Source organism: Primulina tabacum, chromosome 11 (genome assembly GCF_025594145.1).
Source record: "Primulina tabacum isolate GXHZ01 chromosome 11, ASM2559414v2, whole genome shotgun sequence".
Taxonomy (NCBI): Eukaryota; Viridiplantae; Streptophyta; class Magnoliopsida; order Lamiales; family Gesneriaceae; genus Primulina; species Primulina tabacum.
The window spans coordinates 31,577,271-31,649,359 of NC_134560.1; the positions used below are offsets into that span (position 1 = coordinate 31,577,271).

The following is a 72,089-nucleotide window of genomic DNA, read 5'->3' on the forward strand; positions in this document are numbered from 1 at the left end:
TCACGGGCCGCCTAGAAACAGAGGCCAGCAGCAGCAGCAGCAGCGGGGACGCCCAGCCCCGAGGGCTCCTGAGCGCCCAGTCTGTCCTAAGTGTTCACGTCGCCATCCTGGAGCATGTTTGTACGGCTCAAGAAAGTGTTATAGGTGTGGTAGTCCAGACTACTTATTTCTGCAGTGCCCTCAAAGGAACCTGCCTACCCAGGGCAGAGTGTTTGCTCTCCATGCGACGGAGACGAACCCCGATACTATGCTGATGACAGGTACCTTAAGCTTTGAGTCTGCATTTGGAACTTAATGTTTTGGGTTAATATTTTGAATATAGAATTGCGTTAGGATTGCATGCTCTACTTTGTAATATTTTGGAAATTTAAGTTAGAAGAACTTCAACCTTTGCATGTCTATAAGTTTAGTCTTTGTAACTATTGGGTTCAACTTAGAGTTCCGATCTTTCAGGGAGAATTTTTATATCCGGTTTCGCTACGAAGGCCTTGATAGATTCAGGGGCCACTCACTCATTCATTTCAGAGGTCTTTGCTAATTTCCTCAAAGTTAAGACCATTGGGCTAGATATAGCCTATTCCGTAGTACTGCCGTCTGGCGAGGAGATGGCAGCCACTAGTGTGATCCGAGACATAGATCTTGAGCTCCATGGCAACCTTGTTTATGCGGATCTAATCGTACTGCCGATGCCATAGTTTGACATTATACTAGGGATGGATTGGCTACTGCGGAACATAGTTTTGATTGACTTCCAGCGGAGATCTGTTCTAGTCCGACCGCCTGGAATGACGCAGTTCTTATTTGAGCCAGACAGGTACTTTCCTCTAACACGTATTATTCCATATTTTCAGGCTAGGAAGCTCATGCATAGAGGGTGTCAGGCGTTTCTAGCAACCTTTGTATCTGTCCCCGAGGCACCCAGTCAGTCAGCCTCAGATGTTCCGATTGTTAGAGACTTCTTAGACGTTTTTCCTGAGGACGTCTCTGGTATGCCACCTGAGAGAGAGGTTGAGTTTTCCATAGAGCTTATGCCAGGTACGGCTCCGATTTCAAAAGCACCGTACCGACTTGCACCGACAGAGATGGCAGAGCTTAAGAAGCAGATTCAGGAACTTCTTGACAAGGAGTTCATTCGCCCTAGTTTCTCACCTTGGGGCGCGCCAGTCTTGTTTGTTAAGAAGAAAGATGGCACGATGAGGCTTTGTATTGACTATCGGGAGTTGAACAGGGTTACAGTGAAGAATAAATACCCACTTCCGAGGATTGAGGATCTTTTTGACCAGTTGCAGGGAGCTTCGATTTTCTCTAAGATAGATCTGCGTTCCGGTTATCACCAGTTGAAGATGAGAGATGTTGATGTTTCAAAGACAGCTTTCAGGACTCGTTATGGTCACTGCGAGTTTCTTGTGATGCCGTTCGGTTTGACGAATGCGCCAGCGATCTTCATGGATCTCATGAATCGCGTATTTCAGCCATACCTCGACCAGTTTGTGATAGTGTTCATAGATGACATTCTTGTCTACTCCAAGAATCGGGAGGATCACAGCAGGCATCTGGCCACAGTGTTGCAGACATTGCAAAAGCACAAATTATTCGCAAAGTTCAGTAAATGCAAATTTTGGTTAGAGAAGGTGGCGTTCTTAGGCCACATTGTATACAGCAGTGGTATTGAGGTAGATCCAGCGAAAGTTGCAGCAGTCAGAGATTGGGTTGTGCCGCAAAATGCATCAGAGATCCGCAGTTTTCTTGGCTTAGCAGGATATTATCGGAAGTTCATTAAGGGATTCTCTTCGATTGCAGTTCCACTCACAGCACTGACAAAGAAGAATGTGAAATTTGTTTGGAGCGAGGAGTGTCAGAAGAGCTTCGATACTTTGAAGCAAGCTCTTATCTCAGCACCAGTTTTGGCCGTTCCGTCAGGGTCCGGTGAGTTTGTTCTGTATACCGATGCTTCGAAGCTCGGTCTTGGCGCAGTATTGATGGAGCATGGGAAGGTGATAGCTTATGCTTCTAGACAGTTGAAGACTCATGAGAAGAACTACCCTACTCATGATCTAGAGTTGGCCGCAGTAGTTTTTGCCTTGAAGATTTGGAGGCATTATCTGTATGGAGAGAAGTGCCAGATCTTTACCGACCACAAGAGCCTCAAGTATTTCTTTACGCAGAAGGAGCTGAACATGCGTCAGAGGCGTTGGTTGGAGCTTGTGAAGGATTATGACTGTGACATTAGCTACCACCCGGGTAAAGCTAATGTAGTTGCGGATGCATTGAGCAGAAAAGTCGCAGTGATGGCTCATTTGACAGTGTCGAGACCTCTTCAGATTGAGATGCAGATGTTTGATCTTGAGACTTATCCTCAAGGTAGAGTTCCCCGTCTATCTACCTTGACCATTCAGTCTTCTCTTCTGGACCGTATTCGCAGTGGTCAGCCATCAGATGAGCAGTTAGCAAAGTGGAACAGAGGGATGAGGCCAAGGGAAGTGTCTTGTATTCAGTCAGTGATGGTATTGTGAGATACCGAGACAGGATATGGGTTCCTAGCAGTGATTCTATCCGAGCAGATATCCTATCAGAAGCCCATTCGTCGCCGTACTCTATTCATCCAGGGAGTACGAAGATGTACAAGGATCTGCAGCTATTGTATTGGTGGCCAGGGATAAAGAAGTATATCAGGCGATTTGTGTCCGAGTGTCTGACTTGCCAATTAGTGAAAGCGGAACATCAGAGACTAGCAGGTTTGCTCAAGCCTCTCCCTATTCCCGAGTGGAAGTGGGAGAATGTTACCATGGACTTTGTGACCGGATTGCCGAGGTCAGCCAGAGGATCGAATGCTATCTGGGTGATTGTAGATCGTCTTACCAAGTCAGCGCACTTCTTGCCTATTAAGACGACTTTCACCATGGTTCAGTATGCAGAGCTGTATATCCGAGAGATAGTCCGACTCCATGGTATTCCAGTTTCTATCGTATCTGACAGAGATCCCAGATTCATTTCCTCATTTTTGAAGAGTTTGCATTCGACTATGGGTATGAAGTTGCTGTTTAGCACAGCTTTCCATCCGCAGACAGATGGGCAGTCAGAGCGAGTCATTCAGATTTTAGAGGATCTTCTCCGTGCTTGCGTCATTGATTTCTCAGGGAGTTGGGAGTCGAACTTGCCATTGGTTGAGTTCACCTACAACAATAGCTTCCAGTCTTCCATTGGTATGGCTCCGTATGAAGCACTATATGGCCGCAAGTGTAGATCTCATGTTCATTGGGATGAAATAGGAGAGAGAGCAGAGTTGGATCCAGATATTATTCAGCAGACTGTCGATGTAGTAGCCCGGATCCGTGATAGAATGAGGCCTGCTCTGAGTCGACAGAAGAGTTATGCCGATCAGCGGAGGAGAGATTTAGAGTTTGCTGTCGGCGACCATGTCTTTGTGAAGGTGGCACCTATGAAGGGTGTCATGAGATTTGGCAAGAAAGGGAAGCTCAGTCCGAGATTCATTGGACCATTTGAGATCCTCGACAGAGTTGGGACGCTAGCTTATCATGTGGCTCTTCCGCCGAATCTGGCCGGAGTACACAATGTGTTCCACGTCTCCATGCTGAGGAAGTACATGGCGAACCCTTCGCACGTCCTGAACTTTGAGCCGTTGCAGCTTACTCCGAACCTATCTTATGAGGAGAGGCCAGTGCACATCCTAGACAGGCAGGAGAAGAAGCTCCGGAACAAGCTGGTTAAGCGAGTCAAAGTCAGATGGCTCAACCATTCAGAGGAGGAAGCTACATGAGAGTCTGAGTCGGAGATGAGAGATCGTTACCCCGAGTTATTCGATGAGTTTTAATTTCGATGACGAAATTTTTTTTAAGGGGGGAAGGATTGTAGAACCCGTAACTTAGACTACGTATAAACCATGCATAGTTCTAGTATTTAAATTAAAATGATTTTGTTGCATGAGTATTTAAAGTGCCTTTCTTTAAAGTTAATTATTTCATTTCAGTAGTTAAATTTTATTCTTTCAATTATTTCAGTGAGGCCGGACTGGAGTTGGAGTTTAGAGATAAAATTTAAGATTTAGAAATCATTTCCAGAATTTATTTTAGCTAGCAAGTAAGTTAATTTAAGTTAATAAAGAAGTTTAAGGAATTATTTAAGTTACTTGAGGTGAGTAGAAAATAAATTCATTTAAGTTCCATAATTAAGGGGTTAGTTTACTAAATTAATTAGAGATAGGTAAGGCTCTTAAGGTATTAAAATTTATCAACTACGCAATATTTCCTTCCATTTATTAGATGAATTTTCGGCCCCTTAGATGACTAAGCATTACCTTGCCAACTCAACACTTTTGACCCTTTCTTTGTATTTAATTAGTAGGATAATCTCTTCATTTTTTTCTAGCACCATTTAATTAATGATCAATCTTATCCTAGCCTTGTTGGACATGCAAAAATCGGCCACACTCCACCCTTGTATCCCTCCAAAAATCATTTGATAACAAGCAAATTCAAATTTCAAAAGGTGGAGACTTGGTCTTGATTTATCCCCTATATCTTGCACCCACTTCCCTCACTTTCCTAACCATCTTTCCCCCTCTCCCTTGCTCAAAATCTGAGATAATTTCAAAGCTAAAAACCGTGGGTTCCATAGCTAGAAAGATAGGAGAAAATCGAGTAAGAAGCAAGGTAGAATAGAAAGCGCTCCACCTCCTCCGCGCCGGATCGTCTCTTCTTTTCGTTTTTCTTTCAAACGAAACCAAGCATGCATATATTCTTCCTTGACTCTTCAATCAAGTCCTAATACCATTTATTTTCATTACATGATCATGTTTTATTAAGCAAAAACCGAAATACATCAAGAATTTTTCAGAAAATAAGAATGCAGAATTTTTGATTTTCATGATGCTCTTCATGGGTTCTCTTGTTTTGATGTTTCAGGTGGATGACTCGACTCCAGGCTCACTAGGCTACATCTAGACACATACTAGGGTGTGTCAAGACCATGTTGGTCCATTCAAACAAGCCCCATGCATGATAGAATTCGAATTTGACAGCAACTCTTCAATCTTGGCCCTTTTAGTTTTCGAAAAAATCTGTTGTGTGCTGTCAAGGAGATGGATCTGATCTGGGCTGCCACAAGGCATATAGCCATGGTTAGATCACTTCCCTAGCATGTCTAAGACGTGACTAAGTCACCCTTTTGGTGGCTTGGTCCATGGCTAATCGGTTTTTACATAAAACGCTAGAACAGCCCTCCCCCACATTCGGCTTCTTCATTTTTACAGCATAGATGTGTTCGATTTGGTTGGTTTGGTGTGGATCTTGGTTGGCCTATGGCCCTTAGCCACGGTTCATACCATACCCCTAGATGTCTAGGTCGTGCCATGGTCAATCAAATGGCCACTGGAACGACACGAGACAGCAAGCAAAGCTAAACACCACACGCGCATGCAAAGGTGCTCTCGGGTGAATCTTTTCGATTGTTGCTGGAATATTCCGAATTATGGCTGGTTTAAAGCCCTTAGCCATGGTTCGAATCATTCCTTGGGACGTTGGTAAGAGGTTCTGGTCGGTGGTTCAAGCCCCAATGGGCATTAGCCTCGCAAACGACGCAAGCAAACCAAGCACAGCTGCTGTATTTTTGGACAGCAACTTGCTGTGACGGTTCAGTGGCTCGTTCAAGTTCTCGGTCGACTTCTAGCCTATGGCCTTGGACTGGACAGTGTCTCATTGAGTTAGGAAGGTCATGTTTTTGACCGTTCATCATTCGGATCATTTTTGAGGTCGTACGAGAATTTACGGTGCGATATGCCAAATTGACTCTCGAAAGAGCGTTTCTTGTTTTGGCCTCCATTCACCTAGATTTCGGCCCTCACCATTTTAGGAGCATTATTTTATCATTTTAGGCGTATTTTAATCATGACTACATGACGGTTCAGTGTTGGTTTGGGTTTGTTCGGAGTCATGATTAAATACGAAGTCGGTAGGCGTAATTGTCATATTTTAGAATGTTATTGCATAGTTTGGTCCCATAAATCTATTGCATATTTTTCATGTCATATTTAGGTTGCAGCGAGCCTGGGAGCGATCCAATCCAAGCAGTAAATTATTTCAAGATATTTAATTGTACCATTTAATTATATTACGTGCATAAATATATAAAATGTTCATTTTTGAGATTATGCGATATTGCTTGTGGCCATTACACTATCATTGGATTATTGCTAAATCCGGTCGCCAGTTACCGGTCCGGTCGCCAGTTACCGGTCAGTTGAGTTTGTTTCACCCAGTATGCATTGGCTACAGTCTGATCAGACGTTTACTATTTTATCCGGTCGCCAGTTACCGGTCATGAGAGCATTTTATTATCCGGTCGCCAGTTACCGGTCAGTTTCAGTGCAGGGGCCACTTGCGTATACCATAATCTCACCAGGAAAATTATTGCAAGCTATTTCAGTACAGGGCTCCAAGGAGCAAACATTTTTTTACCATGATATTTTCAGTTCAGTTATGCACGTATTATAATTAATCATGACACGACACTTTTACGATATGCCTCATGACACGACATTTTTATTCCATGAAATTTTACTATAGTATTTACTCGTTATTTACGATATATGCATGTTGAGTCTTTAGACTCACTAGACTTGATTGTTGTAGGTTCTGATGATGCCGGGGCCGAGGGCGGGGACCAGTGAGCATGCTCGAGTCGGCAGTAGTAGGACCCGAGGACCTCAGTTCAGCATTTATTTTTAATTGATGGCTCAAACATTTTAATTATTGTTGGAAAAACTTTTTACTGTTATTTCAAAAATGTTAATTCTTCCGCTGCCACATTGAACATCAAACTTTATTGATCGGTTTATTTTATGATTGAGGTATTTTAATTATTTTAAAAAGAAAAATTTTAAATTTTCCGCAAATTTCCAAGTACGGATTTGTAGGCCCGTTACACTTGAGCGGATCGAGTCTAGTAGTACACTCCCGAGGGACATTCATTTTCCGCACTTATTAGTATTTATAAGTTTTACGAAAAGATTTCGAGGATTTTCTATATAGAGTTTCATGCTTTACTTTGAAGTAAAATTTTGGATACTTTTGAAAGTTGGCGTATGGTTTTGGTGATTGACGATTTGTGGATTTTTATGCATTTAAGATTTTTAAATGTGGAGTTTTTTTCTGGGAGTGTCGAATGTTATGTTTTTTTTTATATAAAAAAAACTTTAGTAGGATTTTAAAAATCAAAAGTAGTGGACGTTCATGTACCCAAATATATTTGGTTCTAGAACTGATTAGTCCTTTAGAAACCCAGATTTGGATCAGTCCAACTGATCTACTAGTTTCTATGATCCGAACAACCTTTCCTAATTTGTGTGTGTTTTGTGAATGCGGTGGAAACAATACAACATGTGTTTAAGATCTTTTATTCTTATTGATCATTTGGTATCGCTACTGAACAGGCTTGCTATTATAATAATTATAATAGTAGTTTTTTGCTGATAATCTTTTGGCATAACTGGACCTTTTGCATGACCAGTTATTTGATTCGACTGTACTTTTGGGACTATACCCAATTCTATGTCGCGTTGCCTTGTTCATATTTTCAACTGATTTTTCAGTTGGTTTTTCTTCTTTATTTTTAATCTCCGGATTTTCATGTACTATAACTGATTTGACAAAGTGAATATATTTTCTTTTTTCCTGTGTTCAGTTTTGGCATTGTACCACTAGTTGAGGGACATCTTGGCTACCAAAGCCCAGACCAGTTTTATCTCCAACTGGTTTTTGCAAACCCTGCATTTCAGTCAGTGTGACTGACGACTTGTTCCAAACCTGAATTATTTCAGTTAGTTTAGAGTTTTCAACTCTTAGCTGCTGAATTAATAGATCGCTTTCTTCCTTCTTGGCTTTTAGTTCAGCAATCTTCTCTTTTATGTTTAAGCTTTCAACTGATTTAATACTATCAGTTGTGTCATTTGAGGGATCATTTCGCTTTACTTTAGCTTCCTCAAAGGAGATAGCCAGTTTGCGGTACTCATTTACCATTTCATGAAGTGCAGAGATAAGCTCTTATTTGGTAAAGTCAGTGGTGCTGAAATCGAATACCTGATCACTGCAGGATTCCAGTTCAGCATCATCAGTCATGAGGCACTTTACCTCTTCTTCATCGCTCGAACTACTATAACCTTCAGTTTCAGATGCTTCACTAACTAAGTCAGCCCACTTCGACTTTTTTTCTTCCGTTACCGAAGCTTCATGTTTCTTTCTGGATGACTTCTTTTCGTCCCGGAACTTTCTTGTATGCTCGAAACACTTTTTACCCTTTTCAACTGATCTTCTATTGTCCTTTTTAGGCTTTGGACAGTCAGCAATGAAGTGAGTGATTTTTCCACATTTGAAACATGCATTTGGTTCCTCCTTGGGTTCACTCCTTTGATAGTTTCTTTGATACGAGCCTTGGTACTTTCTTATGAACTTTCCAAATTTTCTCACAAACGGTGACATGGCGTCACTGCTTAATTTTTATGCTGACTTCTCTGTTGAAACTGATGGTTCCAGTTTCATTGCACTTAAGGTAGCTGTAACTGGTGGAATGGTTGATTCGCCTTCTCTGGTTTGCATTTCAAATTTGTAGGCTTTTAATCTGCAAATAGATCATGCAGTTTTATCTTGTTCAAGTACTTAGATTCCCTCATTACCATGGTCTTTACATCTGATTCCTTGGAAAGACCTCGCATTACTTTTACATCAATTTCTTTATTTGAGTGCACTTTTCCAAGTGCATTCAGTTCATTTACTATGCTGCTGACTCTTTCATCAAATTCATTCATAGATTCCACAGCTTTCATTTTTATGTTATCAAACTTCTGAACAGCAACAGACATCTTGTTCTCTTTTATTTGTTCATTTCCTTCACATAGTTGGATCAATTTTTCCCAAATTTCTTTGGCTGTTTTGCACATCTTGATCTTGTTGAAGGTGTTCTTGTCTAGAGTCTTGTACAGAATGGCTTTAGCTACATTATCCAAGTTGGCTTTTCTTTTTCTTCAGAAATCCACTCATCTCGTGGCTTCTCTATCCGGTGTGGTGCTCCATCAGTCAGAGCAACAACAATATTTGTTTTCATGATTTTCATTGGTTCGTATGTGATGACGTACCACATATCATCATCCTGAGTAGCTAGATGAGCTTGCATTCTTATCTTCCAATCATCGACTTCTTATCTTGAAAATATATGAATATTATTGAAGGAAGACATGGTGTTTCATATCAGTTTTGAGCGTGAAATATTAAAAACAAGATTAACCGCTTTGATACCACTTGTTAGGATCGGTTTGGGTTGGTAAAGTAATTAGAAGAGGGGTTGAATAAACACTTTAGCTTTAAAATTCTTTTATAAAAGTATGAATCAATTCTGTGAGGAACTGATCTTAGAATCTTGTGTGTCAATATAAATCAGTCAACTTAAACAAGCGCGGAAAAGATTGAAATATAGATTGAATACTTTAAATGGATATAGCTGATAACCTAAATGAACACGAGACTTTTCTGGACGTTCGGAGACTTCAAATGCTCCTACGTCACCCTTCTATCACGGGGATATGATTTCACTAAAAGACTTTGATGTATCACAACAGTTTATAATAATCCTCTTCATTTGGTCTTACACACTGCCAAACTGAAAGTCTTAGTATAATACAGTTTGTAAAACTGAAATATGCTCCAATTTGTAGCCTGAATGCTACTGATAAATACAATGAATGTAGAGCTTGAGTATGCGATGAGAAATCTTGAGAATCTAGTGTATCGCAACTGATCGATTTGATCACTTTGAATATTCACTTTTAAAAGCTCGACCATCACCTTCTTTCAACTGATTCGTTCAGCTATATATAGTATTTGATCTCAACGGTTAAATTAAATGCATTTAATGCTCAAATATTCGTTGATTCGTCGTGTAGTAGCTTTATTTGACAGTAGTACAAGATCTTTAGCTTGTCTTGTTCTGATACAACTGTTCTGCTTTTGTATGACCTGTCAGACTATTCTGCTGATCTTTTAATTGATGTAGACGCCTACTGATAAGAGATAAACTGATCGGCTGATCAGTTCAGCTGGCCATTATCAGTTACAAAAACTTCAGTTGATAAGGTTTTTCAGCTCAGTTCAAATTTTTAATCCCTTTAATATTAATTTGTCAAACTCCAAAACATATAATATTCCAACAAAGTGAATAACCTCAACAATTACAACACACTCTTGGAGAACTACATTGATTAGTTATAGAACGATATGATCAATTTAGTAGACCTCGAGGAAGAGATAGAAATAAACCCTGAGGAGAATCCTGAGGGAGAAGAAGTTGTTGGAGATATGGGCGACGGAGAAGTCTTAGACGAATATAATAGACTCCTAGAATAAGAAACTATGGTATAAAAGTTGATTAAACCATTCCCTATTGATATGTAATAACTCTATGTCTTTTGAAATATTAATGTGAGAAATATTTTGTTATGCTCTCATTGCCTTCTAAATTATCAAAGTCATACATTTACAAATAAACAACTTAGAAAAACTTTATGCTTATAGAAAATGGCAGGAAAACTACCAAGAAACAATCGAAACCCATGAAGAGCCAATCAGGATGAAGGAGAGAACTTACATCTGCCACAACCCGGAGTAAACCTCAGCCAAGGAGACATAGTGGCTATTGCAACCATTGTGGCTGCAACATTACAAAGGTTTTTAAACCCAAACTTCAACCAACCCCTACCAGAGCCCCAACCACGTGGCATCAAATACCACTATGAGTTTCTTCACAGAAACCGAGTTCCAACCTATGATGGGAACCCCAAACCAGAAGTTGGTCACAATTGGCTCAAAAATTTAGAAAGCCAACTTCATCTGCTAGAAGTTCCCGAATAACTCAAGGTAGACGTGGTGATACTGTTTCTTGAGGATATAGCACGCAAGTGGTGGGAGACCATTTCACTAGCCATAGCCGAAGATGAACCAATTACATGACAGACATTCAGAAGAAAGTTTATGAAGCAGTATTATCCGGCGAAATTCCATTTGCAAAAGCTGGGTGAATTTGAAAGCTTTAAGCGAACTTCAGATATGTCGGTGATTGATTAAACATCGAAGTTCAATGATCTTGGAACGTATGTTCAAACCACAACGGCGGATGAGACCCTAAAGATGCACCGCTTCAAGAAAAGACTGAACAGTCGAATACAGGTGTCCTTAGCTGTATTCAAACCCACAAATTTTGTTGACTTAATGGGAGCTGCCATGAGCGCTGAGACTAACATCAAGCGCAGAGAAGAAGAAAGTAAATACAAAAAACCCTTTTCCGGTCATTCATCCCATGGTGGACAGAACTTTAAAAGACCCAACCTTGCAAGTGGACCATCCAAGAGAGCTTTCACCAACCCTAAAAGCAAAGAAATTAGGTCTTGTCCCAACTGAAACATGCGACACTTAGAAGAATGCTACAAGAAGATCGGTGCTTGTTTCAAGTGTGGGAAGTTAGGCCATCGGATTGCTGACTATCCAGAGAATAGGGAGAAAGAGGTTAAACCAAACACAGAAAACCACAAGGAGAGGGAGAACAAACCCAATACCCGGGTCTTTGTCATAAAGCAAGAGGAAGAAGATAACACAAACGACATGGTAGCAAGTACCATTCTGATCAATAAAATTTTTGCTTATATGTTGTTTGATTGTGGTGCTATCCACTCATTTTTATCCGAAAGGTTTGCTAAGAAACTGAAACTAGAAGGAGAAACTCTTAGTGAACCATTAAGAGTATCAACGCCTGCTAGCAAAACGATTGAAACCCATAAAGTACATTGAAATTAAAAAATTTGCTTCAATAATCAAACATTCAAGGAGGAAATGATTCAAATAAATATGGCCGAGTTTGATGCAATCCTAGGTGTTGGAACTTTTCAAGTTCGCAATCTTGATTTTGATGATAACAAAACTTGTTAACTATGTTACTAATAATCTACCTTAGTGTGCAGCATCTAGGATCACTCACGAGCTGTTTACATCGCAAACTGAAGACCCAACTGATCCCACAAACTGAATCAGTCTAACTGTTACGTCAATTGAGCAGTCCAGTTGATAGGTGATTTAGCAGGAGAACCTCAGAAGCCTGGCCAGCCGAAGGAGTGTTCAATTGATGAAGAAACCCAGCTGACCAGTCCAACTGAACAATTGTGAAATAAGTTCAACTGACGAGTCAACTGATTTCACCAGCCCAACTGAAGATCAGTTTAGCTGACCAGTTCGAAGCATCAGTCAGAATCTTTCAGTTATGGATGAAGACAAACTCTTTCAGTGGAGTCCAGCTGTACGTGAAGGTACAAAGCCATTGTCCAGTCCAAGGACAATAATGTTGCATCAAAGTATTAAAGACAAAAAATTTCAGAAGGGCAGTCGAAAAGTCGAGACATAAAGTCCAAGAAACGAATTCAAGATGCAACGGATACAATAAATGAGTCTCACTGCACGTTCAGTTTTCCCGCCTATATAAAGAAAATATCAGTGAAGACTAAAATACATACCACAAGAAGAAGCTGAAGAAAAAAACGAGATTCTATACAAAAAGCTTCTTCAAGAAAGAAAAGGAAGGGCACACACATTGCACATCTGCTGTCAGAAGCATTCAGCCTAGAGGGACACTTTAACGTGTTATCTGCTTAGTTTAGAAGCCATTTTTCCTCAGTGTGTGAGAACATCCTTGTTCAGTTCTGACACACAAATTCTCTCAACCACTCAAATACAGTCTTGCACAAAGATGTTAAACTTGTTTATGCAGTCTTTGACACATAGACGTTAAAGAAGTGTTGGCTGGAAGGTGTTGTCTTCAGTCGTAGCTGAGTGGGTTTGTACAAAAGAGAGTTGTATAAATCAAAGTCTTCTAGTGGATCCTACCCGAGGCGGTAGAAGGGGTGACGTAGGAGTAGTTGAAGTCTCCGAACATCCATAAGCATATCTTGTGTATTTAACTGATTAACTATTGTTTTCAAATTGTTTGGATCAGTTAGAGTACCCGTCAGTTCAGCTGTCACCATAACTGACTGATGAATGCAAAAACTAATCTACCCTTTTTCGGTTATTCAGTTTACATAAGTTAAAACATTTTCTAATATAACAGTTTTCTTCACGAATGATTACTTCGAGTTTCTTCCTCTTGGTTTTTAACCAAACTCGATTTAATTCATCGGTGTTAATATTCTTAGAACACGAGCTATTGCAGCTCATTGGAGAATATTTTATTTGAAGCATCTGAAAGATGCTCAGCAAACGATCCTTCCATTGGTATCAGAGCAGGTTGTTCTAAGAAGAACATTTGAAGAAAACCGTGTTTTAAAATTTTTACTTTAAAATAGTGTTAAAAGCTATTTAAAAGTATTTCATACTATTTTCAAAACTATTTGAAAATATTTATATGTCGCACTTTAGTAAATAGTTAAGAGGATTGGCTCTGCAACTAATGTTGTAGCCACTTCTTTAGACTCTTTGCTTAGGGGTTTTAATCAGCCTGCAGGGGACTGAGAATCATCTGCAAAGATGCACAGTTAAATTGCTCGTTGAACAAGTTTTCAGTTGCAAGCCTACCAGGTCAGCTGTTCTTCAGACGAAACGCATCCATGCTGGGACGTTGGTTGCTTAAATCATCAGCTGTATTCCAGTTGAGCCTAGTCAGAGTTTGCTCGACCAGTTAGTTTGCGAAGAAGTCAAGTTCAAGCAGTTTAACTCGTTTCTCTAGCAAATTGAACTCACAACCGATGCAGCATTCCAAACAGTCAAGCAACCAGTTGATGGTATATCTAGTTCTATCGCATAAACCAACTGATATCTGATGTTGTTTAAAATATGCTATTGTTGTAGTAATTTTTCTTGTTCAACTGATGTATGTACTTAGATGTAAATACAAGAAAATTTATTTAAATAAACATCATATTTTTTCAGCTGTGTTTCGTTGTGACTGAATGGATATTTCCAGATCTCTTGCCTACATTGCTTGAATGATTATAATCTCTGAATGAATGATTATATAAATATCTTTCAGATACGAGTTTTTATTCAGTTTTTGAAGGGGATTTTTTTAAAAAAAAAAACTGAAATTTTTGTCAATCAATTTTAAAAAATTCAGTTGTTGAGAAAAAATTCTTTTATTTTCATCAACTGAAAAGTATTTTCTCAAATTCTGGTTATCCCTCTTAAAAGGTTTTTCAATTCAGTTTTGGAGGGGAGTTTTTCAAAAACTTCTTTAAATTCAGTTATAAAGGGGGAGCTTTTAATGATGTTTGAATATACTAACCCTTGAACTGAATATATTGCGCTTAACTGCTCAAGTCTTTGTAATCATCAAAAACGGGGAGATTGCTAGAACTTTTCAAGTTCGCAATCTTGATTTTGATGATAACAAAACTTGTTAATTATGTTACTAATAATCTACCTTAGTGTGCAGCATCTAGGATCACTCACGAGCTGTTTACATCTCAAAATGAAGCCCCAACTGATTGAACAAACTGATTCAGTTTAACTGTTACGTCAATTGAGCAGTCCAGCTGATTGTCCAGTTGATAGATGGTTCGGCAGGAGAACCTCAGAAGCCTAGCCAGCCGAAGGAGTATTCAATTGATGAAGAAACCCAGCTGATCAGTCCAACTAAACAAGAGTGAAATCAGTTCAACTGACAAGTCAACTGATTTCACCAGCCCAACTGAAGATCAGTTCAGCTGACCAGTTCGAAGCATCTATCAGAATCTTTCAGTTATGGATGAAGACAAACTCTTTCAGTGGAGTCCAGCTATACGTGAAGGTACAAAGCGATTGTCCAGTACAAGGACAATAATGGACGTTGCATCAGAGCATTAAAGACAAAACGTTTCAGAAGGACAGTCGAAAAGTCGAGACATAAAGTCCAAGAAACGAATTCAAGATGCAACGGATACAATAAATGAGTCTCACTGTACGTTCAGTTTTCCCGCCTATATAAAGAGAGGATCAGTGAAGATTCAAATATATACCACAAGAAGAAGCTGAAGAAAAAGAACGAGATTTGATACAAAAAGCTTCTTCAAGAGAGAAAAGAAAGGGCACGCACATTGCACATCTGCTTTCAGAAGCATTCAGCCCAGAGGGACACTTCAACATGTTATCTGTTTAGTTTAGAAGCCATTTTCCCTCAGTGTGTGAGAACATCTTTGATCAGTTCTGACACACAAATTCTCTCAACCACTCAAATACAGTCTTGCACAAATACGTTAAACTTGTGTATGTAGTCTTTGACACATAGACGTTAAAGAAGTGTTGGCTGGAAGGTGCTGCCTTCAGTCGTAGCTAGGAGTTCACTTTAGGCTGTAGTGTAAGTCCTAGCTGAGTGGGTTTGTACAAAGAGTTGTATAAATCAAAGTCTTCTAGTGGATCCTACCCGAGGCGGTAGAAGGGGTGACGTAGGAGCAGTTGAAGTCTCCGAACATCTATAAACATATCTTGTGTATTTAACTGATTAACTATTGTTTTCAAATTGTTTGGATCATTTAGAATATACGTCAGTTCAGTTGTCACCATAACTGAACTGATGAATGCAAAAACTAATCTATCTTTTTTTGGTTATTCAGTTTAATTAAGTTAAAACGTTTTCTAATATAACAGTTTTCTTCAGGAAGGATTACTTCGAGTTTCTTCCGCTTGATTTTTAACCAAACTCGATTTAATTCATCGGTGTTAATATTCTTAGAACACGAGCTATTGCAGCTCATTGGAGAATATTTTATTTGAAGTATCCGTAAGATGCTCAGCAAACGATCCTCCACTAGGAATGGATTGGTTGGCTAAGAATCATGCCTTGGTGGATTTCCATAAGAAGAGCGTCAAACTGGGAACTCCGAACCAGGAGGAAATCATATATCATGGCAAATCTAAAGAAAAAAAATATCTTCTATCTGCATCACAAACTTGGAAGCCTATGAAAGGCAGTGAAGAAATTTACGTAGCAATGATCAGCGAGGTAAATGACAAAGTTACTCTAAATAGAGAAGATATTTCAATTATTCAAGAGTTTTCGGACGTCTTCCCTGAAGAATTGCCTGGCAAGATTCCTGACCGTGAAGTGGAGTTTGAGATCAACTTGATCCCTGGTGCTGCACCAATCTCAAAAGGACCATACCAAATGGCCCCAGCAGAGTTAAAAGAACTAAAGGATCAACTCCAAGAGTTGTTGGATAAAAAAAATATTCGACCCAGTGCATCTCCATGGGGATCCCTTGTATTATTTGTGAAAAAGAAGGACGAGAGTATGAGGCTATGTATCGACTATAGAGATTTGATTAGCGTCACAATTAAGAATAAATACCCTCTCCCGAGGATAGATGATCTTTTCGATCAATTGAAAGGAGCCAAGGTCTTTTAAAAACTCGATCTGAGGTCAGGATACCATCAACTGAAGGTCAAAACGAAAGTATTCCTAAAACAGCCTTCAGGACAAGATACGAACATTACGAATTTATGGTAATGCCATTTGGGCTGACCAACACTCCAGTAGTATTCATGGATCTCATTAATAGAGTTTTCAAAGCATACCTCGATAGGTTCGTGGTCATATTCATAGACGACATCCTTGTGTACTCACAAAGTAAGGAAGATAATGAGGAACATCTTCGTCTCACTCTACAGACACTCAGAGAAAAATAACTCTATGCCAAATTTAAGAAATCCAAATTTTGGCTAACAAGTGTCGCCTTCTTGGTTCACATAATATCTGAACTAGGTGTTTTGGTGGACCCCGAGAAAGTAGAGGCAATTGTGGACTGGCCTCGACCAAAATCAATAACTGAGATTCGAAGCTTTTTGGATTTAGCTGGTTATTATAGGAAATTCGTGGAAGGATTTTCTTCGATAGTCATACCTCTCACTAAACTCACACAGAAAAACTCTAGATTCATTTGGAGCGAAGAATGCGAGAAGAGTTTCAAGATTCTTAAAAAGAAACTCACATCTACACCAGTACTAGTACTTCCTGGAGATGACAAGAACTTCATAATATATAGTGATGCACCAAAGAGAGGATTAGGATATGTGCTTATGCAGGAAGGTCATGTAATTGCCTACGCATCAAGGCAATTAAAACCTTATGAGCAAAATTATCCAAATCATTATTTCGAATTAGCAGCCATTATATTTGCACTAAAAATATGGAAACACTATCTATATGGTGCTAAATGCGAGATATTCACTGATTACCAAAGCCTTAATACTGCATAGGCGGTGGATTGAAATCTTGAAAGATTATGACTTGGCAATCAACTACCATCTTGGTAAAGCAAACAAGGTAGCAGATGCCTTAAGCCGAAGAGACATAGGAAGAGTAAATTTATCGGCTTATCGGCTCATTCAGCTCAACCATGCCTTTAAGAAACCATCAAGCTGAAGCAAAATCACTATCCATCGGCTCTTTCAGCTCAACCATGCCTTCAAGAAACCATCAATTTGAAGCAAAATCACTATCCTTCCATAGCAAAAATTAAAGAGCAACTTCAAGAAAGAAAAGTCAAAGAATTTCAAGCTGATGATAAAGGCGTCATGTGGATGAAAAGATGTTTTTGTGTACCAGATTTCGTTGAGATTCGGCAAGAAGTATTGTCTGAGGCACACAATTCAAAATTCTCAGTTCACCCCGGAAGCACTAAAATGTATTGAGACTTGAAAAAAATTACTGGTCGAATGGAGAAGGATGTAGCTGACATTGTCACTAAATGCCAAATCTGTCAACATGCCAAAGTCAAACATCAGCGACCTGGAGGACTCCTGCAACCACTAGAGATCCCAACATGGAAGTGGGAGCACATTTCCATGGACTTTGTGGTAGGATTACCAAAGTCAAGACAACACCATGATGGGATCTGGGTTATCAACGACCGATTAACCAAATCAGCACACTTTTTACCGGTTCGAATGAGCTACAACATGGATAAACTAGTCATCTTGTATATGGAAAACATAGTGAGATTGCACAGTGTTCCAGCAAGTATACTCTCCGATAGGGACCCAAGAGTTCAAAGGAAATTGGAGTGAGCATTTACCCCTAATAGTGTTCGCATAAAATAACAGCTACCACAGTAGCATAGATATGGCCCCTTATGACTATGGAGGAAAATGTAGATCACAACTATATTGGGACAAAATAGGGGAAAAATCCATCACCGGGCCTGAACTGGTACAAATCACAGTCGAGAAGGTAACCATCATCAGGAAGAAACTCAAAGTGGCACATGACCGACAAAAGAGCTGGGTTGACTTGAAAAGAAGGTTGTTTGAGTTTGATGTCAGAGAGAAGGCTTATGTCAAGGTTTCACCTATGAAGGGAGTGGACCGCTTCAACAAATCGGGGAAATTAAACTCAAGGTACGTCGGACCCTTCGAAATTCTTAAAAGAATTGGAAACTTAGCATACCGACTAGCCTTGCTGTCGGGCATGTCAAGAATCCACAACGTCTTCTGCGTTTCGCAGCTAAGAAGATACATTCTCGACTCGAGTCATATTCTTGAGTTCGAACCACTGTTACTCGACGACAATCTAAATGAGGAGTTGAAATATGAAGAGGTCCCGGTCCGTACAGTGGATATCAAAGAAAAAGTGCTACGACACCGGACCATTTTGTACGTAAAAGTACAATGATCAAACCATACTGAGCGGGAATCAACCCTGGAGCTAGAGGAGAAGATGCGCACCCTGTATCCCTACCTTTTCAAAGATTAAGCAAACTCAAGTTTCGAGGACAAAACTTCCGATAAGGAAGGTGGGATGTGAGGATCCGGATTTTCGAAGCAAATCACCTCTAAATCTTGGAAAGTAGCTCAAAAAGAAACCGAAGCAATGCAAAACCATAAGAATTGAAGGGACACCGCTTGGAAGAAGAAACCCTTAGCTCACAAGCATAAAACCTTAGCTCAAGGAAGCTCATTGATTCTCTAGAAGAAACTATTAGCTCACAAGCTAAAACCCTCAGATCAAAGAAGCTCATTCATTCTTAGGAGAAAACCCCTAACACATGAACTTAAACCCTCAGCTCAAAGAAGCTCATTGAAGTTTGTCCTAAATGAGACAAAAAAAATTCACCCATGAGGGGGGCTAAAAATGAGACATAATCAATGTGTAAGGAGTGACCTTTGAGTACACCAAGGTGATACTTGGTTATGGATAACCTTTGACCATTTGGAGGTCATTTGAAACATCATCTTTGGGGTATTTGGAAGGTCATTTGGATGGCTGAATGGGGGAGGAGAATAGTCATTTTTTCACCTATAAATACTCTCATATGTTGAGGCAAACAACACACTTCAAACCCCCTCTCATTTTATTTCAAAGTTTCGGCCAAGGCAAGGAAGAAAAGGAGGCTTCGTGCTGTCATTTCAAGCCTCAAAAAAACATGTCGAAGTGTTGTTGAAATAACTCCAAACTCTGTTCAAAGAAATGGACGAAGTGTGGACCAAGTTCGTCCGAGTTGCTATCAAGTCCAAGCCGCGGAATTGAATCAAGTGTAAATGGGTTTATATGTTTTAAAGATTATGTATGTTTTAAAATACGATCGTTTACTGCATTTATTGTATAAGTATCGAATTTGACTTTTGCTAAGATTGCTTCAAATCGCTTCATTCCGTCTATTTGTTCAATTATGCTCCTCGATTTCGTTCCATGTTGGCGTAATTTTGTTTGAACCAATCCGTCTCCAAATGATAAATTATATGTTCTGAATCTGATAATGGTGCATCAGGAAAGCTTGTGAGGGAAAAGGCCTCAGAGGGAGCCTGTCTATGGGAGAAGGCCCAAGATGGAGCCTGGATGTAGGAAAAGACCCCAAAGGGAGCCCATTTACAGGAAAAGGTCCTAGAGGGAGCCCAAGATCAAGGATACCTATGATCATTATATTGTGTTTGTCTGATAAGATCTCATAAGTTTATGTTCTGAAATGTTCTACTCTGAAGTTCTGATTAAAGGAATCGCTTCCGCAAACTCTGTATTTGTAAATGACCCGATTTAATTATATATTATTTGGTAATAATTAAGATTAATTATTTTAAATTGAGAATTTAAAATAATTAAGTCACATAATTAAATTGTGTGTTTAAAATATGTATTAGAAAAATTCGGTTAAAGAATATAAGATAAACTAACACATATAATATTAATATTAATATATAAAATATATATTTATAGATATATATTATATATAAAAAATAATCATCATCATCACAGATTTTCACCTTCTCTCCGGTAACTTTCTGTCTGAAACATTCAACCACCATTTTCGCCAATTTTGACCACCGATAGTGGCCGCACCGATGATCTAAAAATTAAAGTAAATACGTATTTGGAAAGCCCATGACGAGAGCTATCCATCGATACCACTTTTGATAGGTAAAATAAGATTCCCTGAAAAACCGTCAAAAAACATGTCGCCCATTTCTCCATTAAATCGTCGCCGTACGTCGCTGGAGTTCGAAAATTTATTGAGGACTTTTGTTTTATGGGTCATATGCTTGATTTTGGTATATATATATATTGAAGCATAAATCATGATTCCAGAAATTTTTTAAGGGTTGATCCATTTTCGGTTAAATTTTGCTTCAATATTGATATTTGTTATATTTTTGGATGTAGGTACAATCTTTGAGTTGATTCGAGGTATCTAATAAATTTCAGAATATTTAATTAGAGATTTTTGAATTATTGAGATGTATAAATCGAGTATCAACTAGTTCCATGCCTTAGAAATGTTAATTAGAATTGTTTGAAATTATTATGTAAAACTTTCATATAAAATGCAAAGTTTGGAAAATTAGGAAAGTTAGTCGCTTAAATATTAGTTTAGCATAATTTAAAGTTAAAAAGAATATTTTGTGACGAATTAAAATAGAAATGATTGATTTTAGGCATTTTAGTCGAATATTGGAATTTTAGGAATTTAAAATGCCTAAATAGTTGAAATTGGATTTTTAGTGAAATTAAATGGTTGTGGAATTTTTATATGATAATAAGACCATTTAAAAATTAATGTTCAGGTGATTTATCTGAGTGGCATTTCCAAGACTTTCTTGAGGACTTAAGATACTGGTAAATTAGTTGAGATACGTAGATGTCAGTTATTTTCACGATATCTGACAGAGGCATATGATTATCCTGTGTATGATTTATTTGTTATTTGTTGATTTATGGATATTATATGCTGACTCGCATATTATCAGTTGGTAATTGATGTGCAAAATAAAATAAAATATTTCTTTTGTTCACACATATTTTATTTTAATTAGACACATCAATTTTTAATTAGACACATCAATACCACTGAACATATCATATTAAGCCTATCTGTTATTGAGATTCAGTTATATTTCAGTTGAGATCCGTTATCATATATGATATGATATGGTGTCATGGGGATGTTTGGCTACCTTGATTCGGTCCGGCTTAGGTAGTTGCTGGCTTCAAGGCTGGGCCATATCCCAGGCACGGTATGCTGAGTCGTGGACCAGCTCGAGCATATATGTATGATTGTTGATATCGATCATTTGACTCCTGATATCTTGCACCTATTCATGCATTGCATTCATGCATGGCATCATTGCATTTCTATGTCATATATCGTGGTTTCTTGATCTCTCGTACTGGTGTTTCTGGCATTGAGAGAGGGCTGTCGTGTCTTTTGTGTGTGGATATGACAGGTGGTACAGGTGGTTCGACCTCAGGCACTCGAGAGGAAGCCTCAGGAAGTACCAGAGCTCCTTGAGAGTAGGCTCAGTTGTATTTAGGTACTTCATGGTGTTGCTGTCTCCCAGATACTATATGTATATATTTAGAGGATTGTTTTATGTTATTAACGAGCCTTGTCGGCTCTATGATATTTTGGTTTGTATATGTCATGAATGTGTCTCGCTGTGTAACGTCCCAGATTCGACGACTGTCCTCACTATATCAAGATGGGTCTTTCCAGCGTGCTTATATCCTCACTCACACGCACACTGGAAAACTTCCCAGGAGGTCACCCATCCCAAAATTTCCCCAAGTCAAGTATGCTTAGCTTTGGAGTTCTTATGTGATGAGCTACGGAAAAGAAGATGCACATTCTTTCTGGATTATTGCCCACGGTTTTCAACCTTGTTTCCTTCAATATTTATCATGTTTTGATCATGTTTCAATCATATAACATCCTACCTTGACAGCGTATCGTTGGATTAAAAACGTTTTTCATAAAAACGTAAAAACGTCGTATAAACGTTCTACCGTAAAAATTATTGAATATCCATTTTATTCTTGTATCAACAATTAAATCATGCATAATATGATTTGTATGATGTTAAAAGAGTTTAGGAAACGTGCTTTTGCGTTTATAACGCTCGATTATTCGATCGTTGGCGAGGGTGCGACGTTGGACGACCGGACGACGAAGAACACAAGCTTCTTTCCTTCCCAAATTTTCGAAAATACTTGTGAGGGTGTTTTTGACTGCTGATGGTGAAGGAATTATGGGGTTTGCAAACATGGGTAGCATATTTATAATTAAATTAACAAGTTAAATGAGCTTTGGTTTTGGGCTTGCAAGCTTAAGGATAATTGGGTCTTCTTTAAATTATTAAATTGGGTCCAATAACACTTATTTAATTAACACATAAAAGTTTATAAAATAAGTTTCCATAAAATAATATTTTTTATCTTTTAAAACTCCTTATTTGCCCAAAACCGGCTTCCCGGGAAGAATCGAGCTCGACTCGTAAAATAATTCGAACTTCAATATTTTTAAGAAAATTAAATCATTTTTTATCATATTAGGAAGCCTTGCCATTAATTAAATAAAAATACATATTCTTGTCTTGGTTGTCCCCAGTCTCCTTTTTCCTGTCTATTATCGAATATTCTAGTAAAATCCTTAATTTCATGAAATCATGTCATATTATCATTTAATTATGCAATCATGCATTTAATCATATAATAAATATCATGCATGCATTTAAAAACAATTAAAAAAACATTTAAGCAATTAAAATAATTTTGCATGCATGTGGTTTACGTAGATTGGTTTTTCGGACGTTACAGACTGTCACATGTTTATATTGTTGTGTTTATTGAGGGCATATGTTGTTTATTTTAAGTATTTGATTTTCAAGTATGTCCTAGTTATCGGAAGGTCATGCCGAAATTTTTATAGGCCCGAACGCAAATTTTTAACTTATTTTTCCGTTGTTTACTAACTAATCATGATTGCATGTTAATAATCGTGATTAGGATAACGGGCCCTCACAGTTGGTATCAGAGCGACTCCGCGTGAGTTTGAGATGATGGGGAAAACCTCAGTGAGGACTCTGAGTCTCGAAAGGGGGGTGAAGGCCCTTAGGCGAAACCCCTACATCCCCAAAGCACGGGAGAGATGCTGGGAATTTAAATGAGGATGTAGCAACCCCTTGTGACGCATTTTAAAATCGTGAGGCCCTAGGCTAAAACGGACAATTTCACTAGTGAGCTGGGCCGTTACATTATTTTCTTTATTTGTAAAGACAATGGAAGTTTATGAAATATACTGGTATTTGGCTAATTGCTACAAGGCTTATTGTTATCTAATTAACAATGCTGGATGTCATCGACGCTTCGGTCTCAGGGTGTGACACTCATAATTATGTATTAGTTCTAAAACAAACTTCCCATCGGGTGTTTGGCGAATGAGAATTTGATTTCTCCTTGACCTTGTTCCCGCTGGGTGTGCTTCTCCACCTACTTAGAAATCTGTTTGGGGTCTTGTCATATTTGTATTATGAGATCTCATATTTTCCCTTGGTGATCCATGAAAAGATGACCAAGTTATTGACGGAGGTTCGCCCCCTGTTGTATTTATCTTCTGATATACGACCTTGAGATTCACAAAATACTCTGCAAGGTTTTAAAGATCTTCAAGACCAATAATTTCTATAGCTTTCATCAGCTTAATTTCTTTCTGAGATAGTTTTAATCAGATTGATCATTTTTTCGCCGGTTAAAGATTCGACATTTCTTTGGCCTTCACTTTTTGGTGTAATAAGTGTTCAGCACCAAATAATGATCGTAACCTTACTTCCAGATCATTTTACTAGAACTTGATTGTTGTTCTAGAGTTTAGATTATTGTTTGAATATTCTTTAAGTTTCTAAAAATTTCTTCTTGTTTTCAAATATTTCCTTGATTTTATGTGGTACATAGTGTAGCTAATTGTCATAGTTCTGTATTATCTTTTGGATCTCTCTAAGATCTCCAGAGAACTTAGAGGAATCCGAGACTATTTTTAAAAATCTATTACTTTGAATCATAAGCTTACCTTAAGAATATGATGCATTCTTTTTGCACCTGATGTCTAACATTGGTTAGCTCTTTTTGTAAATATTTGAAAGTATTGAAATAAATTTTGTAAAAATGTAATTTCGAATATATGTTCAGATCCATAATTTTTAAGAAAATCTCCTCCTCAAACATTCGATTACATAACAATAATAAAGCATTGTGTGTTTGAAATAATTTTACCTAAACTCTATTACCATTTTTGTTTCAGTTATAACATTAATGATGTTATTTATCACTTTGTCAAAATTTGAGGAGTTCAAATTAAAATTTTTGGTCTCAGAGATTAAATCCTCAGTTAAAATTCGATATGATGTTTTTCTCCTAATTTATTTTTATATTTTTTAAACATCAATTATTTATATACATTAAAATTTAAAATATATTCCTTATTATATTATATTATATAATTATTTTATATTTATTGATATAAAACGTCTGATCCAACCATCGAATTAAATCAATCAATTCGGAAGTCCAAAGAAATGTGCCGTGGTTGCTCCTCAGAGTTCCTTTAAATATTTCGTCCAACTCTTTCTTGTGCCAACGCTTTTCTCCCTCCTACGCTGCTCTGCCCTTGCATTTCATATATTATGAACCCTTTCACCCTCAGTCTGTTTTCTGTTTTCCATGGTGTTGAAATTTTGTGTTTTTTCAACGTATTACACTAATTCGACACATTCCTTACCTTTTTTTTTAGATGAAGTTAATCTATGCATCAACGCATATGTTTCATATATTACGTCACGCGCCAGCTAGTTTAATGAAAATATGTTGTGTATATTGCCTGGTTTCCTCTAAAGGCTGCAGAAGCTAGAAATCTGGCGATGTACAAATTGGCTTCTCGTGCATGTAGAAGTTTGAGCTCTGAGATTGACGGTACACATAAATTACTGATTGAAGCGAATCAATATTTGAGTGGGTTGTTGAATTCCGGTGGATGTGATGAAGCTAGAAAAGTGTTCGATGAAATGCCCGTGAGGGATGTGTGTACATGGAATACGATGTTATCTGGGTATGCAAATTCGGGAAGGCTTGTTGAAGCAAGAAAACTATTCGATGATGCTCCAAAAAGGAGTGTAATTACTTGGTCTTCACTTATTTCAGGGTACTGCAAAATGGGTTGTGAAATTGAAAGTTTTGAATTGTTCTGGGAGATGCGAATTCAGGGTTGCAGGCCTAGTGAGTTCACATTGGGCAGTGTCCTTAGACTATGCTCTATAAAGGGTTTTCTTTCAGGTGGCAGACAAATTCATGGTTATGCCATCAAGACTAGTTTTGATATGGATGCTTTTGTTGTTACTGGAATCATTGATTTGTATGCAAAATGCTTGCATGTTTTGGAAGCAAAGTATCTTTTTGAGAGAATGCAAGGTAGGAAAAATCATGTAACTTGGACTGCCATGATTAATGGGTATTCTTTAAATGGTGATGTTGTGGACGCAATTGACTGTTTTAGGGAAATGAGGGCAGATGGGGCTGAGGCTAACCAATATACTTTTCCAGGAGTGCTCACAGCATGTGCCGCTATGTCTAATATTGAATTCGGGACACAAGTGCATAGTTGTGTTGTTCGTGGTGGTTTTGGTTCTAATGTGTTTGTTCAAAGTGCATTGGTTGATATGTATGCAAAATGTGGAGACCTGAGTAGGGCTTGGAAAGTGGTGGAATCGATGCAGGATGATGATTTGATTTCATGGAATGCTATGATTGTTGGGTGTGTAAGACAGGATGTTCCGGGACAAGCATTATCTTTATTCGTAATGATGCATGAAAAAGGGATGGAACTTGATGAATTTACATATCCCTCAGTTATAAACTCTTTAGCTTCAATGAAAGATGAGAAGAATGGCAAATCTCTTCACGCTTTGGTTACAAAATCTGGATTTGATGGGTACAAACTAGTGAGCAATGCTCTCATTGATATGTATGCCAAGCAGGATGATTTAGTTTGCGCATTTAAATTGTTAAATTTTTCGGTGGACAAGGATGTGATCTCTTGGACATCTGTCATTACCGGTTGTGCTCACAATGGACATCATGAAGAAGGTCTGAAGTTGTTCTGTAAAATGAGAATGGATGAAATGGATGTCGACCAAGTTGTCGTAGCCAGCATTTTGAGTTCAAGTGCAGAGTTGGCTTTGTTAGATTTTGGGAAGCAAGTGCATGGAAATTCAATAAAATCTGGGCATGGTTCGTCCTTGCTCGTTAATAATTCTCTCGTGTCATTGTATGCGAATTGTGGTTGTTTGGAAGACGCGAGAAAGGTTTTTGACTCGATGAAAATTTGTAATGTGATCACTTGGACGGCTCTAATTGTTGGCTATGCCCAAAATCGTAAAGGATTGGAGTCTCTTCATATTTATGATGAAATGATAGCTAGCGGGATAAAGCCTGATTTTGTTACTTTTGTAGGATTGCTTTTTGCTTGCAGTCATGCAGGCCTTGTTGAACGTGGCCGCTATTACTTTGAATCCATGCAAAAAGATTATGGAATAAGACCTGGTCCAAATCATTATGCTTGTATGATTGATCTTTTAGGCCGATCAGGGAAAATGCATGAGGCAGAGAAGTTATTAAATAAAATGGACATCAAACCTGACACAGCGGTTTGGAAAGCATTGCTTGCTGCTTGTAGAATGCATAAGAATATTAATTTGGCAAAGAGAGCTGCAACTGCCCTTTTAGAACTGAACCCTCGAGATTCTGTCCCGTATGTTGTGTTATCAAATATTTATTCATCAACTGAAAAGTGGAAAGAAGCTGCCGCAGTTAGAAAAAAGATGAAATCAAAGGGTTTGGGAAAGGAGCCTGGATGTAGTTGGATCGAGATGAATAGCAAAGCGCATATATTTATGTGTGAAGATCGGAGCCATCCAAAGGCGAATGAGATTTACTTGAAACTTGATGAAGTCTTAATGTTAATCAAGGAAGCTGGATATGTTCCTGACACTAATTTTGCTCTTCATGATATCAATGAAGAGGCTAAGGAATGTGGTCTTGCCTTTCATAGCGAAAAATTGGCTGTGGCTTTTGGGATCCTTTATGTTCCAATGGGGGCTCCGATTCGGATATATAAGAACCTCCGGGTTTGTGGCGACTGCCATAATGCTGTGAAGTTTATATCACAGGTCTATCAACGTCATATTGTCCTTCGGGATTCAAATTGTTTTCATCATTTCAGAGAAGGAATATGCTCATGTGCAGACTTTTGGTAGAAGTATCCACCATCGCTGTTCAGGTCATAAGCATGCAGTTGTTCGATACTTGATCTCAGGAAGTTTGAATGTGTTGTAATGTGCACTTGTGCAAATGCAACGAGTTCTTGGTAATGTTAAGAAAGGGGGGTGGATTGGAGGGGGTTCTTGTTTTGATGGAGGGATTTCTCTCGGTACCAGTACAGTTCTTGAGGCATATTAAGGTCTTCTTTTCTGGAGGATACAACTGACATAATGGCAATGCTTAAACATAAACTTCTCCCAAGGTTCTAAGCGTGCCATCTAAGGTTTGTATGTGACCACAATTTTAAATTGATGTCTTAAATCGAGAAATCTGAAATGCCTGTAGAATGTTGTTAATGCAGATGAGCTAGGGAAAGCAATGAATTCTCTGGGTGCAAGATTGTGAGCTTGCTCTTGGTTTTGATGAGAAAAATCCTAGAGATTCACTTGAAATTCATCCAAATGGATGATGGCTAAGTCCATGCCATATTGCATAAAGTTCACCACACGAAGAGGAAGGCATTGGATTTATCAATTTGTGGGAGGTTCCGATATTATCTGATTTCATTCCATTCCATTCTCATAAACTTCACTCGCTGTAGGATAGATTCGACCACAAATGGTTATGAGATATCGAGAATACGATGATGTTGATTCTGTATGCGTTCTTGATGAAGTAGCAAAATCCCTTGATGGGTGGTTTGCAAGTATTGATAAATAATTGTATTCTTGGTTTATCTTACAACATAACATGACACAAAAACTGAATTATTTTTAGATAAAATTTCAATAAATAATTATGAATGTAACGTCCGAAAAACCAAACCTACGTAAATCACATGCATGCAAAAATTATTTTAGTTGTTTAATTGTTATAATTGATGGATTTTAAATGCTAGCATGATATTTATTATATGAGTAAATGTATGATTGCATGATAATATGAAATTAAAGATTTTACACTTATATTCGATAATGGGCAGGGGAAATGAGACCGGAGACGACCAAGACAATAATATGTATTTTTCATTAAATAATGGCAAGGGTTCCTAATATGATTTAAAAACGATTTAATTTTCTTAAAAATGTCGAAATTCGAATTATTTTACGAGTCGAGCTCGATTTTTCCCAGGAAGCCGGTTTTGCGTAAACAAGGAGTTTTAAAATATCAAAAAAAAAATTTTAGAAAATAATTTTATAAATTTTTTTATTTAATTAAATAAGTGTTATTGAGCTCAGATTAATTAATTTAAGTATGCTCAATTGACCTTATGCTTTCAAGCCAAAACCAAAACTCATTAACATGTTGGTTAAATTATAAATATGCTACCTAGGTCTTTTAAACCCCATAAATCATAACCTAGCAGTCGAATTCACCATAAGCACACACCAAGTATTTTCGAAAATTTTGGGAGGAAAGAAAAGCTTGTGTTCTTCGTTGTCCGGTCATCCAACGTCGCACCCTCGCCAACGATCGTCTATTCGAGCGTTATAAACACAAAGGCACGTTTTCTAAACCCTTTCGAACATCATACAAATCATAATATGTGTGTGTTAATTGATTATGCATGAAAAAATATTAGTGTTTGATTATTTTACGGTACGTTACGTATTTTTAAAGTTTCAATGATTTTACGCTTATTTTAAAAACGTTTTTGAATCCAACGAGTACGATGCCAAAATAGGATGTTTTATGAATGAATATTGGTTGAAACATGATAAATTTTAAGGGGAATCAAGGCTGGAACCGTAGGTTAAGGGAGAAGAGTTAAACCGTGAGTTTGTGTTAGTTTGTGCAAGATGCAAGGGCTCGGTTATGTTGCATGGGGCTTTGGGGCTCGACCAGGTCTGGGGGTTGGGTCCTAAGGGTCGTGGTTAGGTCATAGGAAGAGTCCTAGCATGGCTAGGACTCGTGTATCAGGCTGGGGAGGAGTCCACGAAAGCTAGGATTCTCCCCAAGCTTTTCCGCGATCGGCTGCTGTACAAAGTGCTTCGGCTCGGTTTGGGGTTGGGCTAGGTGGTCCATCAGGGTCCTAGGGCGATGGGCAGGGATTGGGCCAAGGGCTAGAGCGGCTGGGCTCGCTGCTGGCTCGAGCAAAACGAGAGAGGCGTGGAGTATGCAAGGCTCACACAGGCTGCTGCTTGTTGCTGGTGGCTCGCGCACGGTTCAAGGGCTTGGGCTGGTCTGGGTTGGGTCTAGGCGTGGCCAGAGATGGTTAGAGTCAGGTGGGCTTGGTGGTGGCTTGGCTGTGAGAGTCCTAGACTAGTGAGGAGTCCTAATATCCCTAGGAGTCTCACGCACACACACATGCAGAACAAGGTCAGGTTTTAGGCGAGTTTGAGCGAGCTAGGGCTAGGTTCTAAGTGTTGGGCTTGGTCAGGAGGGTGCCTAGGTGGGTTTGGTCGGGTTTGGCTCGAGGTGACTCGACCATGGCTCGGTTAAATAAGAAGTTGGCTCGGTGTGTTCGAATAGGGGTCAATTTCGAGATTTAAATACTAAAATTGGAACCATGGGTCCACGGGTGTGGTTCATGGCTCACAAGAGTAGAATAGGTAATAAAAATATTATGTTTAAAATTTGGGATCAAAATATGGAGTTTTGGATTTATCCAGGATTTTATCGCCTCTCGAATAGTTAATTAAAGAATTAATCGAAAAGTCTCGAATTAAGCTGGATAAAATTATGAAAATTTAGATTTAAGCTTAATAATTATTCGGAATAAACCCATGTCATTATATTATGAAAAAGATAAAATCGAGAATTTTTACGTCTAGGGACAAAACGATAATTTTACACTTGAAAAATACGTAAAAGCTTGGCAGCGTCCCGAAGGATCATAACACATGTTAAATGATAGTTTATAATTTAAAATGATGATTTTAATGAAATTATGATATTTTATGATTTATGGTAAAGTTGTACAATTTATAATGTTTAAATACTATTTTTGGAAAGTTACCATATTCTATGCTTTTAAAAAGAAAATGAAAAAATGTTTTGAGGGATGTGAATTGACTGTGACAAATGATATATTATTTTGTGGGGATGTTGTGAGTAGAAAAGGCTCAGAGGGAGCCCATCTATGGGAGAAGGCTCCCGAGGGAGCCCCGACGATTGTATTTTCATGGTGGAGCCTAGTGCCCACCTCCATGGACCATGTGGAGCTGAAGATTGATCAGTCGACCGAAGGATAAATGCTAGTCACTTTCAAGGATCAAACTTCACCCAAAATGATATATGATTGAAATCTTTACGATTAAAATGATTTTATGATATATGATTTACTCTTAAAGCTTTTTAAATGATTTATTTATGCTTAAATGATTTTAAATGGTTTATTATTGTTCAAAAGTTATTTTAAATAAAAGTATGATTTTTAAATGTATGTGATTATATATGTATTATTTGCAACTCTTTTTTAGAATGTGCTGAGTCATTAGACTCACAAGGTTTGTACGATGCATGATTTGATGATTTTATGGGAGGCGCTGACAATTGAGTGAATCGAGTGCAGTAATACACTCCTGAGGGACTTTTATGTTTCTGCACTAGATTGTTAGATATAAGATTTAAAAGATTATGCTAATGATTTTATTAAAGATATTTTTATAATTTATTTTATTGTTATTTGATCTTTTTAAAGGTCGATTTAGGATATTTTGTTAGTTGATGATTTAGGGATTTTATTTTATAAATTTGAGATTTTAATTGTTAATTTATTATGATGTATTTTAGAATTTTTGAGTTATGATTTATGATTAGAAAAAAAATCAAGATCTTTTCAATGAAAACCTTGATTGTTATCATTTTATCCAATAATTTATTATGGGTCGGCTTTATAGTAAAAATCTTTGAAAATATAATGTAACATAGTTCTTATTTTCAAACTCAATGGCTGAAACTTATAATCAGAAAATATTATTTTGTGTAAACATTTGAAACATAACCAAATATCACCTATTTTCCACCTTTTTAAATCGCATTAAATTGAAAAAACTACATACAAATAATAAAAATAAAAATCATTCCTTGGTAGAAGTAGAAGGCTCAAGATTCAAAGACTGGGTTTCTTCGTGATGATCACCGAGAGACTGAGCAGAAGCCTTCATAAATACTCTCTCATTCTCAGTTAAGTCAAAGGCCAACTGCAAAATTTCACCGAATTATAAGGTTTAAATGTTTTTGGTACCCGATATTAATGAGTCGTAAAAAAGTAGAGAGTCCTGTTGCTTGGGAACAGTCCATTTTGGTTTCTTCGATCAATGAATTAAAGTCGGGGACCAAAACCATCTGTATTACATAAGTCGATCGACCTTTTTGACATATTTCAAAAAACAGTGACCAAAACCATTTTGGATCCAAATAGTTAGGCTGAAAAGAGTAACTAATCCTAAATATTTTTTTTAGAAAAAATCGAGAAAATATTCTACAGGTGACAAATCCAGTGCGTCAAAAACAGTAAAAAGAATAACGAGAACTGCAAAAGCCAACTTACAGCTTGTTCGGGTGAATCTTGAATTTTGGAGAGATCGATATGCTTATCCTTCTGTCTCTTCTTTTCTTTGAGAAGAATAACAGCGCATTTGCATATGAAAAACAGAAGCATCAACCCCAAACAAAGCACTGAAACGGATTCGACCACGATAATAGCTCCAAAAGCTACAAAATAATAGTAGATTGAGATAAGTGAATAACAGATGATGTTCAAGAATTTGTTGAGAATGCAGAGAATAATGCTCGTATTAAAAAATTTCAACTTACTATGTGCTGCAAAAGAACTCATGGGCCTTTTCCTGATCAGATTCACGTTAGACTGTACAAAAAGAGACGACGTCATCATTGCATTGCAATTCGGGTAGCATCCATGATTTCCTAGATCATTTACTGTCACCGTCAAGACAGCACCGTGCTTGCCTTCCTGAAATATAAAAGATCTAAGGAAATTGTTCGAGTTTAGATATAAAAACAGTATGTACTGAAAAGGGTACTGCAAGACATACATGAAACATTAGTTGTTCCATTATGCTGTTAAGTTCTTCGATTGAACCACGAAATCTGATAGCTTTTGCCTTTACCAGGAAATGCTTCGATATGGTAACAAATGTTTGCAGTGGCTGCCATTGATGACTAGATTTCATTTTTATTTCTGTTGAACCGATTAGTTTGGCAGGAAGGCTCGTTGACAGGAATCCAGAACTGACTTCTACAGAAGACAGGAGCAGAAAATGAGACCTGTTGCCTGAACAACATCATTACATTAACCGGAAATCAGGTTCTCGTATCCGAACATTATAACTTCTTAAAACAGGGTAAGTTCTGTTGTTCATGCTGTTACCCGGAAAATTCACAATATCTGGATCAGTAACAAAGTCCAACTTGACACTTTGTCCACCAAAGATTAGTACTCCATCACTCTTTTCCTCCAAGATAAGATATGATGGTACATTTATGACAGGTGGATCGTTGATAGGCTGTACATAGAGGGGAACGTCTATAGTGTTCTCCCCATTCCTGTTTTTGGAAGAAATTCGGATAGCATCGGCGCCATAAAAGTTTTCTTTGCTAACACACATGAGCAACATAATAAAAAAGAGTCAACAGAAAGCACGGCAAACAGTTAAAAGACAGGTGTTAGCTGGTGGTTTAGGAAGGGTGTACTATTAACAGGCATACCCAAAGTATTTGATGGACTGAAGAGCGAAATTGATTGCATCAAGACAGCCTATCAAAATAAGCCCATTAGCATTTCCAATGTCTCTTTGGATAGAAAATTCATAGAATTTTGGTTGAAACTGCATTAGCATAGGAGATAGCAACACAATCCCATTCTGTGCACTGAGAGTAACCGTTATGTTTTCGGACATGTCGGAGTAAATGATCTCAAATCCAGGGAAACCACTACATAAAGAACAAGACAGACATTATTCCGTTTGGAATTCAACCTTGGATTTAGGGATGAAGATGAAGTAAAAGCGTCACCTTACCCAAATGTGGGACTAACGGCATCTTCTGTAGCTTGCAAGTTCATTGGAATAGAAACCAACTGAGGTGGCATGCAGAGAACAAATAAATTCACAGCTCCAGAAGCAAGATTCCCATTAACATCGGCTATCGTGTACAAGAAAGAGTCGTTCCCATGAAATCGTTTATATGGTGTGTATCTAAAGAGGTGCCCGTACTGCAGAAGCGAACCATGATCTGGCTGCCATGTATTATACATATATCAAGTGAATTTTCAAAGGAACAACCTTCTACAGTTTATTTATCAGTATCTTATGAAGTTTTAAGTGACTTACCTTTGTGTACTCGAAAATGCTTGCATGACCACCAGCAAAATAATCATTTTCAAGGATGTTGAAAGCAACCGATTCGTCTTCCCACACAGAAACGGTATCATTATAAACTTTAGGGAAATATTCACCTGAAAGAAACAAGATAAGTAAGTAAGAAAATCAAGATCCATGAATGTAGCATTTGACAGAACTTACTGTTGTAAACATTCACCCCAAAAGGGCAAGGCATGAGATGCTCTTCATCATACCAAGCACAAATCTCATATGTGCCAACTTCTTTTGCCTGGTAACTAGCGGTATAAGTTCCATCAATATTATCCGAAAAGTTCCATGTCATAACGGTAGATTTGTCGATTGAAACAATCTCTAATTTCAACCTTGCCTGTTCTGATAGTACAGGATTGTAGTATGAATCCTTGAGTTGTACAACTATTTCGTTATTAACCAGTTTAGGTACTTTTGTTGAGCATTTTACTACTTCTGCAAGGGACATGTTAACCAGTCCTGCAGAACCCAACAAAGATGTATCAATAATCTGTATATGCAGCACATCTTGCTATTAATACATTGCAAAATCTAAATGTACCTGCACTTACTTCCTTTCTAAATTGATGCCCACCATTTAATTGAATATTTCCACAAAATACACTGATTTCGTAGATACCGCTTTTTTCGGGTCTGTAAATAACATCAAAAACACTAGCCTTGGGACTTTGGTTTCCAGAAAACTGTATAAAAAAATCCATGGTTAACACGCATTACTCTGTAGCATACTATCTCAAGAAATAAAAATTGTACATCACCTACATTGTTCACTGCTGCATTTGCAACCTGCATAAGATCAAAATCACCGTGATTGGGTCTACCAGAGGACATGCTTCCTGTAGTAGATCAAATTATGCTTCTGGTAAAGGTAATGAAAAATGCAACTGTGTAAACTAAATCTTTATGATTTCTACCATTGGCAATCTCCCTTGTTAGAATGATTGGATGTAAAATCTGGGAATCAAGTTCATGCACAATTCGGACTAGAAGGCTTTCCACTTCAACAGGAGAAGGATATAAATAAGCATCCTTCAAGAAAACAGAGAACTTTGCTATATCACCAGCAATAGAACCATTTAAACCCGATCCATTGACTATGCTGTTCATCCCATCACAATAGCCTGCCAAAGTCGAGCATTAGTATAAACAAGAAAAATGAATACAACAGAAAGAGAACTTAAAAAAGGAGCGGGCTGTGGCACCTATATACACAATGAAGTCATAAAGCATATTGAAGATGAGTGTACTGTGCTCCTTGTCAGATATCACGAGTGTGAAGTTTCCTGGCTCCTCTAAGCTGAAGGAGAACGATTGAATGCCGGGCTCAATTTCTTTGAAGCGCAAATCAGCAATGGGCATAGACAAATTCGTTCCCTTCTCGATAACTTCAATATCAAATTCATATAATCCTGATACCAAGTTTGCATATTGATCATATTGGTGTATGAAAGCTTCCATCTTTGAAAATAATTGAAATAAATTTGTTTCAACATTCCATTTAGCCACACAGCTGTTGATATCCAGTATTCCTGTAACAGTGGTATCATCATGAATTCCAAAAATCTAGGCCTATCCAAAAAAAATGAATTCGAAAGAGCATTGACGCTAATCAAATCTCGCATTATTAGATTCACAAGCACGTTGATAACCTGGATTGACAGTGAATGCCAATGGAGAACCCTCCAAAGCCTGTTTTTCGACTTCTACATGAAGTAGGAGGCTTCCAGCAGTGGCTGCAATAAACTCGATGCTAAGATAACCTTGAGTATTCCACCCTTTGTTGGTTACATTAAGCACATCTGCCGGGAGTCCTGAAGTGGTCAATGCGAACAAAGTGAAGTTGAAAAGGATAGGCCCTTCACTAGATGAAGATACATTATTTCCAAATGCATCTTTTGGGAGGATCAACATTTCAGCCATAGTTCCGGCTATAAACTCGTCGACTCCATCCTGCCAAGACAAAATTCCGGAGGCTGGATACATTCTACCTTCAAGTTTTAAGCATGAGCAAGGAATTATATTGCTGATACAAGATAATCATATGGAAATTAATGGGTTCGTAGAGAAAATTCTAAAAACCTGGAGTAACTCCGAAGTGCAAAGAAGAATCCAACACCCGAAAATGATGATCAGTGATCAATACATTGAATGAACCCACCATAATAGGAGTAAAAGAAATCTCCCAATCCTTGATTTCACCACCAAAATCCAGAGTAACGCCAGAAATGTAACTGCTGTTACCAATCTTATCATTCACTGTGATATTCGGATTGAACGGAAACTCGTACTTTCCACTCTCATATATTCCAAGAACTATCACTCTTATCGTTGCAGTGTCACCCGCCACGAACATGCCGCTATTGTTCAGCCAACTGAAAGCGAAAAGGGGCATTGGTGAATTATCTGCAAGGAACAGAGACAATTTTTAAAGTCGAATCCTTCATATTTTCACGTAGAAATCTTGGTTAGTAATATGGGATGTCGTAGAAATGCATGAATTAGTACCTGATTTCGAGGAATGAAAGAGAATGGAGGAGATTAACGATATAATCGGAGTGAGCAGAAGAATTTTGGAAGCCATTGATGGGAAAAAGTTCTGCAGAGATTCAATGGTACTGTTGGAGCGGGAAAAGATTTGTGCGTGTGATTATTTTTTCCAATTTCTTGAAATTATATATTAAAATTATGGGAAATTATATTATTATTATTATTATTATTTGAAATTGATATGCTTAGGTTGGTTTCTGTGGAGAAAACTGCTACGCTGGAGTTTATTCCCACGTTCAAACATCAAATTACACAAATTCAAAAAAAAAATTCAGGAAAAATTATATTATACGGTCCACTAATTTGATCAATTTTGAATTTTTGTCTATTATTTTTTTCAATTTAGTTTTGATACACTAACTTTTATTTTCAGCTATTTTAGTCTTATTGCTGACATGATAATAGAAATTACTAATGTGATATCGAAAACTATTAACTTGTCAGATGTTACATCAATAATCAAACCAAAATATCCGAAAATTAGAAGTTAATATATTAAAATCAAACATTGACGGCTTAATAAACAAAAACCCAAACTTTTGCTTAATAAACAAAAACCCAAAATTTAAAAAGTGAATAGACCAAAAAATCACTAATTTTATTTTTATATATTTTGAATAATTATTTTAAGAGAGATTTTATATAATAATAATAATAATAGTAGTAGTAGTAATAATAATAATAGTAGGACAACAACGTATAAATTCAAATCAACTATCACACAATAAATATGATTTAAAATTAGAAGTAATCCAAAGACGTACGTTATAAACATCAAAAATAAACATTTGTATGCTAAATTTGCAAGGAAAAAAAACTCTAATGTATTTTGGACTATTTATAAATTTAGCAGGTCTCTTGTGAGACGGTCTCACAAATCTTTATATGTGAGACATGTCAACATATCGATATTCACAATAAAAAGTAATACTCTTAGCATAAAAAGTAATATTTTTCCTGGATGACCCAAATAAGATATCTGTATCACAAAATACGACCCCTGAGACCGTCTCACACAAGTTTTTGTCTTATAAATTATATTTAGGGTGTAATTAAATTTGAATTTATGTGGTATATTATTTACTACTATTGTTATCAATGAAAATAAATTTATTTCAATTTTTTTATAAAATGAATCTTATTTAGTTGTAATAATTAATTGAGATTTGTAAATGAAGTCTATTTTAGGGTTCTTAAACAAAAAGAGGCTATTTTGCCATCAACTCCGTTTAGCTGCAGTGGGTATTGCATCTGCATGTCTGGCTAATAAAGAAACAAAGAATTATGGCCAAATTTTCCCTTTACATTCAAAGTATTTTCCTGGAATCGGGCACATCCACCGGATACATATGGATTCTGTCACTCCATGCATTGGTTTCGTCTATCTCAATATTACTGCCAACACATTTCCACACCGCACTGTTACACTTGAATCCGCTCCCAAATGCAAGCTGCCACACCCTCTCCCCTTTTCTTATCCTCCCTTTAGCTTCCATATAGCTTAGTTCATACCAAATTGACGAAGAAGAAGTGTTACCAAATCTGTACAGAGTCATCTTCGAAGCCTCGACGTCTTCCGTCTTCAGCTTCAGTCTCTTCTCAATCGCCAGAATCACAGCTTTCCCACCAGTATGTATGCAGAAATGTTCAAAAGCTTGTCTGAAATCCGGTATATAAAATCGACCCTTGTCCAAAATCTTCATCTTTTGCAGAAATAGAAACATGACATACCGAAATTGTTGCGAAAATGGCAACACCTTAGGTCCCAATATGGCCATGTTTGCCTTCATTGCCTCTCCTGCCACGCCTAATATGTCCTTTGAAATAGATACTCCAGTTTTATTCGCATGGTCTTCTTCTTGGTAGATACATGTATAAGATTTATCGTCTCTAGATATATTCGTTCGAACTACGTGTTGTAACGTATATTTCGCTTTCTTTCTGTCTTGACATCTGCTGGACATTAATATAGCGGCACCCCCCATTCTGAACAAGCAATTGGAAAGCAGCATCGAACGGTTCGTACCAGTGTACCAGTTCATGCTCATGAACTCGGTGCTCAGAATAAGGGCCAGCGAGTTCCTATGAACCCTTAAAAGATCTCTAGCTAGACCTACAGATATGATTCCAGCACTGCATCCCATTCCAGAAAGGTTGAAGCTCATGATATTGCTTCTCATTTTGAACTTGTTTACGACCATTGCTGTAAGTGATGGTGTGGCAGAAAACGTACAAGAATTTATGATCAAAATGTCTATTGCTTTCGGGCGTATGCTGCTTTTGTCCAAAAGTTCCTTGACAAGAGAAAAAATGACCGTTTCCGCCTCATCTTTGTTGAATGAAAGGGACTTTGTGATGGGAACTCGGAACAAGGATGGGGCGATCGACGTTTCGTCGCTGAAGCCTGATTTTTCAAGAACCTTGATCTGGAATGCCACACTATCATCATCGAACTGGTCGTCCAGCTCGATATACTCGGCATAAAATGACATCGGTGTACGACAAGAGTAGGAGGGCTTGTAGCAAGTGTAATCCAGCAAATATATCGCGTTTCTCTTCCCGAATATGTGATATAATAAGGCCACAACCAAGATAAAGCACACCCATGCCCATATATGATTATTGTTAATTGCAAGATCACAAAGATAGGTGTTTTGTGAAGATACTGCCATTTGAAAAATGGGTTTCGAATTGTGTTTTATGATGATTTTTTACGAGTTATATTGTTTGGAGATGAGAGTTGTTTGGTAGGCGTGAAAATGGAGGGACATGACAAGCACTCATATTGTGCTTGTTTCAAGGGGATATTCTGCACGAAAGGAGAATTCTGTTTTGGAGTCATGTTCTGCATCAAGCAATTGAATTATTATTATTATTTTTTATTTTTATCTCACCGCTTAATACTTATAAGTTATTTTCCTCCATTTTGTTTGTCACTTATCTTAAAATTTTCCTCTTCTATTTGGTTTGCCAAATTCATCACCATTTTCGTCCCTGCCATCAACTCTAGGTTAGTTTTTTTTTTAAAAAAAATTATATATACAAGTTAGTTTTTAATAGAGACCAAAAAGTTAGGACTCATTTTCGTCCCTTATGTTCACCATTTTTCCCAAAACAGTCTGTTGAGTGCAATAATTATTCCTACTTGGTAGAGTGATCAAACTGTGGTGTTTGAGTTGGTGTACGGTTTCAAAGATTTGAGTTGCACCATTACCATCAGCTATAGATTTTGGTAAAGCGGCAAGCACTCGGTCCTACAATTGGAATCAGAGTCAAGGTCACGGGTTTGATTCTTATTGATTGCAAGGAATGCAATTATCGAGATGGAGGTTGTTGGGTGCAATAATTGTCCTTGTTTGGTAGAGTAATCGAATCGTGGAGCTTGAGTTGTTGTACGTTTTAAAAGATTTGAGTTGCACCATTACCACCAGCTATATCTTTTGGTAAAGCGGCAAGCGCTCGATCCTACATAGTCTTTGTCACCCCCCATGTCCGAGACGATTGTGACACCGGCTATAGAGCCCAAATTCAGTACACGTAAAACTCATGCATCTATTTAAATTGTTAAATTATTTAATTAAATTTAAAATGATTTTAGTGATGCATGATTGAGGAATTTTGCATTATTTTAAATTAATTATGTTTTTGTGATGCCCTGAAAATGTTTTTTTAAGTTTCATGTTTCAGGCGATTATTCGATGCGGGATCGAGAAAAAAGAGACTGGCGACGATTTTGGCGATTTTAAAATGTGGTGTTTGATAAGTGCAAGATTTGCACTTAATTTATATTAAATTCCATTTTGAATTATGCTGGTTTCGAACGGAATTATGCGTTTTTGGCTTGTTTTGATTGTCATTTCAGGAATGGAGAAAAAAGTATAAACGAAACCAAGTGGACCAAGAAATGCACAGCCACGAGCACGCCATCGGACAGAGGTGCGCGCGCGGCCGCGCAACTTCACGCGCAACCGCGCGCGCAGATATGCAAGATGATCGACAGAGGCGTGCGTGCGGCCGCGCGCACACATGCAGCTCACTGACCAGAGGCGCGCGGGCGGCCGCGCCACATCACGCGCATCCGTGCGCGCGCATAAAAGAACCAGCGGCAGAATGGTGCGCGCGGCCGCGCCACTTCTCGCGCCACCGGGCGCACGGCGTTCCAGAAAGCTATATAAAGCCGCATCCTAGGTCAAAAAAGGGGAGTTCGCCATCATTGGAGAAACACACGAGAGAACAGCGCCTAGGGAGAGGAAACGCACAAGCAAACACGAGACGAAGATTCGGAGCGCGAAGAACAATCACAAATACGAAGAACGACGGATCTGGGGACGGAGACGACACTTTGGATTTTTTATCTTTTCCTTCGCTTCTTTATTTTATAGTGTAGCGATGTCTAGAACTATGAATATGTCTTGTGTTCTCTTGGATTTCGTGATGAACTAAATTTCCATTCTAGAGGTTGACGTAGCTTTGTCTATACGATGATTTGACGTGGATATTTTTATGATTGAATTCCCTTTTGTTTAATTGTGTTCTCTATTTATTATTTCACTGCAATTTACTGGCCATAAATTGTATGTAGTCTGATTAATTCTACAACTCGGGAGAGGGACTAGGATTATAGATCATTAGAGATGCATCGTTGAATGTTTATATCGTTCGGAAGGCGTATAACTTTAGCAAGGCTTAGGTAAGAACATTGTTTGCCTTTACCAATTAAACGTAGATTTTATTAGGAATAATTGAATCGAAGTTTGATTGGTACAATTTATTCGTCACTTGGGAAAGGGGGAATAAAATACGTAAGTGTTCTTGGCCATTAAATAATAGAAATTCAGGAATTTAAATACAACCAGAAAGAATTATTGTAGAAACTTAGTGAAATCATTCCTCTAGATATTTTCTCTCATTGTTATTTTTCAACTCGGTGATTAGATTAATTCTTTGTTTTCAATTAGTTCGATTAAACAAACAAAATCTCTTTTGATTTTTCTAAATAAAGTCTTGACTATTTTAATTACAAGAACTGATATACATTTTTATACACACTCCTCGTGGGATCGACACTTGCACTCAAAATTACATTTTACTATAACTTGACGTCGTGCACTTGCGAGCAATTAAGAAAAAACGCAACAGTATTTTATTTTAAGTTAGGGTTGGGGCATTTTAAATGATTTATTAATTTTTAAGAATTTTAAAGCCTAATTTATTTATTTAGTAATTTTAAGATTTTAAAACTTTTAAATTTTATCAACTGTGTATTTTAAATATGGGATTGCTAGTAAAGTTAATAGTGGGTTAGTATTTTAATTAGCATTTTTATTGTGTAATTAAGCAATTTATTTCCCTAACTATTTGAAACACACGCACACACCCATATACACACACGTTTCACCTCCACACACACACATTTTCATTTCAGATTTTTGAGAGCAAGGAAACCTAGGGTTCTAAGAACTAGAACAACCGCCCCATCCTCTGAAAATTCCCAACAATTTACGTTGATTTTTTTGCAAGAAATCGAGCCACAAATCGTTTCGGATCATCCCTCGCATTTTCCCCGCTTCAGTATCGTCGTTTCAGAATTTTTAAAGATAAAAGACATGTATAATCTATTGTTTCTGCATCGATCTCATTATATTATGTGTTGTGATGTTTATTATGCGTGAAAATCCATGTATGTTTTGAAAAGTTTGAGCAAAAACGTTTGAAATGATTTTTAGATCAAAAATTTTAGATCTCAAAACATGTCAGCTGTCATTTCGATTACCGTGAAAATTCGGCCGCGTTTTTGGAAAAACTTTCAACATATAAAACATAGTAATTTTTGATACCTTCGATTTGACAGTGAATTTGTAATTTTTAGACAAGAAACGAGTGAGTTATGATTGTTTTCGTGGGACTGCTCAAACTGTGATTTTATGAAAATGCGTTCTTGACGTGTTCTTGAAGTTTTATGATTGCAGGCTTCGTTAGGGGACCGACGGGTGATCGCTGATGTGTTTAGGTATATTAAGTATGAGGTGGAGGTGATTTTTGGTGCTTCATTTCGCGTCGATAGGCATTGGGTTGCATTAGAAGTATTAGGAAACGTTTTGGTGTCAAAATATCGTGTTCATGAGTTGTGTTGCGTTGCAGGTCGTGTTTCGTTGTTCCGAGGCGTTTGTTTGAGTTGAATCATTGCCATAGTGTCCTAGGATGAATCTTGAAGTGTTGGTTCGAGTCGATTGGGTGTGGCATAGTATTTACATCAAATTTTGTCCTTTGGGGTCGAGTTTGCGCAGAGTTAGCGCCGCACCGCTCCCCAGAGAGCGCCGCAGCGCCCGTTCTACGCAAGTCTAGCGCCGCGGCGCTGACCTTGTGGCGCCGCAACGCTGGGCCTGCGGCTTGGCTAGCGCCTGACTTTTAAATCACTACTTTAGGCCCATGTCTTCCATGTTCGGAGAAATGTTCACACTTCATATAGATATTTTTTTGGGGCTTCGATGTTATGATTTAGTACGATGATTAAACGAGGTCAAGTCTCGAGTGATTTAGAACGTCATAAGTAAATTCTCATTTCGGGGGACGATCATGACTATTACGTTTAAGTTATGAAAATTAAGTGCATAAAAATTGTGTTAGTATGTGCAGCAGTGGCCCCAAGCGAGACCTAATGAATCCCTCAACGCCATGTAAATATGTTCGACGTGCAAAAGAAAATATTTTATGTTTTTGAGGTATGCTAAATGCCTTGTGACCAATTATGAACGGGTTTGGAAGTCGGTGAACGTGGCCGAGGACCTCTCCACCCCGGTAAAGCATGACCGGGTTTGTATCAGGATTGAAAAGCGGTAAAACATGACCAAGGACCAATATTCCACTCGGTAAAGCATGACTGGGAATCTCTTGTATGTGGTAGTGGATTTTTTCTGCTAGCCTAGTACTGTAGTTTAGTCTGATCAGACAAATTTATGTATGGGTCACTTGCTTTGAAACATATCTCTACGCAAAATGATGAATTTTATGCATGTTCAAGTACGTATGATGCAAGCATGTTTATGAAAAGTTTTATGATGATGGCACGTCTATGTTTATGTTATCACGTTCAAACTTTACTATGTTAGTTATACTTTAAAGATGCATGTGGTTTTAATATATATTACTTGTTATCTCCAGTTTATACATGTTGAGTCTTTAGACTTACTAGACTTGATCGATGCATGTGAGGACGAGTATGAGGAGACGAGGGGTGGGGACCAATGAGCCGGCTCTGTCTGCGCAGGAGGCTAAACCCGAGGACCGCCTATGTTTTTAAGAACTTTATGCTTGTTTCAAATACTCTGATTTCATGATATTGTTTACGATGTTTAAACAAGTGCTTTTGCAAACTCTGGTTGTGGTTGTTTTATTGCAAATATTTTAGACGAATAGATGATTTTTATTGCAATTTGAATGATTACTATTCATTTAAGAAAATTTTTATTTTTCGCAAATTTTAAAAATAGTTTAAAAGTACGGTACGTTACACCAGCAATGCTATCAAATTATACATTCGAAAATGACAAAGATCAGAAATAGATAATTCCAAACTAGTTTACTAATCCCATAATGATGAAATACATTGTAAAGGGTTGTGTCACCACCAGTTCCAGAAAGATCAGTCGTCAAACCTCAAGTCTGTAAGTTTAAATGCTTTAAATGATTTTACTGATGGCACCTGCATGTCTACATGATTTACATGCTTAAGTTGCATGTTTATATTCTTTTGAAAGTTAATTGACATTTATGTTTAAGTTGATCGATAAATGGTTCTTATAAGCTAAATGATTATACGTTTAGATTTAGTTGCATTTTGGTTACGTTAGAATTTTGAATACGTTCAGATATAATGCATCATAGGTGCACTTAGTACTGATAGGAAGCTGATACTAATAAGGAGCGACAAGATAATGTACCACCTCCCAATGGAAATGCTGCTACACGTGTTCTAGAGAGCATGTCACGTCTCTTTGAGCAGCAGATTCAGCAGGTTCCGAGGCCACAACATGAAGTATATGATTAGTTCCGAAGGCTGGGTGTGGAGTTTTCTGAAACCACCGACCATTTGTTGCTGAGAGTTGAATCAGATCTCTTGAGGTGCATTTCCACTATCTGAAACTGGGGGATGCTGATCGAGTCAAGTGTGCTACTTATATGTTACGGGATGGTGCTTTTCTTTGGTGAGGAGCTGAGCAGGGTGTCAATCTAGCCACCTTTACTTGGGCGCGATTCAAGGACATTTTATACTAGAATTATTTCACTGCTGACGTCAGACACTTGAAGAGGGAGTTTATGAGTCTTCGTCAGGGAGACATGTCTGTGGCTGAGTTTATAAGAAATTTTGATAGGGGTTGTCACTTCGTGCCCCTCATTGGTAGAGATGTTGCTGAGAAACTGAGGCATTTCATGGATAGCCTCTGACCCACTATATGTCGTGATGTGATGTTGATGAGACCGGCGGATTATGCAACTGCCACTGCTTGTTCTTTCCAAGCTGAACAGGCCTTGAAGGATATTGATTTTGAAATGAAGCGCAAGAGGCAGCAGAATCAGCAGAACTCTCATCCAAACAAGAGGCAGTTTACGGGACCTCCCAGAGCTCAGGGGCAGCAAAAGCCCCAAGGGCAGTCTAAGAAGCCGAGTTAGCAGAAGCCACCACATTTTGTAGTCCCAAAATCCGACGAGAGGCCATTGTGCAAGGAATATAACCTCCAACACTCTGGCAAGTGTATGCGGGGATCATTCAAGTGCTTCATTTGCAAGGAAGAAGGGCACGAAGTCATTGACCGCCCAAAGAAGAAAGGACCAACTGCTGGCAGAGCTTATGTTATGCATGCTGAGAAGGCAGAGGCAGAGCCAGACACGACTTTGATCACTGGTAACCTAGTTTCTTAAAGTTTTTACATTGCCTTATTGCATGGAATGATAATTTAGTTATTGGAATTGATTGGGATAACAAGTAACCTAGAAGAAAATAGGTTGCATACTCTACTTTAGTTGGATCTAAGGGATGACATTGGAAATTATAGAAATTGAGCATAAAATATAAGTTTTAAAGAAGTAAAGGAATGAATTGAATCAATTAATAATTATGGGATGTATACTGCATAAATAGAGAATTAAAATGCTAAAATACAAAAATCGAGAGCCCAAGGGTTTAATTGCACAAGGAATAGAAATTCAGGACTAATATGTAATTTTAAGAAGTACAAGGACTGAAATTGAGATAACCGAAAGTTCCAAGTTGAAATCTGGAATTTTCAAAAATTCAGGGACTAAATTTCAAAGTTCGAATATATCAGGGGCTATTTTATGAATTCTAGAAAACCAAGGATTGTTTCTGTAACGCCCCGAAAATTTGAAGGTCCACGCGAACCACATGCACGGATTATTAAATTCTTTTGTATTTTAATTGAATGTTTTAATTGCATAAATTAATTATGTTGTACACATTTGCATGTTTAAAATGTATTTTCTACATGGTTGCATTAAATGTATTTTTAAAGGTTATTCGAGTTGCGATCGAGGAACGGAGACCGATGGCTGAAAAATAGAAAATGATTTTTATTAAATAGTTGTTTTTAATTATTTAAAATTTGGGAGATGCTTTTTATTATTTTTGAAAATATGGGGTTTTTAGGTGATTTTATACGCCGGGGCGTAAATTTTATCGGTGTTGGTTTTTCAACTAAAATACGAGCTTTTTGGCAACCCGGCTATTTAATTCACAAACTTATTGTAAGAAAGCTATTTTTAATATTTTAATTAACCTCCTAATAGGCCTAATTAACTTCCTAATGGGCCTTATCTAATTAATGATTTATTAACTATAAAATATGTACAAAACCCCCCCTAATTCATTATCATCCCACGCCCCACCTCCCCAATTCTATCAAACTCTCACTTACAATTTTCACACGGCACAACACCTCCCAATTTGATAGCAAAGGTTTCGAAATTTCAAAGGGAACAGCATCAAGTTTGCTAAAGTTTTTCAAGCCGCCGTTCCTCGTCGTCGTTCTTCGATTTGTCAACGTAAAATCGTGCGTTTAATATGCAAAGGCACGCCATATTCTTCCTTTACTCATCATTCACACCATAGTATTTATTTAAAATTGGATTGCATGAAAATAAGTTGCACTTGGATGTATTTTCGTTTTTATGTAAACATAAATTTTAAAGCATGTTGTTTTGATCCAAAATCATGATACAAGTGTGCATGAAGGGGCTGCCATGTATAGGATTAAAAAGGAGCATGATTTTACACGTTTTAAAGGGTCTAGACACACACAAAACACTGCACATGATCAGGAATAAAAGCTGGGACCCAGGGCCGGCCCTTTCCAAGGGCAAACTGGGCCTATGCCCAGGGCCCCATTTTGATGGGGGCCCCAAATTTTTTTAATATATATATAATAGTATTGGGACCCAAATAATTACTTTAATTATATTATATATATAATAAGACCTAAATATGATAAAAAAATTATAACAGCAGCATTTTCTGTTTGGATTTCTGTTGAATGGAAAACAGTTAATGGCATTGGATGAAGATTATTTGAGAAAATGTTGTGTGAATCTTGAATCTGCTTTGAAAAAGGATGATGCGTCTGATATTGATGCTCATGATCTGCTTTTAGAATTACAAATGTTGCAAGAGATGTTACCTCTTGAAGCTTACGACACAAATAAATCTTGGACAGCCATTAAAATTTTGGAGTTTGCATTGAAATTGGATGTTTTCCTACAGTTGTAGTTGCGTATCAAATTTTATTGACTATTCCTGTAACTGTAGCATCAGCTGAGAGAAGCTTTTCCAAGTTAAAATTATTGAAATCTTATTTGAGAACCACAATGAGTCAAGAGAGATTGAATAGTTTGGCGATCCTCTGCATCGAAAAAGACATACTGGAGGATATCTCATATGACGACATAATTGATGACTTTGCTTCAAAAAACGCAAGAAGAGTGCGTTTTAAATAATATTGATTGTTGAATAAATTATTTTGAGAAATTATGTAAACATTTTTCTATGTGTAGTTTTCTTATTTACACATTTTGGTTTACTTTGATTTTGCTATTCAATTTTTTTAATATACATTTGAATTTCGAATCAATACAAGAGGACCATATTATAAGTTTCGCCCAGGGCCTCTTTTTTCTTAGGACCGCCCCCTGCTGGGACCAAGTTGCTGTCATGGTGGTTGGAGGAGTTCGATTTTGGGCATGAGGGCTTGTCTTGGGTTCGGCTTGGGACAAGGACTAGCTAGGGACGTGGTTGAGTCAAGGAGAGAGTCCTAGCAAGCTAGGACTCGAAACCAGAGGCTGGGGAGGAGTCCTAGCTTGCTAGGACTCCCACCCGAGAGCATCATGAGAGGCGCAGGTAGTGCTGCAATTTTCGAAGGGTTAGGGGCTTGGCTAGGTTGGTTCAGGCGATGGCTAAGGTGGTCAAGACGAGGGCTCAGGGTTGTCCAAGGTGGGTCAGGGAGGTTAGGGCTCGATGGTGGCTGCTGCAAGGAGTCCTACGCAAAGTAGAACTCTTGCGCTCATAAGGGTCGCGCAGGTGCTGTATAGGTACAACGCCTTGCTGCTGGGTTCAGGGACTTTGGCTGGGAGTGGCTCGATTCTGGGACTGGTCTAGGGGCAGTAAGGGTCATGGGTGCTCGGTGGTTAAGAGCTGGTAGAGCCCTAAGGCAGCTAGGACACTTAACACAAGCTAGAACACCCTTCACGCACACACACATGCAAAAGGGGCCTGCTGTTCAGCAAGTTTTTGAGCTGTCCAGGGCCGGGTTTTTGGGCTGGTCTTGCACAGTAGGGTCCCTAGATGGGTTGGCTAGGTGTTGGCTCAAGGTGACTCGGGCGCGGCTCGAGTAAATTAGTAGATGGCTCGGTCCGTTCGGTAGGGTGTCGAAAACGAAAATTAAAAGGCTAAAAATGAATCCATGGGTCCACGGGTGTGGCTCATGACTTGGAAGGGTAGAATAAATCATAAAAAGGTTATGTTAAAAATTTGGGATCAAAATAACAAGTTTTGGATTTATTCGGATTTTAATCGCCGCACGAAACGTTAATTAACGAATTAATTGAAAAGCCTAGTTTTAAGTTTTATAAAATTATGAAAAATTATTATTAGAAGTCTAAGTTTTTAATTTGGGAATTTTATATTAAGGTTTGGTTTAATTCGGGATTAAAACGCATTAATACGTCACATTTAAATATTTATTTAAAAGTCATCGAATTAAGCTAAATAAAAATATGAGAAAATTCAAGTAAGGTTAAATAATTATTTGGGACATGTTAGAGTCAATGTAATTAAGAAAAAGTCAAAAACGTGAAATTTTACGTCTAGGGGTAAAACGGTCATTTTACACATAGAAATTAGTAAACGTCATGGCAGTACCCTATTTGCTGTTTTATATGTTAATATGTTTATGTAACATGTTTATGAATTTTTACATGTTGAAATATGATTTTTAAATGTCATGGATTATCAAGGATTAAATTGGACAATTAAAAGATATGTTGCATGCTTGGTTTCAAAATAAAAATGATATTATGCATGTTTTTATTAAGTGATGATAATATGTTGAAGGACGTGAAGGGATTGTGACTACTACATGTTGGAAATATCGTGAGGGTTATGGTTCAGTGGGAGCCCGACGATCGTGGTTCCTTGGATACGGATACGAATATGAATATGTGATACGAATACGAATATGTTAATACGTAGGCCAAGGCCCAGTTGACCGGTGAGAGTGTTGCTGGTGTCCCTGCCGCCCAGTACTGTGGTTTTTAGATGGATCCATCGCCTAATACGTTTAAGAATACGAGTCACAATCACGATCTGAATTCAACATACACGAACATGAATATGAATATGTTAATATGAATATGTATATATGAATATGGATATGAATATGAAAATGTTTATGTTTATATGAAAATATTTATGCATAAGATTATGAAAATGTTTTTATTTAAAGGTTTTATGCATCATGAAAATGTTTACGAAAATATTTATGTTTATGCATCTTCATGAAAACGATATTTTAAGTACAAATATTTTTCACTGTTATATGTTAACTGTATTACGTATTACTCGTTATCAAGAATATGACGTGTTGAGTCTTTAGACTCACTAGGTGTGATTGATGCAGGTGATATTGATTATGAATATGATAATGGAGGACTTGATGGTTGACTTTGCTGGAATGAAGGTGCACATAACCCGAGGACCGACGCTAGTTTTCTGCACTAGTTATTATTTATGATTTTAAGTAATGTTAAAGATATTTTTACGTCTTTTATTTATGTTATGAGATATTTTTGAGAGGTTATAGTATGGGCTATACTTTTCAAATAATGTTTTTAGGTTGGTAAAATGTTTGACGATTTTATGCTTTAAAATATTTTTCTTTGGATTTTTAAATGACAGTTGGATGTTTATTTTTAAAATGATGTCAAAAATATTTTTTGGTTCGGCCGATGCTAAGTGAGGTTTTAAAAAAAAATCTAGCACGTTTTAAGAAAACGAATAGCAGACGTTTCAGTTGGTATCAGAGCAAAGGTCCTGTAAAGGGTTGTGCCATCATCAGCGCCAGAAAGATCAGTCCTCAATCCTCAAAGTTGTAAGTTTTTACATGCTTTATATGATTTATATGTTGTCACCTGCATGACTACATGAATTATATGTTTACGTCACATGTTTAATAGCTTCATGATAATATATGATTTATATGCTTTGGAATTTTTTTATATGTGATACGATATGAAATGAAAGATTATTTGATTTTAACGCATGTTGGTTTTGTGGTGGAATTGGACTATGTTGATTTTTGGGTTTTAGTATCGACGTTCTATTTTTGGGTTATAAGTTGATCATGAATATTATGAATGCTTTTGGGACATATAGATTTTTTCTAAGAGAATACTGATGATACATGATTACTAGTTGAATTAATTCTTGGGAATTACTCATAAGAAATAATGATTTGAGGATTTGCAATAACTTGGGAGTAAGAAAATGTATAAATTGGGATTTTAAGTTTAATGAAAAGGTAAGATTGGTTATAGGAATTGATTTTTGGGTGAATAAGTTTAAAATTATTGAAATTATGTTATGGGAAACCCCTAGAAGAAAATTAAGAATGCCAAGAACTTATGGGTTAAATGTAGGATTTTTGAAATTAAGGACCAATTAGGATAATTTTTGAGGAAATTAAGATTTTGTTTTGCAATTATTACGGAATTTGGGGACTAATTTATCGATAAGTGAGGATTGAATGAGTTAATTGATAAGAGTTTTGATTATTTAGACTTTTAAGAATATTTGGAACCTTGGGATATCTTGGTTATAATGTTATAAAGAATGTTGTTCATGGGTTTTTAAGGATGAATCGATATTAGGCTTGAAAAAAATCTAAGAATTTGAAGGTGTGTTTGGGATTTTAAGATTTAAATTGATAAGTTAATGAATATTTTGGGTACAAAATAAGGAAAATAATATACGATAAGTATTGTCATGCATATTTTAATATTGGAAATTGTAAGAAAAATTGAAATTCGAGGTTGTAATAGTAATAGCACTAAGTTATTATGGGTCTTTTTAAGTTGCATTTTGCAAATAAAGATTTAGAAGAAAATTTAATTGGTATCAAGGAGACGTAAGGACATTCTAGAAATTAAGTTTTATCAGGGTAGCGCGACGGAAGCGTGGATTTTTGGGACACTAGAATTAAATCTAAAACTTGGGTTATTAAGGATAAGCGAATTTCGAAGACGAAATTCAATTTAAGGGGGGAGATTGTAACGCCCCGAAAATTTGAAGGTCCACGCGAACCACATTCACGAATTATTAAATTCTTTTGTATTTTAATTGAATGTTTTAATTGCATAAATTAATTATGTTGTACACATTTGCATGTTTAAAATGTATTTTCTACATGGTTGCATTAAATGTATTTTTAAAGGTTATTCGAGTTGCGATCGAGGAACGGAGACCGATGGCTGAAAAATAGAAAATGATTTTTATTAAATAGTTGTTTTTAATTATTTAAAATTTGGGAGATGCTTTTTATTATTTTTGAAAAGATGGGGTTTTTAGGTGATTTTATACGCCGGGGCGTAAATTTTATCGGTGTTGGTTTTTCAACTAAAATACGAGCTTTTTGGCAACCCGGCTATTTAATTCACAAACTTATTTTAAGAAAGCTATTTTTAATATTTTAATTAACCTCCTAATAGGCCTAATTAACTTCCTAATGGGCCTTATCTAATTAATGATTTATTAACTATAAAATATGTACAAAACCCCACCCTAATTCATTATCATCCCACGCCCCACCTCCCCAATTCTATCAAACTCTCACTTACAATTTTCACACGGCACAACACCTCCCAATTTGATAGCAAAGGTTTCGAAATTTCAAAGGGAACAGCATCAAGTTTGCTAAAGTTTTTCAAGCCGCCGTTCCTCGTCGTCGTTCTTCGATTTGTCAACGTAAAATCGTGCGTTTAATATGCAAAGGCACGCCATATTCTTCCTTTACTCATCATTCACACCATAGTATTTATTTAAAATTGGATTGCATGAAAATAAGTTGCACTTGGATGTATTTTCGTTTTTATGTAAACATGAATTTTAAAGCATGTTGTTTTGATCCAAAATCATGATACAAGTGTGCATGAAGGGGCTGCCATGTATAGGATTAAAAAGGAGCATGATTTTACACGTTTTAAAGGGTCTAGACACACGCAAAACACTGCACATGATCAGGAATAAAAGCTGGGACCAAGTTGCTGTCATGGTGGTTGGAGGAGTTTGATTTTGGGCATGAGGGCTTGTCTTGGGTTCGGCTTGGGACAAGGACTAGCTAGGGACGTGGTTGAGTCAAGGAGAGAGTAGCTAGGACTCGAAACCAGAGGCTGGGGAGGAGTCCTAGCTTGCTAGGACTCCAACCCGAGAGCATCATGAGAGGCGCAGGTAGTGCTGCAATTTTTTCGAAGGGTTAGGGGCTTGGCTAGGTTGGTTCAGGCGATGGCTAAGGTGGTCCAGACGAGGGCTCAGGGTGGTCCAAGGTGGGTCAGGGAGGTTAGGGCTCGATGGTGGCCGCTGCAAGGAGTCCTACGCAAAGTAGAACTCTTGCGCTCATAAGGGTCGCGCAGGTGCTGTATAGGTACAGCGCCTTGCTGCTGGGTTCAGGGACTTTGGCTGGGAGTGGCTCGATTCTGGGACTGGTCTAGGGGCAGTAAGGGTCATGGGTGCTCGGTGGTTAAGATCTGGTAGAGCCCTAAGGCAGCTAGGACACTTAACACAAGCTAGAACACCCTTCACGCACACACACATGCAAAAGGGGCCTGCTGTTCAGCAAGTTTTTGAGCTGTCCAGAGCCGGGTTTTTGGGCTGGTCTTGCACAGTAGGGTCCCTAGATGGGTTGGCTAGGTGTTGGCTCAAGGTGGCTCGGGCGCGGCTCGAGTAAATTAGTAGATGGCTCGGTCCGTTCGGTAGGGTGTCGAAAACAAAAATTAAAAGGCTAAAAATGAATCCATGGGTCCACGGGTGTGGCTCATGACTTGGAAGGGTAGAATAAATCATAAAAAGGTTATGTTAAAAATTTGGGATCAAAATAACAAGTTTTGGATTTATTCGGATTTAATCGCCGCACGAAACGTTAATTAACGAATTAATTGAAAAGCCTAGTTTTAAGTTTTATAAAATTATGAAAAATTAGGTTTAAGCTTAAATAATTATTAGAAGTCTAAGTTTTTAATTTGGGAATTTTATATTAAGGTTTGGTTTAATTCGGGATTAAAACGCATTAATACGTCACATTTAAATATTTATTTAAAAGTCATCGAATTAAGCTAAATAAAAATATGAGAAAATTCAAGTAAGGTTAAATAATTATTTGGGACATGTTAGAGTCAATGGAATTAAGAAAAAGTCAAAAACGTGAAATTTTACGTCTAGGGGTAAAACGGTCATTTTACACATAAAAATTAGTAAACGTCATGGCAGTACCCTATTTGTTATTTTATATGCTAATATGTTTATGTAACATGTTTATGAATTTTTACATGTTGAAATATGATTTTTAAATGTCATGGATTATCAAGGATTAAATTGGACAATTAAAAGATATGTTGCATGCTTGGTTTCAAAATAAAAATGATATTATGCATGTTTTTATTAAGTGATGATAACATGTTGAAGGACGTGAAGGGATTGTGACTACTACATGTTGGAAATATCGTGAGGGTTATGGTTCAGTGGGAGCCCGACGATCGTGGTTCCTTGGATACGGATACGAATATGAATACGTGATACGAATACGAATATGTTAATACGTAGGCCAAGGCCCAGTTGACCGGTGAGAGTGTTGCTGGTGTCCCTGCCGCCCAGTACTGTGGTTTTTAGATGGATCAATCGCCTAATACGTTTAAGAATACGAGTCACAATCACGATCTGAATTCAACATACACGAACATGAATATGAATATGTTAATATGAATATGAATATGAGGACTTGAATATGTATATATGAATATGGATATGAATATGAATATGTTTATGTTTATATGAAAATGTTTATGCATAAGATTATGAAAATGTTTTTATTTAAAGGTTTTATGCATCATGAAAATGTTTACGAAAATATTTATGTTTATGCATCTTCATGAAAACGATATTTTAAGTACAAGTATTTTTCACTGTTATATGTTAACTGTATTACGTATTACTCGTTATCAAGAATATGACGTGTTGAGTCTTTAGACTCACTAGGTGTGATTGATGCAGGTGATATTGATTATGAATATGATAATGGTGGTCTTGATGGTTGATTTTGCTGGACTGAAGGTGCACATAACCCGAGGACCGACGCTAGTTTTCCGCACTAGTTATTATTTATGATTTTAAGTAATGTTAAAGATATTTTTACGTCTTTTATTTATGTTATGAGATATTTTTGAGAGGTTATAGTATGAGCTATACTTTTCAAATAATGTTTTTAGGTTGGTAAAATATTTGACGATTTTATGCTTTAAAATATTTTCCTTTGGATTTTTAAATGACAGTTGGATGTTTATTTTTAAAATGATGTCAAAAATATTTTTTGGTTCGGCCGATGCTAAGTGAGGTTTTAAAAAAAAAAATCTAGCACGTTTTAAGAAAACGAATAGCAGACGTTTCAGTTTCCATAATGTCTAGAATTATAGGGATCAAAACAATGAATTTAGAGAAGTTAGGCCTGAATCGATCAAATTCGAAATTTATTTGGGGCAAAGATGCAAATTTCGAGACTTGAGGGCCCAAATGAAATAATTTCGAAACTTTAAGGGGTTGAAATGAAATTTTCGAAAATTATTTTTGGCAAATTGTGCATTTCCAAGATTTAGTAAGGGTAAAATGTGGTAATTTTCAAGAATTTTTGGTGATTGATGATAGAAATTCTTTAAGTTTTCGACTCGATTGGATTTGATTGTATATTTGTCGTAGGAAGGATATTTATTTCAGTGTAGCTACCTATGTATTGATAGATTCAGGAGCTACACACTCATTTTATCTGAGACGTTTGTCAAGCGACTGAAAATTATACCCGATGATTTGGATTTGGGCTTTAGAGTTTCTATTCCTTCTGGTGATCAGATGGTTACCACAAGTATTGTAAAGAATCTGGAGCTTCGTTTACTGAAGAATTGGGTTCAGGCAAATCTTATCGTACTCCCGATACCTGAGTTCGACATCATTCTTGGTATGGATTGGCTATCTTTGAATGATGCTTCGATAGATTTCCGTCAGAGATCGATCAGTATCAAATCGACAGTCCAGCGGGAAATATTTTGTCTTTGAAGCAGCAAGGAACAAGCAAATGTCGCACATTATATCCTGCATTTGTGCGAGGAAACTTATGAGACGAGGCTACCAAGCTTTTCTAGTGAGTGTTATTTCAGTACCTGTTCAGGACAGTCAGAAGCTAGAGGTTGTTAGAGACTTTCCTGACATTTTTTCTGAGGACATTTCTGGCATTCCATCAGACCGAGAGGTGGAATTTTCTATTGAATTGCTGCCGGGTACATTGCCAATTTCTAAGGCACCCTATCATCTAGCACCAACCGAGATGAAAGAGCTGAAAGATCAAATTCAGGAGTTGTTGGACAAGGGTTTTATTCGCCCGAGTTGTCCTCCGTGGGGCGCACAAATATTATTTGTAAAGAAGAAGGATGGTAGTATGCGACTCTGCATTGACTATAGAGAGCTGAATAGAGTCACCATCAAGAATAAGAATCCCTTACCTATAATCGAAGACTTGTTTGATCAGTTGCAAGAAGCTTCGATTTTCTCAAAGATAGATCTTTGTTAGAGATACCATAAACTGAATGTGAAGGAGCCAGATGTTCATAAGACGGCTTTCAAGACTCAATATGGGCACTACGAGTTTATGGTGATGCCATTCATGTTGACCAATGCGCCAGCGATCTTCATGGATCTCATGAATCACGTATTTCAGCCATATGTGGAACAGTTTATCAGTCTTTATCAATGATATTCTGCTTTACTCAAGGGGCAAAGAAGTTCACAGTCAATACTTAAGAACGGCTCTACAGTTATTGCAAGACAAAAAGCTGTTCGCTAAGTTTAGTAAGTGCGAGTTTTGGCTCGAGAAAGTGGCGTTCACATGCCACATTATTTCTAGAGATGAGTTGAAGTAGATCCCAGCATGGTCGAGGCACTTAGAGAGTGGTCAGTACCTAAGAGTGTGACCAAGATCCGCAGTTTCTTAGGTCTAGCTGGCTACTACCGGAAGTTCATTCAAGATTTCTCTTCTATTGCAGTACCTCTGACCGCCTTGACGAAGGAAAATGCGAAGTTTATTTAGGGATCAAACTGCCAGGACAGTGAGACCATTGCATGCAGAGATTCAGCGATTCAAGCTTCAAGTGTATGCTAAGACCGAGGCTCCTAATCTTTCTACCATGACAGTTCAATCGGCCCTGAGGGATAGAATCCGTGAAGGTCAGTCTTCTGGTGAGCCGTTACAGAAATAAAGACTGAGAGATGAATCTAAGAGTCAGAAGCTGTATTCGGAGGACGATGGCATAGTTCGATATCGAGATCGACTTTGGGCTCCTAGCGGTGATTCACTGAGAGAAGTTTTTATGAAGGAAGCCCATAATTCTCCGTACTCCATTCATCCTGGAAGTACAAAGATGTATAAAGATTTACAGACATTGTATTGGTGCCCAGGCATGAAACGAGATATCTTGTGTTTTGTGTCCGAGTGTTTGATATGCCAGCAAGTTAATGCAGAACACCAGAGGCCAGCCGGGAAGCTTAAGCCACTTCTTATTCCCGAGTGGAAATAGGAAAATATTCGTTCCCTTCTCGATAACTTCAATATCAAATTCATATAATCCTGATACCAAGTTTGCATATTGATCATATTGGTGTATGAAAGCTTCCATCTTTGAAAATAATTGAAATAAGTTTGTTTCAACATTCCATTTAGCCACACAGCTGTTGATATCCAGTATTCCTGTAACAGTGGTATCATCATGGATTCCAAAAATCTAGGCCTATCCAAAAAAAATGAATTCGAAAGAGCATTGACGCTAATCAAATCTCGCATTATTAGATTCACAAGCACGATGATAACCTGGATTGACAGTGAATGCCAATGGAGAACCCTCCAAAGCGTGTTTTTCGACTTCTACATGAAGTAGGAGGCTTCCAGCAGTGGCTGCAATAAACTCGATGCTAAGATAACCTTGAGTATTCCACCCTTTGTTGGTTACATTAAGCACATCTGCCGGGAGTCCTGAAGTGGTCAATGCGAACAAAGTGAAGTTGAAAAGGATAGGCCCTTCACTAGATGAAGATACATTATTTCCAAATGCATCTTTTGGGAGGATCAACATTTCAGCCATAGTTCCGGCTATAAACTCGTCGACTCCATCCTGCCAAGACAAAATTCCGGAGGCTGGATACATTCTACCTTCAAGTTTTAAGCATGAGCAAGGAATTATATTGCTGATACAAGATAATCATATTGCTGATACAAGATAATCATATGGAAATTAATGGGTTCGTAGAGAAAATTCTAAAAACCTGGAGTAACTCCGAAGTGCAAAGAAGAATCCAACACCCGAAAATGATGATCAGTGATCAATACATTGAATGAACCCACCATAATAGGAGTAAAAGAAATCTCCCAATCCTTGATTTCACCACCAAAATCCAGAGTAACGCCAGAAATGTAACTGCTGTTACCAATCTTATCATTCACTGTGATATTCGGATTGAACGGAAACTCGTACTTTCCACTCTCATATATTCCAAGAACTATCACTCTTATCGTTGCAGTGTCACCCGCCACGAACATGCCGCTATTGTTCAGCCAACTGAAAGCGAAAAGGGGCATTGGTGAATTATCTGCAAGGAACAGAGACAATTTTTAAAGTCGAATCCTTCATATTTTCACGTAGAAATCTTGGTTAGTAATATGGGATGTCGTAGAAATGCATGAATTAGTACCTGATTTCGAGGAATGAAAGAGAATGGAGGAGATTAACGATATAATCGGAGTGAGCAGAAGAATTTTGGAAGCCATTGATGGGAAAAAGTTCTGCAGAGATTCAATGGTACTGTTGGAGCGGGAAAAGATTTGTGCGTGTGATTATTTTTTCCAATTTCTTGAAATTATATATTAAAATTATGGGAAATTATATTATTATTATTATTATTATTTGAAATTGATATGCTTAGGTTGGTTTCTGTGGAGAAAACTGCTACGCTGGAGTTTATTCCCACGTTCAAACATCAAATTACACAAATTCAAAAAAAAAATTCAGGAAAAATTATATTATACGGTCCACTAATTTGATCAATTTTGAATTTTTGTCTATTATTTTTTTCAATTTAGTTTTGATACACTAACTTTTATTTTCAGCTATTTTAGTCTTATTGCTGACATGATAATAGAAATTACTAATGTGATATCGAAAACTATTAACTTGTCAGATGTTACATCAATAATCAAACCAAAATATCCGAAAATTAGAAGTTAATATATTAAAATCAAACATTGACGGCTTAATAAACAAAAACCCAAACTTTTGCTTAATAAACAAAAACCCAAAATTTAAAAAGTGAATAGACCAAAAAATCACTAATTTTATTTTTATATATTTTGAATAATTATTTTAAGAGAGATTTTATATAATAATAATAATAATAGTAGTAGTAGTAATAATAATAATAGTAGGACAACAACGTATAAATTCAAATCAACTATCACACAATAAATATGATTTAAAATTAGAAGTAATCCAAAGACGTACGTTATAAACATCAAAAATAAACATTTGTATGCTAAATTTGCAAGGAAAAAAAACTCTAATGTATTTTGGACTATTTATAAATTTAGCAGGTCTCTTGTGAGACGGTCTCACAAATCTTTATATGTGAGACATGTCAACATATCGATATTCACAATAAAAAGTAATACTCTTAGCATAAAAAGTAATATTTTTCCTGGATGACCCAAATAAGATATCTGTATCACAAAATACGACCCCTGAGACCGTCTCACACAAGTTTTTGTCTTATAAATTATATTTAGGGTGTAATTAAATTTGAATTTATGTGGTATATTATTTACTACTATTGTTATCAATGAAAATAAATTTATTTCAATTTTTTTATAAAATGAATCTTATTTAGTTGTAATAATTAATTGAGATTTGTAAATGAAGTCTATTTTAGGGTTCTTAAACAAAAAGAGGCTATTTTGCCATCAACTCCGTTTAGCTGCAGTGGGTATTGCATCTGCATGTCTGGCTAATAAAGAAACAAAGAATTATGGCCAAATTTTCCCTTTACATTCAAAGTATTTTCCTGGAATCGGGCACATCCACCGGATACATATGGATTCTGTCACTCCATGCATTGGTTTCGTCTATCTCAATATTACTGCCAACACATTTCCACACCGCACTGTTACACTTGAATCCGCTCCCAAATGCAAGCTGCCACACCCTCTCCCCTTTTCTTATCCTCCCTTTAGCTTCCATATAGCTTAGTTCATACCAAATTGACGAAGAAGAAGTGTTACCAAATCTGTACAGAGTCATCTTCGAAGCCTCGACGTCTTCCGTCTTCAGCTTCAGTCTCTTCTCAATCGCCAGAATCACAGCTTTCCCACCAGTATGTATGCAGAAATGTTCAAAAGCTTGTCTGAAATCCGGTATATAAAATCGACCCTTGTCCAAAATCTTCATCTTTTGCAGAAATAGAAACATGACATACCGAAATTGTTGCGAAAATGGCAACACCTTAGGTCCCAATATGGCCATGTTTGCCTTCATTGCCTCTCCTGCCACGCCTAATATGTCCTTTGAAATAGATACTCCAGTTTTATTCGCATGGTCTTCTTCTTGGTAGATACATGTATAAGATTTATCGTCTCTAGATATATTCGTTCGAACTACGTGTTGTAACGTATATTTCGCTTTCTTTCTGTCTTGACATCTGCTGGACATTAATATAGCGGCACCCCCCATTCTGAACAAGCAATTGGAAAGCAGCATCGAACGGTTCGTACCAGTGTACCAGTTCATGCTCATGAACTCGGTGCTCAGAATAAGGGCCAGCGAGTTCCTATGAACCCTTAAAAGATCTCTAGCTAGACCTACAGATATGATTCCAGCACTGCATCCCATTCCAGAAAGGTTGAAGCTCATGATATTGCTTCTCATTTTGAACTTGTTTACGACCATTGCTGTAAGTGATGGTGTGGCAGAAAACGTACAAGAATTTATGATCAAAATGTCTATTGCTTTCGGGCGTATGCTGCTTTTGTCCAAAAGTTCCTTGACAAGAGAAAAAATGACCGTTTCCGCCTCATCTTTGTTGAATGAAAGGGACTTTGTGATGGGAACTCGGAACAAGGATGGGGCGATCGACGTTTCGTCGCTGAAGCCTGATTTTTCAAGAACCTTGATCTGGAATGCCACACTATCATCATCGAACTGGTCGTCCAGCTCGATATACTCGGCATAAAATGACATCGGTGTACGACAAGAGTAGGAGGGCTTGTAGCAAGTGTAATCCAGCAAATATATCGCGTTTCTCTTCCCGAATATGTGATATAATAAGGCCACAACCAAGATAAAGCACACCCATGCCCATATATGATTATTGTTAATTGCAAGATCACAAAGATAGGTGTTTTGTGAAGATACTGCCATTTGAAAAATGGGTTTCGAATTGTGTTTTATGATGATTTTTTACGAGTTATATTGTTTGGAGATGAGAGTTGTTTGGTAGGCGTGAAAATGGAGGGACATGACAAGCACTCATATTGTGCTTGTTTCAAGGGGATATTCTGCACGAAAGGAGAATTCTGTTTTGGAGTCATGTTCTGCATCAAGCAATTGAATTATTATTATTATTTTTTATTTTTATCTCACCGCTTAATACTTATAAGTTATTTTCCTCCATTTTGTTTGTCACTTATCTTAAAATTTTCCTCTTCTATTTGGTTTGCCAAATTCATCACCATTTTCGTCCCTGCCATCAACTCTAGGTTAGTTTTTTTTTTAAAAAAAATTATATATACAAGTTAGTTTTTAATAGAGACCAAAAAGTTAGGACTCATTTTCGTCCCTTATGTTCACCATTTTTCCCAAAACAGTCTGTTGAGTGCAATAATTATTCCTACTTGGTAGAGTGATCAAACTGTGGTGTTTGAGTTGGTGTACGGTTTCAAAGATTTGAGTTGCACCATTACCATCAGCTATAGATTTTGGTAAAGCGGCAAGCACTCGGTCCTACAATTGGAATCAGAGTCAAGGTCACGGGTTTGATTCTTATTGATTGCAAGGAATGCAATTATCGAGATGGAGGTTGTTGGGTGCAATAATTGTCCTTGTTTGGTAGAGTAATCGAATCGTGGAGCTTGAGTTGTTGTACGTTTTAAAAGATTTGAGTTGCACCATTACCACCAGCTATATCTTTTGGTAAAGCGGCAAGCGCTCGATCCTACATAGTCTTTGTCACCCCCCATGTCCGAGACGATTGTGACACCGGCTATAGAGCCCAAATTCAGTACACGTAAAACTCATGCATCTATTTAAATTGTTAAATTATTTAATTAAATTTAAAATGATTTTAGTGATGCATGATTGAGGAATTTTGCATTATTTTAAATTATTTATGTTTTTGTGATGTACGTGAAAATGTTTTTTTGAGTTTCATGTTTCAGGCGATTATTCGATGCGGAATCGAGAAAAAAGAGACCGGCGACGATTTTGGTGATTTTAAAATGTGCTATTTTATTTTAAGTTAGGATTGGAGCATTTTAAATGATTTATTAATTTTTAAGAATTTTAAAGCCTAATTTATTTATTTAGTGATTTTAAGATTTTAAAACTTTTAAGGTTGATCAATTGTGTATTTTAATTTTAAGTATGAGATTGCTAGTAAAGTTAATAATGGGTTATCATTTTAATTAGCATTTTTATTGTGTAATTAAGCAATTTATTTCCCTAACTATTTGAAACACACGCACACACCCATATACACACACATGTTTCACCTCCACACACACACTCTTTCATTTCAGATTTTTGAGAGCAAGAAAACCTAGGGTTCTAAGAACTAGAACAGCCGCCCCATCCTCTGAAAATTCCCCGCAATTTACGTTAATTTTTTTGCAAGAAATCGAGCCACAAATCGTTTCGGATCATCCCTCACACTTTCCCCGCTTCGATATCGTCGTTTCAGAATTTTTAAAGATCAAAGGCATGTATAATCTATTATTTCTACATCGATCTCGTTATATTATGTGTTGTGATGTTTATTATGCGTGAAAATCCATGTATGTTTTGAAAAGTTTGAGCAAAAACGTTTGAAATGATTTTTAGATCAAAAATTTTAGATCTCAACACATGTCTGCTGTCATTTCGATTACTGTGAAAATTCGGTCGCATTTTTGGAAAAAATTTCAACATATAAAACATAGTACTTTTTGAGACCTTCGATTTGACAGTAAATTCGTAATTTTTAGACAAGAAACGAGTGAGTTATGATTGTTTTCGTGGGCCTGCTCAAACTGTTATTTTATGAAAATGTGTTCTTGACGTGTTCTTGAAGTTTTATTGTTGCAGGCTTCGTTGGGGACCAACGGGTGATCGCTGATACATTTAGGTATATTAAGTATGAGGTGGAGGTGATTTTTGGTGCTTCGTTTCACGTCGATAGGCACTGGGTTGCATTAGAAGTCGTAGGAAACGTTTTGGTGTCAAAATACCGTGTTCATGAATTGTGTTGCGTTGCAGGTCGTGTTTCGTTGTTCCGGGTCGTTTGTGTGAGTTGAATCATTGCCATAGTGTCTTAGGATGAATCTTGAAGTGTTGGTTCGAGTCGATTGGGTGTGGCATAGTGTTTGCATCAAATTTTGTCCTTTGGGGTCGAGTTTGCGCAGAGTTAGCGCCGCAGCGCTCACCAGGGAGCGCCACAGCGCCTGTTCTGCGCAAGTCTAGCGCCGCGGCACTGCCCTTGTGGCGCCGCAACGCTTGGCCTGCGGCCTAGCTAGCGCCTGACTTTTAAATCACTATTTTAGGCCCATGTCTTCCATGTTCAGGGAAATGTTCACACTTCGTATAGATATTTTTTGGGGGTTCGATGTTATGCTTTAGTACGATGATTAAACGATGTCAAGTCCCGAGTGATTTAGAACGTCATAAGTAAATTCTCATTTCAGGGGACGAGCATGACTATTACGTTTAAGTTATGAAAATTAAGTGCATAAAAATTGTGTTAGTATATGCAGCAGTGGCCCCAAGCGAGACCTAATGAATCCCTCAACTCCATGTAAGTATGTTCGACGTACAAAAGAAAATATTTTATGTTTTTGAGGTATGCTAAATGCCTTGTGACCAATTAGGAACGGGTTTGAAAGTCGGTGAACGTGGCTGAGGACCTCTCCACCCCGGTAAAGCATGATCAGGTTTATATCAGGATTGAAAAGCGGTAAAACATGACCAAGGACCAATCCACCCGGTAAAGCATGATTGGGGATCTCATGTATGTGGTAGTGGATTTTTCCTGCCAGCCCAGTACTGTGGTTTAGTCTGATCAGACACATTTATGTATGAGTCACTTGCTTTGAAACATATCTCTACGCAAAATGATGAATTTTATGCATGTTCAAGTACGTATGATGCAAGCATGTTTATGAAAAGTTTTATGATGATGGCACGTCTATGTTTATGTTATCACGTTCAAACTTTAGTATGTTAGTTATACTTTAAAGATGCATGTGGTTTTAATATATATTACTTGTTATCTCCAGTTTATACATGTTGAGTCTTTAGACTTACTAGACTTGATCGATGCATGTGAGGATGAGTATGAGGAGACGAGGGGTGGGGACCAATGAGCCGGCTCCGTCTGCGCAGGAGGCTAAACCCGAGGACCGCCTATGTTTTTAAGAACTTTATGCTTGTTTCAAATACTATGATTTCATGATATTGTTTACGATGTTTAAACAAGTGCTTTTGCAAACTCTGGTTGTGGTTGTTTTATTGCAAATATTTTAGACGAATAGATGATTTTTATTGCAATTTGAATTATTACTATATATTTAAGAAAATTTTTATTTTTCCGAAAATTTTAAAAATAGTTTAAAAGTACGGTACGTTACACCAGAAATGCTATCAAATTATACATTCGAAAATGACAAAGATCAGAAATAGATAATTCCAAACTAGTTTACTAATCCCATAATGATGAAATACATTGTAAAGGATTGTATCACCGCCAGTTCCAAAAAGTTCAGTCGTCAAACCTCAAGTTTGTAAGTTTAAATGCCTTAAATGATTTTACTGATGGCACCTGCATGTCTACATGATTTACATGCTTAAGTTGCATGTTTATATGCTTTTGAAAGTTAATTGACATTTATGTTTAAGTTGATCGATAAATGGTTCTTATAAGCTTAATGATTATATGTTTAGATTTAGTTGCATTTTGGTTACGTTAGAATTTGGAATACGTTCAGATATAATGCTTCATAGGTGCACTTAGTACTGATAGGAAGCTGATTCTAATAAGGAGTGACAAGATAATGTACCACCTCCCAATGGAAATGCTGCTACACGTGTTCTAGAGGGCATGTCACGTCTCTTTGAGCAGCAGACTCAGCAGGTTCCGAGGCCACAACATGAAGTATATGATTAGTTCCGGAGGCTGGATGTAGAGTTTTCTGAAACCACCGACCATTTGTTGCTGAGAGTTTAATCAGATCTCTTGAGGTGCATTTCCGCTATCTGAAACTGGGGGATGCTGATCGAGTCAGGTGTGTTACTTATATGTTACGGGATGATGCTTCTCTTTGGTGAGGAGCTGAGCAGGGTGTCAATCTAGCCACCTTTACTTGGGCGCGATTCAAGGACATTTTCTACTAGAATTATTTCACTGCTGACGTCAGACACTTTAAGAGGGAGTTTATAAGTCTTCGTCAGGGAGACATGTCTGTGGCTGAGTTCATAAGAAAGTTTGATTGGGGTTGTCACTTCGTGCCCCTCATTGGTAGAGATGTTGCTGAGAAACTAAGGCATTTCATGGATAGCCTCTGACCCACTATATGTCGTAATGTGAGGTTGATGAGACCGGCGGATTATGCAACTGCCACTGCTTGTGCTTTCCAAGCTGAACAGGCCTTGAAGTATATTGATTTTGAAATGCAGCGCAAGAGGCAGCAGAATCAGCAGAACTCTCATCCAAACAAGAGGCAGTTTACGGGACCTCCCAGAGCTCAGGGGCAGCAAAAGCCCCAAGGGCAGTCTAAGAAGCCGAGGCAGCATAAGCCACCACATTTTGGAGTCCCAAAATCCGACGAGAGGCCATTGTGCAAGGAATATAACCTCCCACACTCTGGCAAGTGTATGCGGGGATCATTCAAGTGCTTCATTTAAAAGGAAGAAGGGCACAAAGTCATTGACTGCCCAAAGAAGAAAGGACCAACTGCTGGCAGAGCTTATGTTATGCATGCTGAGGAGGTAGAGGCAGAGCCATACACGACTTTGATCATTGGTAACCTAGTTTCTTAAATTTTTTACATTGCCTTATTGCATGGAATGATAATTTAGTTATTGGAATTGATTAGGATAACAACTAACCTCGAAGAAAATATGTTGCATACTCTACTTTATTTGGATCTAAGGGATGACATTGGGAATTATAGAAATTGAGCATAAAATATAAGCTTTAAAGATGTAAAGGAATGAATTGAATCAATTAATAATTATGGGATGTATACTTCATAAATCGAGAATTAGAATGCTAAAATACAAAAATCGAGAGCCCAAGGGTTTAATTGCACAAGGCATAGAAATTCAGGACTAATATGTAATTTTAAGAAGTACAAGGACTGAAATTGAGATAACCGAAAGTTCCAAGTTGACATCTGGAATTTTAAAAAATTCAGGGACTAAATTGCAAATTTCGAAAATATCAGGGGTTGTTTTATGAATTCTAGAAAACCAAGGGTTGTTTGCATAATTTATAGAATTATAGGGATCAAAACAATGAATTTAGAGAAGTTAGGGCCTGAATCGATTAAATTCAAAATTTATTTGGGGCCAAGATGCAAATTTCGAGACTTGAGGCCCAAATGAAATTATTTCGAAACTTTAAGGGGCTGAAATGAAATTTTCGAAAATTATTTTGGGAAATTGTGCATTTCGAAGATTTAATAAGGGTAAAATGTGGTAATTTTCAAGAATTTTTGGTGATTGATGATAGAAATTCTTTAAGTTTTCGACTCGATTGGATTTGATTGTATATTTGTCGCAGGAAGGATATTTATTTCAGGTGTAGCTACCTATGCATTGATAGATTCAGAAGCTACACACTCATTTTATCCGAGACGTTTGTCAAGCGACTGAAAATTATACCCGATGATTTGGATTTGGGCTTTAGAGTTTCTATTCCTTCTGGTGATCAGATGGTTACCACGAGTATTGTAAAGAATCTGGAGCTTCGTTTACTGAAGAATGGGGTTCAGGCAAATCTCATCGTACTCCCGATACCTGAGTTCGACATCATTCTTGGTATGGATTGGCTATCTTTGAATGATGCTTCGATAGATTTCCGGCAGAGATCGATCAGTATCAATTCGACAGTTCAGCGGGAAATATTTTGTCTTTGAAGCAGCAAGGAACAAGCAAATGTCACACATTATATCCTGCATTTGTGCGAGGAAACTTATGAGACGAGGCTACCAAGCTTTTCTAGTGAGTGTTATTTTAGTACCTGTTCAGGACAGTCAGAAGCTAGAGGTTGTTAGAGACTTCCTGGCATTTTTCCTGAGGACATTTCTGGCATTCCATCAGACCGAGAGGTGGAATTTTCTATTGAATTGCTGCCGGGTACATTGCCAATTTCTAAGGCACCCTATCATCTAGCACCAACCGAGATGAAAGAGCTGAAAGATCAAATTCAGGAGTTGTTGGACAAGGGTTTTATTCGCCCGAGTTGTCCTCCGTGGGGCGCACAAATATTATTTGTAAAGAAGAAGGATGGTAGTATGCGACTCTGCATTGACTATAGAGAGCTGAACAGAGTCACCATCAAGAATAAGAATCCCTTACCTAGAATCGAAGACTTGTTTGATCAGTTGTAGGGAGCTTCGATTTTCTCAAAGATAGATCTTTGTTCGAGATACCATAAACTGAATGTGAAGGAGCCAGATGTTCATAAGACGGCTTTGAAGACACAATATGGGCACTACGAGTTTATGGTGATGCCATTCAGGTTGACCAATGCGCCAGCGATCTTCATGGATCTCATGAATCACGTATTTCAGCCGTATATGGATCAGTTTATCATAGTCTTTATCGATGATATTCTGCTTTACTCAATGAGCAGAGAAGATCACAGTCAATACTTAATAACGGCTCTACAGTTATTGCAAGACAGAAAGATATTCGCTAAGTTTAGTAAGTGCGAGTTTTGGCTCGAGAGAGTGGCGTTCACAGGCCAAATTATTTCTAGAGATGGAGTTGAAGTCGATCCCAGCAAGGTCGAGACAGTTAGAGAGTGGTCAGTACCTAAGAGTGTGACCAAGATCCACAGTTTCTTAGGTCTAGCTGGCTACTACCGGAAGTTCATTCAAGATTTCTCTTCTATTGCAGTACCTCTGACCACCTTGACGAAGGAAAATGCGAAGTTTATTTAGGGATCAAACTGCCAAGACAGTGAGACCATTGCATGCAGAGATTCAGCGATTCAAGCTTCCAGTGTATGCTATGAGCGAGGCTCCTAATCTTTCTACCATGACAGTTCAATCGACCCTGAGGGATAGAATCTGTGAAGGTCAGTCTTCTGGTGAGCCGTTACAGAAATAGAGACTGAGAGATGAATCTAAGAGTCAGAAGGTGTATTCGGAGGACGATGGCATAGTTTGATATCGAGATCGATTTTGGGCTCCTATCGGTGATTCACTGAGAGAAGCTTTTTTGAAGGAAGCCCATAATTCTCCGTACTCCATTCATCCTGGAAGTACAAAGATGTATAAAGATTTACAGACATTGTATTGGTGGCCAGGCATGAAACGAGATATCTTGTGTTTTGTGTCCGAGTGTTTGATATGCCAGCAAGTAAAGGTAGAATACCAGAGGCCAGCCGGGAAGCTTAAGCCACTTCTTATTCCCGAGTGGAAATAGGAAAATATTACGAAGGATTTTGTAATGGAATTGCCAAGGACCATCAGGTAATTCAATGTCTTTTGGGTGATAGTTGATCGTCTTACGAAATCAGCACATTTCTACCCATTAGGATGACATTCACCATGAAACATTACGCAGAGATATACGTCCGAGAGATAGTCCGACTGCACGGAATTCCAGTGTATTTTTTCAGATAGAGATCCGAAGTTCAAATAATCTTTCTGGAAGAGTCTACATTCAGCTATGGGGACAAAGCTGTTGTTCAGTACATTGTTTCATCCTCATACCGAAGGTCAATGTGAAAATGTGATTCAAATTTTGGAGGATCTACTTCGAGCTTGTGTGATTGATTTCCAGAGCAGCAGAGAACCGAAGTTACCTCTAGTGGAGTTTACCTATAACAATAGCTACCAGTCGTTTATAGGTATCTCTTCTTACGAGGTACTTTATGAGAAGAAGTGTAGATCACCGATACATTGGGATGAGGTTGGTGAAAGAGGAGAATTCAGACCGGACTTGATCAAGCAAACGGCGGAGCTGGTAGTCAAAATCCGAGATAGGATGAAGACTGCTGAGAGCCGCTAGAAAAGCTATGCTAATAAGCAGCGAAGGGAGCTAGAGTTAGTATTAGGTGACCACGTGTTTGTGAAAGTAGCACCTATGAAAGGTGTTATGAGATTTGGGAAGAAATTCAAATTCATACCGAGGTTCATAGGATCGTTTGAGGTTCTGGAGAAGATTTGAACATTAGCCTATAGAGTGGCGTTGCCACCGATGCTGGCTGAAGTGCATAATGTATTCCATATCTTGATGCTGCGAAAGTACATGTCGAATCTTTCACATGTACTGAATTATGAACCTCTGCAGTTGACTCCGATTATGTCCTACGAGGAAAGGCCTGCCAAGATTCTGGATAGGCAAGTAAGGCACCGGAATAAGGTTATTCAAATGGTCAATGTCAAGTGGCTAAATCATTCGGAAGAGGAAGCTACCTGGGAAATCGAGACTGACATGAGGATTCGGTACTCGGAGTTATTCGGTGAGTCTTAATTTCGAGGGCAAATTTCATTTAAGGGATGGAAGAATTGTAAGATCCAAAATGCGATAACTTAATCCAACTGCGTGCAAATCTAGGAAAAATGTAAAATGCTTAATTAAGTTATTTTAATTACGTTAATTAAATGTGGTAGACATGTTTACATGTTAAAAATATGGTTTTCTATTAGAATGCATAAAACTGATTTATAAGGGTTATTCGAGACGCAGACGAGGAACTGAGACTGGGTACTTTAAAGGAAAAATATTTTTATTAAATTATTATTTTTAATTATTTAATATATAATATAATTAATATGTAATTTTCAAAAAATGGTGTCTTTTGAGATGTTTTTACATGCCGAGTCATATTTTAAACCGCTAATCGATATTTGACAAAAATAAGGACTCTTTGGAGACTCGGTTAATATTTCGAAAATTTTCCTAAACGAAATATTTTTTCTTCATTCTAATGGGCCTATTATACTAAGGTTATTGGGCCCAATTGTCTACCTTTATTAATAATATCTAAGCTTTGAATTTTCCAAGCCCTAAGTTTACCTACAACTCACACACACCACCTAGGAAACCTAGGGTTTCTATCCCTAGCAGCCACATGCACACACCCACACGTCTAAGGCTTCTTCACATCGACCTTGAAGGGTAAAAAAGAAGCAAGCATTTCCCCACATCTCTCTTGCAATTCCCTTCGCGTCAAGACTCGAATATTCGTGCATGAATCAGGCAAAGGCATGCCTTCACTACAAGAAAAATACAAATCAACAATTCTCATACGACAACGGTTTTTATTAAAACCGTTATGTTTTTAAATTTTAACAACGGTTTTAACAAAAACCATTGTCATAGCCTAAAAAACCCGCTGATAGACAACGGATTTTTAAAAACCGTTTTCTTTGATGTGTCTACGACAACGATTTTTAAAAACCGTTGTCTATGAGCGTTTTTTTGAGCTACAACAAGAGTTTTTCAAAACCGTTGTCTAAGAGCTTTTTTTTGGGCTACAACAACAGTTTTAACAACCGTTGTCTATGAGCGTTTTTTTTAGGCTACAACAACGGTTTTTAAAAACCGTTGTCTTTCGGATGGTTTTTTTGGGCTACAACAACGTTTTTTTAGAAACCGTTGTCTATATAAGATTCTGTCAATGGTCAAAGACAACGGTTTGTGTAAACCGTTGTCTTTCGGATGGTTTTTTAACTACGACAACGGTTTTTAAAAACGTTGTCGTTTTTTAGTGTTTTATTTGGTTAACGACAACGGTTTTTTGAAAAAACGTTGTCGTAGTTTCTAATTTTTTAAAAAAAATCGGTTAAAATTAGCGACGATTTTTTTTAAACCGTTGGTAAATTTAGCGACGGCCTAAAAAAACCCGTCGCTAATTTTAAATCAGCGACGATTTCATAAACACCGTCGCTATATTTAGCGACGGTTTTTTAAATAACTGTCGCAAATTTAAATTAGCGACGGTCCATAAAACCATCGCATTGTTAAATTCGTGACGTTTTAAAAAAACCCGTCGCTTCATTTAGCGAAAGTTTCAGTAAAACTCTCGCAAATTTAAATTAGCGACGAAACAACCGTCGCTAATTTTAAATTTGCGACGGTTATTTATCAAACCGTCGCTAATAACAACTGCTTTAGCTGAACCGTCGCTCATAGCGACGGGTTTATTATATCCGTCGCTTTTAGCGAAGGTTTATACAAAAACCGTCGCTAATTGCAAATTGCCTATAAATAACCGCATCCTTAGTTATTTCTTCCTACAACAAATTCTTCTTCCTTCAACTATTTTCAGTTCTTGTTTAAAAAAAAAAACTATTTTCAATTCTAAGTGTAAGATTATAAATATTATTAATTTAGTAAGATTGTAAGGTTTTTTTGTTAGGTTTATTAAATTATGACAGTAATTTATTTATTTTATTTTACGGAAAAATATAGCGACGGAAATCATATGAAAAATCGTCGCTAATTAGCGACGGAAAGCATATAAACACCGTCGCTAATTAGCGATGAAAAATTAGTAACCGTCGCTGATTTGCGACGGACATCATATGAAAAACTGTCGCTATTAGCGACAGTTTTATAGAAGCCGTCGCTATTAGCGACGATTTTTTTAGAAAAATCGTCGCAAAATTTATCTTAAAAACATCATCGCAAAATTTAGTCTAACAAAGATTTTTCAATGCTACGACAACAGTTTTTCACCGTCGTCTTTAGACGTCTACAACAACGGTTTTTCACCGTTGTCTTTGAGCGCACCATTTAACCACAAGGCCTTTAACAACGGTTTTTCACCGTCGTATTTGACGTCTACGACAACGATTTTTCACCATTGTCTTTGAGCGCACTCTTTAACAATAGGGGTTTTAACAACGGTTTTATTTGACCTACGACAACGATTTTTAATCGTTGTCTTTTGCCTTTTTTCTGTAGTGCTTATTCCTTCTTTTCTCATCATTCATGCCATAATACTTGTGATTATAATTGTTTGCATGAAACATCTAATGTCATTTTTATATTTTTGTTTTTGGTGATATATTCATGGGAAACTTGAATTTCTTGCCATATAATTTATGATATTGATGCTTCAATGGGCTGTCAAGTTAGGGATGATAGGGGCTCAATTTAAGGGCTATCAAGGGGTCTTAGATGGGGCTTTGCAAGGTTGGAAAACAAGGGAAAGCGGTTGCACAAAATTTGGCTTCAATAGAGCTAGGGCTTTGAAAATAAAAGAGGGAGGCAGTGTGGGTTGCTATCCAGGCAAGGGGCTGGGCTTGTGAAGGTACTAGCATCGAGCCA

The 72,089-nt window shown here is 37.5% G+C and overlaps 5 protein-coding genes across 6 annotated transcripts; 1 reads left to right on the top strand and 4 right to left on the bottom strand.

The window, feature by feature from the left end:
- The first annotated feature begins 24,850 nt into the window (after positions 1-24,850).
- LOC142518897 (pentatricopeptide repeat-containing protein At2g03880, mitochondrial) lies at positions 24,851-28,320 on the top strand. Of its 2 annotated transcripts, none has more exons than XM_075621756.1 (2): positions 24,851-27,874; positions 27,937-28,320. In XM_075621756.1, exon 1 carries the CDS (start codon positions 25,197-25,199, stop codon positions 27,585-27,587), a length of 2,391 nt encoding a protein of 796 aa, XP_075477871.1. In that variant the 5' UTR covers positions 24,851-25,196; the 3' UTR covers positions 27,588-27,874; positions 27,937-28,320. The 2 variants fall into 2 exon arrangements, with proteins under 2 accessions (XP_075477871.1, XP_075477870.1); XM_075621755.1 differs by having other exon boundaries at positions 27,953-28,319.
- Positions 28,321-31,499: 3,179 nt separating this feature from the next.
- Positions 31,500-36,559, bottom strand: LOC142518545 (protein GAMETE EXPRESSED 2). Its single transcript, XM_075621334.1, has 16 exons — positions 36,435-36,559; positions 36,009-36,332; positions 35,579-35,917; positions 35,132-35,458; positions 34,844-35,050; positions 34,692-34,765; positions 34,471-34,612; positions 34,080-34,388; positions 33,888-34,012; positions 33,576-33,793; positions 33,265-33,489; positions 32,927-33,153; positions 32,592-32,830; positions 32,353-32,509; positions 32,087-32,250; positions 31,500-31,736 (listed from the first exon to the last, which is right to left on the bottom strand). Exons 1-16 carry the CDS (start codon positions 36,508-36,510, stop codon positions 31,614-31,616), a joined length of 3,276 nt encoding a protein of 1,091 aa, XP_075477449.1. The 5' UTR covers positions 36,511-36,559; the 3' UTR covers positions 31,500-31,613.
- Positions 36,560-37,577: 1,018 nt separating this feature from the next.
- Positions 37,578-39,192, bottom strand: LOC142518794 (putative 3-ketoacyl-CoA synthase 21). The gene has a single exon (XM_075621608.1). The coding sequence runs from the start codon at positions 39,146-39,148 to the stop codon at positions 37,784-37,786; it is 1,365 nt and encodes a 454-aa protein (XP_075477723.1). The 5' UTR covers positions 39,149-39,192; the 3' UTR covers positions 37,578-37,783.
- A 17,921-nt stretch (positions 39,193-57,113) lies between these two features.
- LOC142519740 (protein GAMETE EXPRESSED 2-like) lies at positions 57,114-58,160 on the bottom strand. Its single transcript, XM_075622768.1, has 3 exons — positions 58,036-58,160; positions 57,610-57,933; positions 57,114-57,496 (listed from the first exon to the last, which is right to left on the bottom strand). The coding sequence occupies exons 1-3, from the start codon at positions 58,109-58,111 to the stop codon at positions 57,114-57,116; spliced, it is 783 nt and encodes a 260-aa protein (XP_075478883.1). The 5' UTR covers positions 58,112-58,160.
- Positions 58,161-59,178: 1,018 nt separating this feature from the next.
- Positions 59,179-60,794, bottom strand: LOC142518816 (putative 3-ketoacyl-CoA synthase 21). Its single transcript, XM_075621633.1, has one exon. It carries the CDS (start codon positions 60,747-60,749, stop codon positions 59,385-59,387), a length of 1,365 nt encoding a protein of 454 aa, XP_075477748.1. The 5' UTR covers positions 60,750-60,794; the 3' UTR covers positions 59,179-59,384.
- Positions 60,795-72,089: the final 11,295 nt, after the last annotated feature.

Coding starts and splice junctions, on each gene's coding strand:
- LOC142518897 (XM_075621756.1), top strand. CDS start 25,197: ATGTACAAATTGGCTTCTCGTGCATGTAGAAGTTTGAGCTCTGAGATT.
- LOC142518794 (XM_075621608.1), bottom strand. CDS start 39,148: ATGGCAGTATCTTCACAAAACACCTATCTTTGTGATCTTGCAATTAAC.
- LOC142518816 (XM_075621633.1), bottom strand. CDS start 60,749: ATGGCAGTATCTTCACAAAACACCTATCTTTGTGATCTTGCAATTAAC.
- LOC142519740 (XM_075622768.1), bottom strand. CDS start 58,111: ATGGCTTCCAAAATTCTTCTGCTCACTCCGATTATATCGTTAATCTCC. Junction 57,934..58,035: donor CTTTCATTCCTCGAAATCAG/GTACTAATTCAT, acceptor TGTTCCTTGCAG/ATAATTCACCAATGCCCCTT. Junction 57,497..57,609: donor GCACTTCGGAGTTACTCCAG/GTTTTTAGAATT, acceptor TAAAACTTGAAG/GTAGAATGTATCCAGCCTCC.
- LOC142518545 (XM_075621334.1), bottom strand. CDS start 36,510: ATGGCTTCCAAAATTCTTCTGCTCACTCCGATTATATCGTTAATCTCC. Junction 35,051..35,131: donor TGACTTCATTGTGTATATAG/GTGCCACAGCCC, acceptor CGACTTTGGCAG/GCTATTGTGATGGGATGAAC. Junction 33,154..33,264: donor CAGTCCATCAAATACTTTGG/GTATGCCTGTTA, acceptor CATGTGTGTTAG/CAAAGAAAACTTTTATGGCG.